This window comes from Lissotriton vulgaris, chromosome 2_2 (assembly GCF_964263255.1).
Source record: "Lissotriton vulgaris chromosome 2_2, aLisVul1.2, whole genome shotgun sequence".
In the NCBI taxonomy this organism is placed as follows: Eukaryota; Metazoa; Chordata; class Amphibia; order Caudata; family Salamandridae; genus Lissotriton; species Lissotriton vulgaris.
In genome coordinates, this window is record NC_141688.1 from 4,846,500 (window position 1) to 4,918,588 (window position 72,089).

A 72,089-nucleotide genomic window follows, 5' to 3' on the forward strand; every position below is an offset into this window, starting at 1 on the left:
CCCCTTGACCCTCCACACACCCTTTTGTTTTTTGAGGATTATGTTGCACCAACAAGACAGGACAGATCATCTGATTCCACAGGGGATAACACCTCCATCTCAAGTGACTCCAGTTCAGGCTCGTCAAGACAACAGAGAAACAAAGTCCGGGCACAACGCTGGAAACAACCATGGGGCACACAACAACAGACAAACCAAACCTATGGTCCCCCACCTTTCAACCTCCCTCAGCAGAAGCCATATTTTGGCTGGCCACATATGTACCACCAAGTTCCACAAAATTTCTTTGGACAAGCATACAGACCGCCTTTTTTAGGACGGGGCAGACGATCAAGAGGCCGCAGGAGGAATGCACCACAGGTACACTGGGTAGAGGAAGACGGGCCAGTCAGCGCCAACACCAGGCACAAAATGAAGGAGACGCAAACCGGAACCAGCGGGAACAGGTGACCACTGAACATGACGCGCCATCGCTGGTCTTTAACCTATCTCCTTCCACCCTGTCAGCGACTGAGGAAAGAGTCTTAAACTAAGGCTTTTCATTTGTACCCACCAAGCGGGTGGACAAATTCCAACTCCATACAGAACTGGCTGAATTTTTTCGTAAATTAAAACTCAAAGCCATCTTTGTCTACCACCTGGAATTCACACACATCCTGTCACCAAACAACCCATTCAAAGACTCAATGGTTTTCTGGCGCCAGTACATCAACGACATCCTCATGGTATGGACTGGCACTGAGGAGTCGCTACACCATTTCCGAACCTGGCTGAACACACGGGACCCATTTCTGCATTTCACGAGCACAAGCAGCAGTAACCAATTACCTTTCCTTGATCTCATGATCAACTCAAAAGGCGACAAGTTAACCACCACCACGTATTACAAACCAACGGCAAGGAACTCGTTACTCCAATTTGGAAGCCTCCACCCGCGCCACCTCAGGGAAAACTTGCCCTTCGGGCAATTTCAGCGCATTAGGCGCAACTGCAGCAGAAAAGAGGGCTATAACAAACAGGCAACCGACCTGGCCCAGAAATTACACCAACGTGGTTACCCAAAGAGAATAATCGGCAAGACAAAGAAACGCGCTGAAAATCAAAACCGGGACGCCCTACTAGAAGTGTATGAACACACTGAGGCCAGCCCGCTTCTTACCTGTGTCATAACTTACAACCGCATCCCAAACCAAGTGGCCAACACAAGAAAGCAAAACTAGAGGATCCTAAACACCGGCAGTTGTGAATGGTTACAACCACTATTCGCCTACAAAAAATCCAACAGCCTGAGGGACCAACTGGTGTCGACACGACCAAGAACCAACGAACGCACAGCAAGCACCACACTACACACTGCGTGGGGCCTGCCTAGAGGGACGGGACACTACCCCTGTGGAGACTGCAGCATCTGCCATCTGACACAACACAGCAAGACCCTAGACCTGGAACCAGGAAGGACATGGCATCAACTGAAGCATACCAATTGCAATTCCACGATTCTAATATACCTCATTGAGTGCCAGTGCAAACTCAGATACATAGGGATGATAACGAGAAAAGTGCGCACGCGGACCACAGAACACAGAAGCACGATCCAGTGCAAGAAGTCCAGCAGCCAACTCATGTAACACTTTCTCACTACAGGTCACACCTCTAACGATATGCGGTGGACAGTAATTGAACAAATTCCGGTCCACCCCACTGACAATGAGAAAAACCTCCTCACCAAAGAACAGCGCTGGATCTATAGACTGTCAACCCATATCCGGGGCCTAAATGACAACATTCCTTGGAACAGCCAAAAAAAATAATTATCTTGCCTCAGAATAGCTGAAGGAAATCATCCCTTGTCCCCTCCAGCCACCTCTACAAACCCGGCAAGGACTGTGCCAAACATACATGCCTCTGCTCCATGCGAAGCCTAAACACTACCAGTAACCAGTGTTTTGCCCCTATACTGAAGACTAGAGCATAGCTTGCTTGAGCCCAGCACTGCCCACCACACTGCACTGACTAGGGGTTCGAGTCAGCACCTCTGCCCAGTCATACACATTTTATTTCGTTATCCCCTTTTCTATAGTAACACACAAGGCAGCACATTCTTTTATTGCATAAAAATCCTTTATTGCATAAAATGATTTATTATGTAAACCATTACAGAGATTTTTTCTTCATTACTGCCACAACAACCATCTAGGGCATGGGTGCATGCATCTTTCTTCACGGTCTATCCCACAGATGCTGGCTAGAGAGATACACACCCACTGAGAGTAGCACTGGGAGCACGCTACTGACACAGACCACGCCCATCCTCAACGAGCTACACCTGTGATCAAGAGAGGGTATGTAAAGCCTCCTTCTCCAAGCACTCAGTTCCTTCGGACCTTGCGACCGGATCACAGGTGTTCCATTGGGCCTGGAGACACAGCCAAGTAAGTAAGGAGGCCGGTCCCCGCTCGCGGTACAGCCGCCAGTCATGCTGCCTTTGGCCATAACTGAGCGTGCAGCACTTTACCGCTAGCAGCGTGTGACCTCCTCTCCTTTTTAGACATTACCTTTTTTTCTCCTTTTTCTCCACTTCCAGAGTGCTAATAAGTCCTGACCCTCCGCCGCAGTCCAGGGAGTTTTGTCCTCTGTAGACAGGAGTAAGCATCCTACTTGTAGATAGTTTACACATGTATTTTACACATCTAGGTACTAGCACCTGTAGCGCATATACCAAACCGGCAATTGCCACGTTCCGTCACAAGCGCCTTCACACCGCTTTATTCGCTCACACATCTAGGCACCAGGAGCTAACCCACCCATGTACGTGGTTGACAATTTTGCGTTTTTTAACTTTATGTATCTCTTGTTTGTCCTTTTTTGCCTTTACAGGTACAAACTGAGAGGAAATACCCCTTAGCCCGTGCTTCACATACAGGGCACTGATAATCACATAGATCCCTGTTACACCCCCACACATAGGTCCTGAAGAAAGCCAGTTTAATAAAAAGGCCTGGCTGAAACTAGTCGACAACACTGGACATGGGAGACCATAAGTCAACCCCTACACGTCCCAAGCCTTTGTTTTTAACCTATGCCTGGGGCCCACCAATAAAGTAACCGTTAGGGACCCCAAGGATAGAATTTTAAAATCCCACGCAACACACCTGCACAGCACACTCACCTTCCAAAAAACCCGCTCCGCAGTAATCTGCCGTCACAGCACACCTGACGCGCTCTCGGTGCCTTGGGTGGGGCCCGATGATGAAGCATGCCACCAACTAGGTTGGTGGGTGAGGGCCTTCATACTAAACCAAATGGTTTCCCATGCAGACACATAGCATACAGACATAGCTAGTTCTCTTTGATTAACCACTATATTCCAGGGGAAACAAACTAGCTACTCTAGTTCCTCTCTCTCTCCTTGATTAACAAAAGTGTGAGAAGAATGCCTGTGGTTGAGGGAGGCACATAGAAGTCGGCAAAGAGCAGCTTCTTAACATAAGCCAATGTGCCCCCATGCTCTTATCAATATTTATCAAGGTTGAGACTTGCAGGGTTAAATGGCTTAGCAAGGCAGAGAGGGAAAACTGCATGATGTATTGGAAATCGAAGTCGATTTGTAGGGGTGAATTATAATCACACGTGTAGAGCGCACCTGCATATAATCTTTTGTCATATTACCGTGCCGTGGTAATATTTCGAAGTGTAATAAAATGAAACGTGATGTGTTAGGCCATTAAATGGTAACCTGGAGAATGATCATAGAAAGTGAATGAAACTAACAGAAAATATTAACTTGAAGAATTTGTGTTGTGCAATTGCTCATCATTCAATTATTAATTGTGTTTATTAATTTTTGTTTACATGTAGGTAGACATTTTAACTGAACGTGCCTTATTTTTCTATGTAAATTCATAAAGCTCACATGTCATTTTGTTGTTGTTTAGCAATAGTCCCGTGCACTCATACAAGATAAAACATCATGTAGACAAATGTTGAAAGCAAATGGAACAAATCCAACGTTGAGATCTTTGATTTCTTTAATCGGTCAGCAAACACAAAAACACACAGCCAGCCGACACATGTTTCGTCAGAGAAACAGAGTTCTCCGACTATTCAGGGCTCTGTGGCTGGATCCAAAACTGTAATATCCAAAGCCGGTCATAATTCCAACCTGGTAGGATATGCTAAGTCTCAGTTGAACTAATATAGTTCAAGAGTAAAGTTACAAGCTAATCAAAGTTACGGTCGGTTATGACGCCAGTGCGGTTGGATAGGGGAAAATGTGATAATAAAACGTCAATAGTCACGTGAAAAATAAAGAGAGAAAATAGCTTCCGGATCAGTCCCGGTAAAGCACGAGTACGTACTGCCTGATATTTTGGCTCAGAAATGGTTCCTGCATCCTGGCGTCTTCCAAACAAACCTGGAGTGCATTTTCTTTTTTTGTTAACTGAAAGTTGTAGGCTTGGAATGCATTTTCCTTGGAAGCTCTTGCTCAAGAATTAACAGCTTGAATTTATGTGTGCTGCGGAATTTGTTCTTTCTCACCTTTTGTGTTGCAGGCGGAAGAGGTGCTCTGTTAGTTTGAATAATGTCTTTATTTTACTAGTCAGGCATGGAGAGGAAAATGTTACATCATACTGTTTGAATGGATAAAGAAGGCCGTTGTCCTTTGCACTGGAAAAGGCTTGGGAATGAAGACCAAATGTGCTGAGAAGAAGAACACCATTGGCATGTGGAAAGCTACCTTTAGTATGGTACCCAGAGCAGAAGGCGTGACCTGCAAGGGATCTTGGGAAAGTTGTCTTCAATATTGCACCGTTGGGAGTAGGGAAAGCCCCACTTTTTCTTCTGCCTTAAGAGAGAGAGCACATTAGAAACAGCTCTGTCTCTTTTTTTGTAAATATAATGTATTAGTTTTAACATAATGAAATCAGTGACATCTGCTTAACAGTATCATCGAACATTGACATTACAATGACAGTAAATAAATTGACTGTCTTAGGCGGGATGTCTGGTGAATCCAGTTCAATGACAGATAGAGTCCACCTTGTCATCTGTGACTCCACACATTTCCGTGACATGGAACATGTACCAACAGTTAGATGAGTCATAGTAGCAAAAGGAAAAAACTAGTAATTATTACACAGATCAGTTCCATTATTGAATTATCTGTAGACCAAAGAGGAATAACATGAAAAGAAAAACAAAGAACTAAAGGCCGATCTCTGTGCATAGGCACAGACCAAAGTGTGTATTCCGGTGAAGCATTGCGGTGGGCGTTACCTATGTAGTTAGGTGGTTTCAGCGACCCATCCGTAGGGTGTGAGCTGAAACCAACTCTGTCTCAACAGCTTTATGCTACCTGACCCATTAATTGTGGAGAGACTTATTAGGAAGACTCCACATGCTGACACCTTTATTTCCTTTCCCTGAAGATGTTTAAGTAGGGATGTCACTTTAGTACTAGTGTAGGGGTAGATTAATGCTTTTTACTCATAAACCCTCGATGCAGGGAAACTTGAACTCATGCTCTTTGATCCTCTTTATTTTACTCCTTGAATTAATCATTTTGTTAATGTTACATCGCTTACACTGGATATGTAGGTTTGGCTTTATGTTGATTGCAATGTATTTTTCCCCCCTCATCTTGAGGTGTATTTATGTCCACTTAGTCTTGGCTTTGTAATAAACAATCTAACCGTACACAGTTGTCTGTGGTTACTATGTGTCCAAAGAAATTCCTGTTGAATTGATTGGCAATCATAACGTCTTTCTCCCCTCTACGCTTACATGCTGCTAAAAAGAACCATCGGATTGTAATTCTAGAGTAGGACCAGGATTTATGGGCCCGGGCCTTTCCGGTGCAACCCATCAACTACTAATTCTTGCCCCCATCACCAACCCCTCTCTTTAATCGTTCAGTGGCAATCAGTTAACACCCTTTTTATTTTGAAATGTATCTTTGGATTGGGATGTGTGAGGGGGTAAGTGGCATAGCCGGATGCCAGCTAAAAGCTAAATTGAGATATGAAATGATATATGTTCTGTATCTCTCTGGACAAGGCAACCTAGTTTCACATAAAATTGAACAAAATGTGATTAGATCAACAGTATACAGCAGATATAGCTGATGGTGTGCAGCTTCCTCATTTATTGATGGCAAGAGAATTTTTTTTTCCTGAATGCAAAATGTATTTAATTGTACATCTAAATGGAGAGCAATGCTAATTAAAATAATAAATAGAGCTTACTACAAAAAACTATTTTATTATTGGTTCTAATTGATAGGTGATAATTCCTACCCTACTCATCTGTACTAATTGCATTCCCCTCAGAAAAATGGAATGTTCTCCAGTTAGACCAGCACAAATTCAAGCATGTGCCCTGAACATTATATTCAGGTCATCAAACCATTTGCTTAATCTACTTAGCTATTTTACAATGACTGGTTACACCTAGTGCTCTGCAGAAAATGCCCAAACTCACTTATCAGTCTATTAGCTATGCATTGCAGACAGTGCACAGCAATCAATCATGGGTTTGTAAAGGCCGGATACTCACCCGTGAGGGTCTTAAGGCACTTTCAGCAGTCACATTCATTATCCTACTAGTAGAGGGACCTCAGACCTGCTCAACACGCAAATATCTCTGCCGAATGAATTTTAATTCACCTAGTTGCCCTACAAGCTGATGCTGTGATCGTAGGAGTACAGGATCACAGGAGCAGAGGGATGACTGCTTTGTGTGTTGAGGTCCATGGAGTCACGGAGAACAATATCTGTTGTGTTTCCACATTAACTAAAGTTAGTTAAAACCTTTAAAAGAGCATATCTCTTTAAAAAAGCACAATAAACATTTTAATATCATAAAGACATAAAATGAACCACCAAAACCCTAGAAAGATTAGTCACACCTTAAGTAAAATAGAATTAGAATCTTCAAAATAGAAGAATCAAAATATATAGAGCAAGATGATTTGAAAATTGACATGGAGAACAGTGGATAATGCATTAGAATTGGCCTCTAGGAGCCAGTGTAAAGTCTCCAGAACAAGGCAGAGTGTCAGTATTAATTTGCCGCTAATAGCACCAAAAGATTTTCAATGTTCTGACCATCTGAGCCATATGGATTTTTTGCTCATGGAACACCTATTTGTTGAGCTTTTACTGTGGGAGAGCCTCATAAGTTGGGCCTCACCCACAGTGAATTCATGATAAAAGGGACTGTATATGTATTTTACTGGTGTCCCCCCTGGTGCGAGTGGGCCACTGCGCTGCAGCCGGAGTAAGTTGCACCGGGCTGGTTACATGCAGACGTGTGTGTGCACATGTGTAGGGGCTGCGCAGTGGAGATTCCTGGCATGCACAGCCCAGGAACAGCTACAAATGGAATGGTGTGGCAGGAATTATTCAGAGCTGGATGATGAAATGGAATATTCTTTTTACAGTAGGAAGTAACATGTAAGGGAAAGTCAGCGTACTTTACTATTTTCACTGAAAGACCATTTAATTATTCCCCTATGAGGATGGGAATCACATGGGATAGTTTGACTTCCTAGGGCCTACAAATTTCAGACACGCACTAAAGTCCACTGTAACTTAGGTGAGAAGTAGTATTTTGCAGAGTCCAAAGTCATATATGTACTGCTTTTCCAGAAAAGTTATGTTCCTCTGAGTCAGCTCATAACCAGAGCCTGGCTGAGGCTGACCCTGCCAGGTTGGATTAATAACTTTCCTCCCCTTGCTGTAGCATCAGAGGCCTAGCCCTTCACGACAAGCATTCCAAGGGACGAAGTCCTCCTCTCCAAGAAGAGAAGATGGGTGGAGCTACAAGTTAACCCATCAGCAGCTGTCACCTGGTGCCAGGCACCAAGCTGCTCTGAAGAGAAGGCAGAAGGGGGGGAAGGTGCTTTCAGAGACCAGCAGCAGACAAGCAATCCCGGTGGCTTCAGGTGTAGGGTTCTATATATTGATCATATTTAGGCAAACAAGCGGAAGGTGCAAGGTGAAAAGCACAGCGTGAATATGGGCACTGGTGGATCCCAGAGATGCTTCCGATGTATATTATTCAGCTATTGATTTATGCTTAAACTGATTCAATTTGAGATTGAACTACATTAATTTGTAAATACTCCTTCCTGGTTTACAAATCTAGTCCTCTCTGTTGTTAATGTAGGGCAAAATCAGCTTCACTGTCATTGATGTATTGCTAATTATATGATTTTAGCCTCAGTTTGAGTGTAAGTTCCAACCCAGTGCACATGGCCGAGACCCAAGTTTGCATGAAGTTTGCACAGTGAGTGCAAACATCATTCTTATATTTCACACTATCAAGGCCTTGCACATTGGCTGTTATCACCCACATATAGTTGGGCATAGGGCCTTGCTGAGACCAGGAGCTGTAGCCTACCCCCGATGCACTCAGACGATAATAGGCCCTAAAGACTAGGGGCCATATGTACAAACACATTTTGCCATAGATATAAATGGGTAAAAACCTTTGATACATGTGACCCTAGCTCAGAATCACACTCCGCTGTGCATGGCCAAATGTAATACACCTTGAGGTTTGGCAGACCGCAGTGGGTTAGCAGAGGCTGTGGCCAGAGACATATGAAGCAGACATTGGTGTCTGCAGGGGTTGCATGCAGGGTCTGGCCATAGCCCTGTGGCTCACCACTACACTGCAAATGGCAAAAGGTTGGTGCAGTGGTGGTTTGCCACTTGCACCGGTTGAGTGCTGGGTTTTGTCAGATACATGGGTTGGCTGCCAGTTAAGAGTTGGCAGCAGGTTGGGTGTTATAATGTTGTTAAAAGCACAATGAAAAGAAGAGTAAAACGTTTAAAGGAGTAAGGTGGGTTTATTAAAACCTCATCCTAAAGCAGCCATCAGCAACTGATCAAATCAGAATACTTAACAGAGTACATTCTAAGATCTAAGAACACTAGTGAAGACTCATGAGTCTTAAAGGGGAAAGGGAGAGAACATCACACATCTCCCTTCCTTTCATTTAAATAAACAAAAGAAAAAGTGAAAGTACATTATTAAACATAAGCAAATTGAAACCAAGCAAACAAAAGATAAACACAAGAGAGACCATGAAGAACATGGAAAATAAAGAACATGTTCAAACATAGTCCTTTAAATAACAAGGAGCTCTACGAGTTCTTTGACTTCTCTTGAAAGAAGACGATGACCTGTCAAAGGAAGAGTTAGGAACAAAATGAAAATTATTGCACAAATCACCATTATGGGCAGAGTCACTTGGAAGAGACAAATTAGGATCAACAACAACTAATCTTCTTTTCATTGTGCTTTTAACAACATTATATTTTTTGAAAATAACTCGTTAAATAGTTTTTCATCAATTACAGTTATCTTAGAGCAAGAATCAAATTTAAAGTTGAGGTTCCGTGACAATTGTAAGTGATGTTTTTGACTCGCACGAATATGGTCGAGTCTGGTATCTATGAACCGCAAATAACGAGTTTAGTGGATATGTGCAGTTTCGCTGTGCTAACCTAAACCGTTCGTTTGTTATGTGGGTTTTTCTATCTGTACCCACGGGTTCCATCTTAGATACGGCATCCATTTTGTCTCTTGCCCTCAAGTAGCCAGCGAACGGACGTTGTCCGCTTCACGACCCTGGGACTCCCAAGATACTTGCGGAAGCCACATGTCCTTTAAAACTGTCTTTGTGACGAGGGGGATGATACTGTAAGGCAGATGGCCCCGCTCGAGGCTCATCTCGCCGTGCCGGTTTATTGTCTCAGCCGTGCATCTCATTAGGCACGTCCCTTTGGTGCCTGTAGCTCGCGTTTCCCGATACCTCCCTTTTTACACCCTTTCCGATCTCCCCACTGTTTCCATCTTCCTCTGCACCTGTCCCTGTTCCTTCTTCGATCTGTTTTACTGCTGATTGGAATGTACTAATGATGGGAAGATGGGTTTTTACAGTTGGGAACCGCCAAATGTTTCCGTACTTATGTTCCGGACCTTGTGTGTATCAAAGTGACCAAAACGACCCCTCTGGGGGATAACTATGGGAACCAAGCCATAAACCTTTGTGTACCATGTAAACCTATGGGTAAATTGTGTATAAAAGGAGCGATCCACAGAACCAATTTGAAGCAGTCTCCACAAGTAGCACATGTTGTACTTGCCGTGATTTCTGTGTTCCCTGCAGTAAATAAAGCTCGAATCTTTGACGCCGAAGGAAGTGTCCCGTGTCTCTGTCACTTGTACGCCGGAGCAGGTTACCCACGAAGGTTTCAGGTGTTGTTCCCTGGCACCGCTGGGTCTTTAATAACCCAGTCCTTCAGTTGGCGCCCAACGTGGGGCTACATCAGTGGTACCGGTCCAAGCCCGACGATCGTGAGGAACTTCGTGTGAAATCTCCGAGGGAAGGTGCACTCCGCTTCATCGATCCTGTTGTCGAAATAAGTGGCCCGAAGACTTTTCCCGCGAAGATTCCCGCCTCCTGACGGCTGCAACGGACTGCTGCCCTGACTCTAGACCTGTTTTGGCGCCTGGCGTAGACCTTGGTATAGCGAGATGATTGACGGGCCTTCCTGGAGACGCCATCGATCTTTGAGTTAAGTATTTGTGGGTCGCTCCCAGTGTTCTTGGTTGTGGTTCTTAGTTGTTGCATGGTTCCATTGCATTTGTGGTTCTTGGTACTTTGTTGTGATATTTGACAACTGCAGACGCCAAAAACCGAGGATTTTCGCTCTTTGCTGGGACTTGGTAAATCCCGTAACCCTTGAAGTTTGTGAAACTCGGCTAGTGTGCAAGATGCCTGGTCGTAGTACTTTGTTTAGTTGTTTCAGACGTTGTGGTACGGATTCCCGACTGGAGGACTCGTGTCCGATACCTCCGGTTGGAACTCCCACTTATGAACTGTACAGTAAGCACGGATTGGGCCCGATTACTTTTAATGATTATTGGATTCGGTATACTAAGAAGGATGGTGTCCTTAGTTGGCCACCTCATGGTAGTTTTGAGACTCCAATCTTAGATAATTTAGAGGCTAAATTATTTGCGAAAAAGTCAAGGCCGGCCATGTTTGATGCCTTTCGCTTGTGGCGTAAAGAAGCCCGACAGAAAGAAATCAGACAGACTAAACGAAATCAGAGAGATGGTGTTGCTACCATTGTAAAGAAAGCAGAGCAGTTTCAGCGTGATAAGGAGGATAAGGAAAAGGAAGTGTTCGATAGGCTACAGCGTATGTCCATAGATAAATGCTATCCTGCTTTGCCTACGGAGTCGGATAAGAAGGAAGAACCAGTTGAGGATCCTTTAATGTCTTATCTTCTGAAGTCACCACCTCCATATGTACAGGGTACCGCAGCTCCTGTGGTCCCCCCTGTACCTTTTCTTCCACCTATTCCTCAGCCTGTTCCTCAACCTGCACCTGTTCTTCCGACTGTTCCTGCTCCTTTGTCTGTTGCTATCCCTACTGCTCCTCCACTTCCACATACTCCTGCTCCCGCTACTGCTCCTGTTTTGTTAACTCCTGTTGTTGCCTCTGTTTCTACCTCTTCCCTTGTCAGTCCTGTGTCCTATACTTCTCCCTCTGTTCGTAGTCGTACTTCTCCTGTTGCGGCTAACTTCTTTCATTCTCTCTGACCTGTTCTTGGGTCCGCTGGTTTAGATGGTCCTCAGAGACGTAGTCAGCTTCCCGGTAATAGGGAACGCGCTTCGTTATATAATATGGCGATGGGTTGGATGACACATCCTCTTAGAAATCCACCACGTGTTGTACTCGATACGTTCTGTCAATTCAATATACCAACCCAAAGATTTGTGTTCGAAGAAATGTGTAAGGTCCTTCGTGATCAGATATCTGCCGATGCACCTGACGAGGTGCTGTCCGCTTTGTCCGATCTACAGCTCCAGTTCTCGAATGGACTGATAGTGGATACCAATGTTCGACGTGCTGTTGAACGGTTGCTATCTTTCCGTCCTACTCCTATACCTCAAGCCTTGTTTGTTGAGGATGTGGAAAGGCAGCCAGATGAGTCTGGTCAATTTCCTATGCGCGAAGTTCCACCGGTATGGATGCCAGGTAATCCTGCAGCTGCTCCACCGATCTTGCCATATTTCCAGAGAGTGTGGATACACCTCCCATGGAAACGTTCGGAGGTGTTACAGGTGAAGCAATCATTGCCTGACCCTCGCAAAAATCCTACAGGGTACTACAAGGAATTATCGCAGCTCGTAGATGCTACGATAATGAACCTTGCTGATATCGATATGCTGTTCGGCAATGTCGTACCGCAACCAGTATGGGCTAAAATCCGTCAGGAAAATCATCCGAATGAACTAGGTGGTGATTGGGCTGCCATTGTAGCGGCAGATGGTCGACAAACTGGTGGTGCTAAACCCGAGCAGTTGATTGCTGCTCTTCCTCAACGAATAATTACGCTAATGAAAACTCTTATGCCAGCTATGAGGGTGAATTGGGACAAATTGTCAGCTTGTAAACAGAAGAAGGACGAGAGTGTCTCCGACTTCTTTACGAGATTCGAGGAGGCATTCATCGACCATAGTGGTCAGGATATGGGTACCGAGGGTGGCCAACGGTTGTTTGTGGATAAATTTGTCTCTAACTTATTGCCCGATTTGAGCAATAAATTGAAGAATTCAGAAAGTGCATGGGCCGTTTCTACTTCAGCTCAGATATTGGCCACAGCACAATATTATGAGAATAGAGAGAAAGAAGAGAACGACCGCGCTGATAAAAAGACGAAAGAACTTAAAACTAAAGTATTGTTACAGCAAGCGTATCCTCCACGTTCGAATCAGAATGCTTCGCAACAAAATAGATCGCAGTCGCAATCTAATCGACCACAATCTAGAAATGACTCCTCTTCCCAAAGATCCTCTTTAGGGTACAATCAGTGTGCCTATTGTAGACAGGAGGGTCATATAAAATTCAATTGTCCTGTTTTGAACGACCGTAATAGTGGTAATTCATCTAGAGGAGGTCGTGGTGGTTCTCAACAGACATCACGCGGTAGGGGTCGCGGTGTTCAAAATGATCGTTCAGATAACCAATCGAATTCTAATAACTGTTTCGATCAACGTGGATCATCGCAAGGACGATCTGCGCAGTACAATGTAGATGATTATTACGTCGATCAGGGAACTGACGACAGTAATTACTAGGACAGCCATAGACAAGGAGAGGGAGTGGTATCAGTTCCGGTTGATCAGAGAGGGCCTTACGTCGCAGTTGCTACATCGGGCGTCGTTGAGCCTTTTCTGTTGGACACTGGTGCAGCGAAAAGTTCCATTATGCACTCAAAACTCCCTGGCGCACCTTTGTCTGGCTTAACAAATGTTTCCGTTGGTTTTTCTGGCGCCCCCGTTAGCAATCCAGTTTCACGCCCTTTGCCTCTTACAATTGGGCCACGTGAGCTTGAAGCTCCGTTGATTTTGACTACTGGTTGTGGTGAAAATCTCTTGGGTCTGGCTTTGCTAAAATGTTTGTATTTCAACTCTATATTGTTCTCCTGCGGGTGTAAAGCTTACGTTGGGAGAGAAGGTTGTCTCTCCTATGTACTTGTCTCTTGATAAGCTTCCACCGGAATTGAGCTCCCTTCCTGCATCTTTGTGGGCAACAGGTCCCAATGATGTGGGCCTGCTTGACATCTCCCCTTATGTTGTTCAGTTGAAATCCAATGTGCGATTGCCACGTATTCCCCAGTACCGTATTTCTCTTGATGGTGAAAGAGCACTGTTAGCGATCATCTATGATTTGATCGACAAAGACGTTATTGAAGAGACTCGGGGAAACGTGTGCAACAGCCCTGTGCTGCCTATTTTAAAACGTACTGATCCTTCGAAACCACCTGTTTATCATTTTGTCATCGATTTACGGGAGGTTAATAAAATTGTGATTCCTCCGTTCCCTGTTGTGCCTGACATCACGGCGCTACTGACTCTGATTCCAGCTTCTGCATCTTGGTTTTCGGTGATCGATCTGAAGAATGCGTTCTTCAGCATCCCGTTCGCAGAGGAGAGCAGAGACCTTTTCGGTTTCTCTCTTGGTGGGCGCAGCTTCCGGTTTAAACGCGCTCCTCAAGGCTACTGTGAGAGTCCATCGATTTACAGCCAAGCCTTGAAGGGTCAACTGGATGCGTTTATGTTGCCGGCTGGTGCGGCCTTAATCCAATATGTCGACGACTTATTGGTAGCTGCAGATACTCAGGATATTTGCAAAATTGCTACGGTGTCGTTGCTGCAACATCTCTGCGAGTTAAATCACAAGGTGTCACCTTCTAAACTCCAATATTGTTGTCAAGAAGTAACCTATCTAGGTCACTTATTGTCAAAGGAGGGAAGGCGGTTGACCCCAGAAAGAATTGCAGCAATTGCGCGAATGACAGTGCCAGCAACACAAAGAGATGTGCGTGCCTTTCTAGGTATCACGTCGTACTGCAGGCAATGGATTCCAAATTTTTCATTGCTAGCGAAACCATTGGTGGCTCTTACGTGCAAGGATGTTTCTACTCCTTTACCATGGACGGAAGAATGTCAGAAAAGTTTTTCTGAACTGCGTGACTCATTGTGCTCGGCTCCTGTGTTAGGTACTCCTGACTACAGTAAGCCATTCACGTTATATGTTCACGAGAGGGAAGGTTGTGCTTTGAGCGTCTTAATGCAACCTTTTGGTGGTAAGCAACGTCCATGTGCATATTTTTCCTCGACCTTGGACCCGGTAGCTAGAGCATTGCCAAGTTGTCTGAGAGCAACAGCGGCAGCTGCGGTGTCCATCCGACAATCAGCAGGATTGGTCATGGATAATATGCTTACGGTGATGGTTCCGCATGCAGTCGACACTCTTTTAAATCGTACGAAAACTCAGCACTTGACAAGTGCGAGGTTGTCCGGATACGAGTTGACGCTTCTGGCAAGTCATATTCAGATAAAACGTTGCAATGTTTTGAATCCGGCAACTTTGTTACCCATTAGTACAGAGTCAGATGAAATAGCAGCCCATGACTGCTATTTGCGAACAGAGGAGGAAACAAAAGGTCGAGTGGACCTCAAAAACACTCCTTTAGAAGATCCAGATGGAACACTGTATGTAGATGGTTCGTGTTTTAAATTGCCGAACGGTGATGTGACCACTGCGTATGCTGTTGTAACTTTGAGTACTGTTGTGGAAGCTGCGAGATTGAATCAGAATTCTGCCCAGGCTGCAGAGCTGATTGCCTTAACTAGAGCGTGTGTGTTAGCAAAAGATAAACGTGTGAATGTGTATACTGACAGTCAGTATGCATTTGGCGTCGCTCATAGCTTTGGACGATTGTGGAGAGAGAGAGGTTTTCTGACATCGCATGGTACGAAGATTCAGCATGGCCAGCTTGTGAATGATCTTTTGGATGCACTTACGTTGCCTAAGCAGGTAGCGATTGTTAAATGTAGTGCACATCGTAAGGTGACGGATGATGTTGGTCATGGTAATGCGTTTGCGGATGAGACTGCTAAGGAGACTGCCCGGAACCTTAGCACTCGAATGTATGTGACGAGTTCAGTTAGGTGGCCTACAGAGTCGAGTATGTGTGAGGACACTATTGAGAGTGTGAAGGCGATACAAAATGAGGCCACTGAGACTGAAAAGAAGAAGTGGAATGAAAGTACGGGAAAGTTGGATACGAATGGTTGTTGGATTGATTTGTCGGAGCAGAAAAGATGGATGTTACCAGATGCGTATGTGCTGGCCGTTGTGACAATGGCACATGGGTTAGCACATATTAGCGTGAAAGGTATTTGCAAGTTGTTGTCTCCTGTGTGGAAGAATGATGGTATCATGAAATGTGCTGAACGATTGGTTAAGAACTGTATGGTATGTATGTTATACAATCCTGGTAAGGGAACCCCAACTCCTCCTGGTAGTTTTGCTCCCCCTTCGTGTCCCTTTGAGGTGATTCAATTAGACTTCATCCATATGGAGCGATGCAATAACCTGAAATACGTTTTAGTTGTGGTTTGCGCGTTCTCCCGATGGATTGAAGCCTATCCTCTCAAGGACAACACTGCTTTGTCAACGGCAAAAATCCTACTGAAGGAATACTTTCCTCGGTATGGAATGCCTCGGGTCGTGTGGTCTGATAACGGAAGTGAGTTTGTGGGGAGTGTGATGAAGAGTGTGTGCAAAGGCCTTGGAATTAATCAAAAATTCCACAGCGCCAATCATCCCCAGTCAGCTGGTTTGGTTGAAGGGTATAATGGCACCCTTAAACTAAAACTAGCTAAGATTCAGGCTACGACTGGTCTTTCGTGGCCTGATGCTTTACCTTTAGCTTTACTATCAACAAGGGCAACCGTACACTCCCGAGTTAGGGCTCAGTCCCTATGAAATAGTGTTCGGTCGCCCTGCAAATGTTTGGGGGGTCCCTAGACCGGCTGTGTTCCGTGATCTTGAGTATCCAATGTTCATTGACTATCTTCATGACTTGACTGCTAAACTGAGGTTAATTCACCAACAGGTTTACGAAGCACTGCAGACGCAGACTGAGGGTCCAGGCCACCAGCTCCAGCCTGGAGACTGGGTGGTTACCAGAAATTTTTCTCGGAAGAAGAACTTGGAGCCCAGGTTCACCGGACCCTACCAGGTCCTCCTTGCCATGAGAACTGCTGTTCGTCTTGAGGGGCGGAAAAACTGGGTGCACGCCACCCATACGAAGAAAGTCCCTATTCCGTTGTCGGCAGACTCGTGGGTGAGGAGAGGTATTGCATCAACTGAAACCGAAGGGTTGTCGGCGTTTGTTCCTTTCAGCGACGCACAACCTGTCGGAGGATCCTCAGTGCAGCAGGAAGACACTGTTGAACATTTGTCATCAAAAGACTCAAGACCAGAACATTCGACTGATCAGCAGGACGCTGTCTCTTCAACGGATCCTTTGTTTGACGAGCAGACACGTCCTGGGAAAACCCGATACTTTTTGCGATCCCGCACTAAAGACTAATAAAAAGATCCTGTTCTGTCCCTTGACAACTGCATTATCCCGTTCTCCACGATCAGTCTGAACACCTGTATTATTGTAATTATTCTTGTACATATTGAAAGTTTTTTTCCCTACGTATTTTTGCTTCCACAGCTGAGAGACATTGATTATAAATAAAGGCCGTAGGGCCGCGCGCGTACTTCTTTCTGGTTAGTAGGTCTTGACACTAGGTTAAAGACCGTCGGTTCCTGGGAACTCCTGGGAATTGACTACTGCTACACAGAACGAAGTGCGTCAAGAAACGTTGCGGACGGTCATAGGGGATGGCGTTTTCAAAGCTGATGGATGTGGAAAGAGCACAGGCACAAAGATTTGAGCTGCAGCGACTCAGTCGTACGAAATGTTTTATGTTTCAGATATTTGTATTATTTTTGATTGTTTCTGCATTTTTGGCGGGTGGGGTGTACTATATGATGTCGTACTTCTTACCTTCTGCCATACCTACACCTATTCCTACTTCTGACTCTAAATTCACCTCTACAGTGTCTCCTCATTCCTTCCATATCTTACCCGAACACGAGCAGGCTAGACGTGCAGAATTTCGCAACAATTCCTTTATTCAGCTCCTTCACCAGCACCAGTTAGTGGTTAACACTACTAATTGTTGGGTGTGTGGGTTAATGCCACATACCACAGATAAGGGAATTCCATATTTGGTTTTACCGTATAGTTCCCAGGGTTCTGCTCGAGCATTCCAAACAATGTTCCGAAGCGCACTAGGTTTCCACCCCATTCGAGAACCACGTTCTCCCTACTCTGGCCCTGGCTCGTATCAGAAGCCTTTGTCTATAGCAATAGAGGATTTAGATAGCGATATCTATGATCCCTCGCTTATTCCCGAAGAAGAGATACAAGCCTATAGGGTCCTGAGTAGAGGCGAGTATAGTGTGTTCACTAGTGAAAAACAGCTTAAAAGCTCACCCCCGATATGGGTCGTACCCCACATTGGTAATTTTTGTCTCATAGGTCGTGGCCGAAGATCGAAAGCCCGACTTGGAGAGAGTGCTTGCACTGAAAATTACATATTGCCGATGGTCTCGTCCCCTGTGTTTCTGGCTGCCAAGGGTACATACTTTATCTGCCATGATCGTGCGTATGCATGGTTGCCCTTCGACTTTGTGGGCTCATGTTTTATTGCAAATTTGTTGCCTCCGACGTTTACTGTAGATGCAGATTATCACAAGACTAGAGTTGTGAGAGGCGTAATTAGCGAAGAGGACACTGCCGGTCAAGAGGCAGGAGACTTTTTCAAGGGTTTCCTCCCGTTTTGGGGGCCTATGGTTAATAGTAGGAACCTGAGACAGTTGACTCGAGTGGTGGAATCGACAGCTAATATTACTGCCAGTGCCCTTGGTAATATCATCACAGAACTTCAGGCGGATAGACTTATGACGTTACAAAACCGTATGGTTTTAGACGTGATCTTAGCAGATCGAGGTGTGGTATGTAAGGTGATCCATTCGAGCTGCTGTATTTTCATTCCAGATAACGCTCCGACTGTTTATCAAGCCATCTCAAAGTTGCATAAGATCTCTGAGTCCATACACGTGGACGTAGGGGATTGGACGCTGCTTGGGTGGTTTTGGGGCCTGATGTCGACTTGGGGTTGGAAGATTCTGATGATTATCGGAGTTGTTGTGGTGTTCCTGTTCACGTGCTGCCTTTGCGTGCAGTGTGGTCCTGCCTTATGTGGCCTCTGTGCTACAACGTGTATAAGACAGCCGCCTGTTACCAAAGACGCTCGATTGGACAGAGCTATGTTACAGCAACATCTAGATGGTCTGATGAATATCGAGTATGATTCCGACTAGTGCTTGCCTACATGAGGGCAAAAGGAGCGTCTGAGGTTCCGTGACAATTGTAAGTGATGTTTTTGACTCGCACGAATATGGTCGAGTCTGGTATCTATGAACCGCAAATAACGAGTTTAGTGGATATGTGCAGTTTCGCTGTGCTAACCTAAACCGTTCGTTTGTTACGTGGGTTTTTCTATCTGTACCCACGGGTTCCATCTTAGATACGGCATCCATTTTGTCTCTTGCCCTCAAGTAGCCAGCGAACGGACGTTGTCCGCTTCACGACCCTGGGACTCCCAAGATACTTGCGGAAGCCACATGTCCTTTGAAACTGTCTTTGTGACGAGGGGGATGATACTGTAAGGCAGATGGCCCCGCTCGAGGCTCATCTCGCCGTGCCGGTTTATTGTCTCAGCCGTGCATCTCATTAGGCACGTCCCTTTGGTGCCTGTAGCTCGCGTTTCCCGATACCTCCCTTTTTACACCCTTTCCGATCTCCCCACTGTTTCCATCTTCCTCTGCACCTGTCCCTGTTCCTTCTTCGATCTGTTTTACTGCTGATTGGAATGTACTAATGGTGGGAAGATGGGTTTTTACAGTTGGGAACCGCCAAATGTTTCCGCACTTATGTTCCGGACCTTGTGTGTATCAAAGTGACCAAAACGACCCCTCTGGGGGATAACTATGGGAACCAAGCCATAAACCTTTGTGTACCATGTAAACCTATGGGTAAATTGTGTATAAAAGGAGCGATCCACAGAACCAATTTGAAGCAGTCTCCACAAGTAGCACATGTTGTACTTGCCGTGATTTCTGTGTTCCCTGCAGTAAATAAAGCTCGAATCTTTGACGCCGAAGGAAGTGTCCCGTGTCTCTGTCACTTGTACGCCGGAGCAGGTTACCCACGAAGGTTTCAGGTGTTGTTCCCTGGCACCGCTGGGTCTTTAATAACCCAGTCCTTCAAAGTTTACCATTGAATTTTCTACCTTAACCATGAAAGATGGATGATCTGATTTATCATCATGCACCTCAAAACAAATTGATCTTACTTGAGGTTGAGACCATCTTCTCCTTGAGTTATCACCGTTTTGTGTTTTTGTCCTGCAAAATTTAGCATAGTGACCTTTTTATTACATAAATTACAGGTTACCTTTAAAGCAGGACAAATAGGAGAATTAGCCAAATGATTAATTTGACCACATATAAAACATGAAAATCTGTTATTTGATGGATTTGATGGCCTAATTTGTTTATCTTCACAATTCACACTATCTGTTTTTTTTAATTGACAAACAGTCTCATCAACCTTTATTTCATCTTTCGACTCAGAAGTAGAAGGTTTCTCTTTCTCTTTTTTAAGTTCTCCAATACATCTTGTCATATGTTCAACTTGTTTAGCTATTACTAACACTTCTTCAAGAGGAGGCTCATCTTTCAACCAAAGTTCTTTTCTAATTTCATCATGTCCACATCTTAACACAAATTGGTCACGAATCCTTTCATCGAGGGTTTGTCCAAAGTTACATGACGATGCGAGTTTTCTTAGAGAAGATACATTATCTTCTACCGATTCATCTTTCTTTTGTTCCCTCAGTCCAAAATGGTATCTTTCCATAATGGTACTGAGTCTAGGTAAGTAGTGTCTATCAAGTTGCAGAATTGCTATCTCATATTCATTTAGATTTCTTTGTTCAGCAGCCGATAGATCTGGTAAATGTTCAAGAACATCTTGCCCTTCACCTCCCAGACAATGTAAAAGGAGCAAATACTTTCTTTCCGCACTCAAATTTGTTCCACAAGCTCTTGCGTAATTTGCAAAACAAATTTTCCATTTTTTCCATTTTACATTTGGTTCACCTGGACTCGTAAGAAAAAATGCTGGCTGAGTTACATTTTGCATTTTTTATTAAATCTTAAATAAAGAAGAGGAGAAAAAAAAAATATATATATATATATATTATCAATCACTTATTAACAGTATTTGTATTATGTTTGAGTGTAAATCTCCTTTACATAAATAGAATTCCTCTTGTGTTTCAATATAGAGTGCTTCTTATTGTTATCCTTTTTTTTAAAAAAACACTCTTGATTTATTTATTTTCTTTCGTTGTCCTTCGTGATTTATTTATTTTGTATTGTCCTTTGTTAAATGCACTCTGCCGTGAAGCACAATTGAATAATAAGTATGTCCTTTTAGAATGCAGAATACTTGAATAATGAAGCCGTTCTAACAGAGAACGCAATGATGGAACACACGTCAGAACGCCGAGTGAATAGCAGGACGTGATGCTGGAACGCTATGCAGAGTTCTTTGAAGTGCAGCGTTAAGGAAATAGAAGGACGTGACGCTGGAACGCAACGCAGAGTTTTTCTTTGAAGCGCAGCGTTTAGGAACCCTGTACGTAATACGTACGCTACGCAAGTGACGTAGTTGCTAGCGCGAGCAGTCCAGCTTTCAAAACAGCGCGAGCATATGAAAACGTTCACTTTACACGGAGATTTTTTACAAACTTCTAATTAAATTATTTTTAAAGTCCCAGTTTAGTTTTCTTTAAAATAAACCTCCCACTCTCCTCACCAATGAATTAGTGCCCATTTCAGCCGCTGTGAAGTCAACGCTTCGCTTCATGAATTGAAGAACAGCCGCTGGAGGAGAGACAAGGTCAGATTACTTTGCTGAGTTGTTTAGTTGAGGTGATTTCCGATCGTCGCCAATATAATGTTGTTAAAAGCACAATGAAAAGAAGAGTAAAACGTTTAAAGGAGTAAGGTGGGTTTATTAAAACCTCATCCTAAAGCAGCCAACAGCAACTGATCAAATCAGAATACTTAACAGAGTACATTCTAAGATCTAAGAACACTCGTGAAGACTCATGAGTCTTAAAGGGGAAAGGGAGAGAACATCACAGGTGTATTGCTTCTATCTAGGCCCTACAGTCAACTCCCACTGTGCATGACCGAAGGCAAGAGTTGGTAGTTTTCTGTATCATTTGCATTCTGAAATATTTATTATCTTGACTCATGCTCAGCTAACAGTACGATTTTCCTGGCCTCCCATTTCATAAAGAAACTGACTCTTCACCATAACTATATAGACAATATTAACAACTGTGTAATAGATGTAAATCATGCCTGATCGTAACCTTAGTACTGGCCTCTTGTTGAGTTATACTTCTACCCTTTTTCAGTTCATGTATTCACTGTGGAGGAGGGAGATGTGATGGGATCTGTTTATTCTGTGACCTTAATTGTTTACTGGTGCCAAGTCTGGAATGGTAGTTCTATATAGAATATTAAGGATGTCATCATGTGCATTTGTGAATGTGAAGATCAGTTGGAGAAGGTGGCTAAGCAGCTAGCTACCTTGCTCCTGGTGGGGCAGCTAGACATGTACTTACCTACATCTGTATTTTACTACTAATAGAAGGGTACTTTCATGAAAACCGGAGGCTAGCTTTTTTTTTTCTAAATATCTTTACAACACTACATAAGGTTAGTGGTTTTGGGACAGAATGCTCCAAAGCTTGAGTGGGAAACTGGAGTAGCGAGTAACTTAGGGCCCAATTTAGGTAAATGTAATTTACAGACTCTAAAATACCGAATGTTACCGATTCGGTATTTTAGAATCGGTAAATGCTTTATAGTTAAAAATTCGGTATTTTTTACCGATTCGGTAAAATTCTGTATCTGTCATTCGGAATTTAACGAATCGGTATTTAACGAATCAGTATTTACCGAATCGGTATGTCCCATTCATTCCTATGGGTCTTTTGGCCCATAGGAATGAATGGGAAATACCCATTCGGTAAATACCGATTCGGTAAAAACCAAATCGGAAAGCAAGTAAAACTGAAACTGAATCAGGTAGCCAATCAGGTGCAACCACCCTCCTGCCCCCCATCAGGAAGTGGCTACACAGGCAGCTGCAAGTAATTAGAAGGTTCTGGAGGGGCAGTTGGAGCTGAGCTGAGTGCAGGGGCCACAGAAAGAGTTGTGTACTTTTAAATTGTGAAAATGGCAAGCAGCAGTGAAAATGAGCAGCCAGAGAGGAAGAGGAAACTAAAATTCAGCTCCATGGAGCTACAGGTCCTTGTGGAGGAGGTGGTGAAGGAACACCAGAATTTATTTGGCAAGCTGTCCCTGACTGTGCCTGAATCGGCCAAGAGAAAGATTTGGCTTCACATTTAGACAAAGGTTAATGCTGTTGGAGTGACTCCAAGGGACATAGAGGACCTGAAGAAGAGGTGGTATGACCTCAGGAGCCTGACCAAGAAAAAACTCCCTGACATCCACAAACAGGCAAACAAAACCTGAGGAGGGAAGAACCGTGCACCCCCCCGGACTGACTAGAGGAGCTGGTGGGGTCCACCATTGAATCTGAGAGCGTCTGTGGACTGGGAGATGCAGACAGCTCAGCCAGACCTGCAAAAAAAGGTAAGATGCATGAACAGCAATCAACCACACCCCATCAGCCTTCCCTTTTCCCCATGTGGCATAGTTAACCCCAGTCCAGTAGAGGTTGCACTATACAGGAGCAATGCATCATGGGACATGTAGTCAGTAAATGAAAGACCATGTCATTCAGCACAGCAAGCAAAAGGTCAGGCAAATCATGTCAGACACAATGAAGCACAGGCAACATGTAAAGTGTCTAAGTGCGAAAAATGTAATTGTAGTGGTTGTGAGGCAGTAGCACTGAGCTAATGTTCGTTTATATGTCCACAGGCGAGACAACTCGCAAGAACACCAGAGAGACGGAATGCACCGCACCAGAGAGGGATGACAGCCAGGATCCAGGTCCAAGTACAGGGAATGTCATAGAGGACACAGGTGCTCCGACTACACAGCCACCATCCCAAGACACAGAAATGGCTCCACAAATGCATGCGTCCCCAGAACGTTCAGGATCCACTCTGCTACTGTCCTCACCTGAACTGCCTGCATCACTGCCTCTGACACAAAAGAGCATGAGGCATGTAGTTGCCCCACTAGTTCAAATGGAGTCATCAGCAGGTGACATGGAGGGGGATGAGACACAAACCATGCCAGGTGAAGGTAGCCCTGCAACACAGCAGTCCACTGCAGAGGTTTCTTGTACAGCTACCAGAGGCCGCAGGCACAGAGAAAGCATTGTACCAGCACATGTTGAGGGTCCCAGTATCTTCCGTGGCCTTGAGGGGAGCATGGTCAAAATACAGAGGATGCAGGGGAAGGCCATCTAGTCTGTGCAACGCCAGATGAGGAACCTAAACACACATATGGAAGGAATAGGGAAGGTCATTAGAGAACTGGTAGATGTGAACAAAGAAATGACATAATCCGTGCAGCTTCTGTGCACCAAACTGGACCAGGATATGGCAGCTAGGCACAAGGAGAGGCAGCGTGCGCAGCAGCAAAATAAAGCTATTCATTCATATTAACTTTATTTTGACTTATTAATTCATAAAAGTACATGATTAAAAAATACAAGAATTTAAATTAGACGTCAGTGTTTGGTTTACAGTTGTGGCGGTAAAAACTACAGTAGCAGCAAGGTCCAGAGGATTCAAAGCATTGGTACGAAATAGCATTTAGGCCCCATTATTTAAAATAATAAATTAGTATAAAAGACTTTAAAAGATCTATTGAACATTTATATATAGGGGCAAATAAGAGCAGGGACAACTTCAGGTGAAAATACAAAATGATCAGGAAATTTATACATCGATTTCTAAAAGTCGCCCTCTCTTTCTCCACATTTCCTGCAAAAATTTAGACATTGCAATACCAAATAGAGGGTTCGTGTCAGATTTTAAAATTCTTAATATGGCTAAATAGTTCCTTATGCCTAGGTTCCTACATACTTGTATGCTTCCGGGCCTTCCCCAGATGGTTTTACATCCTGTGTACACCTGAATGAGCAAAGTTCTTTTGAATGGGTTATGCTCTTATTTGTGTTTTCCCCTGGTCTGGGATGCAGTGTGTCAATGAACATCGGTTTGCCCAGTCCCTAAAGCTATTAACCTCCTGGCCACAGCCACAGCCACTTCCCTGCTATGCAGACGTTGCATTAACATGCAGGATGGACTCACACACAACAGCAATGAGGTGTCTAGGGGCATTGCTAGTTTGACAAGTGCTGTAGAGGTGCTGATTAATTCTCAGACAGCACAAACTCCTGCTCTGGATGCACCAGAAAGTGAGGAAAGCACCAGTAGAAGCAGCATGGCAAGCCCCCTTGTTGTGGAGACACGGAGGAGCAGCAGGCGCCATGTTGATCTAGCAGCCCAAACGCACAGTGAAGAGAGCCTGCCACTTACATCTGGCACTGGTAGGCGTGGCCATAAATGACTTGTTCAGTAAATGCTTTTGACCACCTGCGTAGTGACACATATTAAACTACTTTGGGTGCCTACTCCACCAGTCTGTGTCTCTTTACTTACTTAAAAGTAGTTGCGTGTGATGTCTTCCCGTCTGTGTCTGCCATCTGTTGATGTTGTAACTCCAGCAGGGTTGGGTTCAGGCAATGCTTGTTCGTCATCATGGTCCTCATAATCAGATAATTCCACCTCGGTGCCCTTCTTCATGGCAAGGTTGTGCAACATTGCACAGGTTGCAATCATCTTGCAGCAGGTGACTGGTGTATACTGGCATGCCCCTCCACTTTTGTGGAGGCAGCGTAACCGGCTTTTCCACAGCCCAAAGGTGCGCTCCACAATGTTCCTGGTAGATTTGTGTGCCCTGTTGTATCTCCTCTGGCTAGGGGTTGAAGGGTTGAGGTAGGGAGTAAGGATGAAAGACCGGACCCCATATGCACTATCCCCTATTTGTAACAGAAAAATACATTACTCATCCACACATACACATACATCTGCAATAAGTATCAAGGGAGTGTCACACAGTGTTTTACCTAGCAGGTATCCTTTGCCAAATTCCCCTGCTGTCAGGTGTGTGTAGATCCCACTGTTTTGAAAGATGTATGAGTCCTGGGTACTTCCAGGAAACTTGGCAACTATGTCCGTGATGATGTACTTTGCATCACAGATTACCTGTACATTTATGGTGTGGGTAGACTTCCTGTTCCTATAAATGTACTCTGTGGCAGAAGGTGGACATATTGGTATGTGGGTGCCATCAATACAGCCAATGACGTTGGGAAAATGTGCCATTTGATAAAACTCTGCCTTGGTCCTGAGCTGTTCTGCATGCGTTGCAGGGAAGCTGATGTAACAATGCATTCTCTGTATCATGGCTTCTAGGAATTTCCTAAAAAAAACGGGACAGGCAGCTCTGGGACAGCCCACCTACCGCAGCAACCACACTCTGGTAACTCCCAGAGGCAAGCAGGTGTAGGCTACACAGCACCTGCACATGGGGTGGGATGACGTGCGCCCTTGGGGTTGGGTGCTCCAAAAGTGGGTGGAGGTCCCTGATCAGCTCCAGGATGGTTTGGGGGTGTAGCCTGTACCTTTGTATGATCTCTGGCTCAGTCAGTTCGAATAGGGTGATTCCCTGCCTGTAGACCTGCTCCTCCCTTCTCCAGACCCTCTCTCCTTCTGCCTGGCCATAGCCACCTCGCAATCACGTAGAATGCCGCCATTCTGGTCAAACTGTTGTATTTTAGGCACTTTTTTATAGCCTGCACCTGGTTACCACCTGATTTGAATCCATGGTAAATACAGACTCTTAAATACCGAATTTCATGTAAAATGTCCTGTACGTCTCAGTCTGGGTGCAGCAGAACAGCATATCCCTAGACCATACTGTCATTGTGAGGACAGTCCCCTCATCCAGCACATGGCAACACATCGCCTAGCAATGAGAAACGCCATATCCACTAGTCGCCTATGCGATTTTGGGAGTGGCTTAGAGTAACCCAACAGGGCGCCAATTCTGTAATGTGGCTAACTTTAGTAAACACCTCCCCCCAGGAGGAAGCAACGCCCGAGCACTCCCAAGCCACGTGTTTGAAGTCTGCAATCTGCCTGCCACACCTATCACACTGCGGACGTTTGTGCAAGCCATAACGATGCAGGCGTTCCGGGGTGTAATACACCCTGTTCAGAAACTTAAAGTGAACCAGTCTGTGTCGCCCATTTAGGAATATGCATTTTGTGCTTGTGCAGCAATAGAGCCATTTGTCATCAGTTAAGTCCACCTGCAGGTCCCTCTGCCACTCCAGACGTGGTTTAGTGTATGTGCCGTCCCTCTCGGAGAGTGTGACACAGTATATCGTCGAGACCAACTTTATGGGCGACTTGGTTTCAATCACCGCGGACAAAGCCCGAATCTCCGGGGGCTCCGCCATTTCCTCGCTGAGCTGTTCCCTGAGTGCGTGCCTCACCCTGTGAAACTGGAACTGCGCAAGCGAGGAGGGTGTCACCCCTCCACTGACCACCTCCTCCCAAGGTCGTGCTGTACCACTTCCAAAAAGATCCCAGACCGTGTTTATGTCCAGCGATTGCAATGACGCCTCTGTCCCGGCAGGGCTCCAACCAGTGGCACCAGCCATGCATGGGTAACAGATTTAAGAGAGTCCAAAAGAGAAGTGCGCCTGTCATGTGGCTGGAACAGCAAAGCCGGCAGGGGGTTGGAGCAGCCACAATCGTTTCAATCAGTGTGTGCGGAGTATCAGAAGGGCCGTGCAGCCAGTGGTATGCATGCGAGTCCTGAGCTGCCCTATAATATAATTCCAAATCAGGGGTGCCCAGCCCACCCATTGAATAGGGCAGTGCCAGTATCCACCAGGCCACCCGCGGCTGCTTACCAGCCCACGCCAGTCAGACCATCAAAGATTGCAGGCGCTGGAAAAAGGCCCGAGACAGTATCATAGAGATATTCGAGAACAGAAATAGAAACCGAGGGAGTATTACCATCTTCATAAGTGAAATTCTACCTACTAAGGACAGCATGAGTTTAATCCATTTGTCTATGTTATTTTCCAATTTGGAAGTGGCGGCCCCGTAGTTCTTTCACAGGACGATTTCCGAATCTGTATGGAGGCGGATGCCCAGGTATCCCACCGCATACGTGGTCCATTGGAGGGGATAGTCCGGGTCTAATCGCTTAGTTGATGGAGGAAGCGGAAACATGATGGACTTGTCCCAGTACACTTGAATGCCTGAAAGTGAACCAAACAGAACCACCTCCAGCAGAACCTGGCTCAAGTTAATCTTGGGTTCTCTGATGTATAACAAAGTGTTGTCTGCATAGGCAGACACTATCAACCTGTAGTTAGGGAATTGGATGCCTCAGTATCCATGATACTCCCGTAGGGCACACGCCAGTGGTTCCGCCGTAAACGCATAATGTATCGGGGACAAGGGGCAGCCCTGCCTAGTACCTCTGCCGATTAGTATGGGATCAGTGACCATCGAACCAATCCAAACTCTGGCCGTGGGGGCCGAGTACAATGTGGCTAGCAACAGTAAAAATAACTCACCCACGCCCATTCTGCTCAAGACCAATCTCATAAAAGGCCACTCAACCGAGTCAAAGGCTTTTTCCATATCTAGAAAACTGCTATTGCGGGGACCTCAGGGCGAGTGTGCTGCATAGCAGAAAAACAGTCTGCAAAATATATGTGAAATTACGCGGACGGACAAATCCGGCCTTCTCTGTACCTACTAAAGTGGCCACCAAAGGGTGTAGACTGTTGGCTGTATCTTTTCAAATATTTCCGTGTCCACGTTCATTAAAGATAAAGGCCTGTAAGAGGCACAATCCTCCGGGGGCTTCCCCGGCTTAAGTATGGTGACCATAATCGCCTCCCTCATAGTCGGAGGCATCGTCCCTAAGGTGCACAGGTCCTCGAACAGTGTGAGCAAATGCGGTAGCAGTATCTCCAAGAAACTTTATAAAATGAGACAGTGAGTCCATCGCTGCCCGGAGCGCTCCCCGCTCTCATCTGAGATAAGGCTAAGGTAATCTCGTTGCGCTCTGTGGGCCGCATCAGAAATTTACGAAGCACATTAGACAGCCAGGGGAGCTCGATGTGAGTCAAGTAGTCAAGTATATGTTCCTCCGAACCACCTCCCCGGGAGGAGTACAGCCCACTATAATATTCCCAGAACTTCTCTGCCACCTGCTCCTCTGTGAGTGGGGGTGACTCCGGGCCCGACGCCAGGTTAGGGATTTCAGTAGGGTCCCTACGCTGTTTGAGGAGTTGCGCCAGAACCTTCCCTGGTCGTTCTCCCTCGCCATAGGTCCTGGCTGTGGCGTACTTCCCCAGGTGCTTAAGTTCCGCATCAGCCTCATCATGGAATTCGCGCAGTGTCTGAGCTAACTCCAGTCTATTGTCTTCGGACGGGGCCGTGGAGCGGACGTGCTCCAGTTCTCTTAGTTTACACTCCAGTATAGCCAACCTACCACGTATAGATTTAAGAACACCCACATGACTAGAGATGGTGACACCTCTAATATACGCCTTGAAGGCCTCCCAAACAGTTTGGAAGGAGTCTACCGAGCCAATGTTCTTCTCAAAAAATGTTGTGATGGACTCCGCCACCTTCTCCTTAAAAGCTGTGTCCAAAAGAGAATAGGGTGGGAATCACCATTGGAACGAGGGAATTCGTTTCTTCGGCGAGGCTAATGTCAATGATAATGAGGAGTGGTCCAGGTAGGTCTTCGGTAGAATGACACACACTTGGATCTGCTGAAGCAGGAGGAAGGAGGCAAACCAGTAATCAATCCGAGTGTGAATATGGTATTGCGCAGAATAGTGCGTGTAGCCGTCCTGGCGGGGGGACCTGTGGCGGCAAACGTCTGTCAAATCAAAGCGCAATAGCTCACTCTCAACCGTCCTGCCGAGGCCGAAGGGCGTCGGTCCAGCCCTTCCGATCTATCCAAATCTGGCTGTCTGGTCAAATTGAAATCCACCCCTTCATAAAGTCTACGACTGGGCGTATGGCAGAACCTCGAGAGATAATTTTTTGGAAAAGTTGGGGTTATCAAAGTTGGGACCATAGACATTGAGAAGTAGGAGGTCAAGCCCCTTACCACTCCACCAAGATAGCACGAACCTGCCCCCCCCGTCAGTCAAAAGGGGCTCCAAAGTAAGCGAGGACCTCAGGTTCGCTCACGTCAGGACCCCTCTTGCATGCAACGTAAACCCCCCAGCATGGATATTACCCGGGAGTCCCCTAGAGCGCAAAATGGGGCTGTCTTGGCGGAAATGGGTGTCCTGCTGAAGGGCCACATTCACATTGTACCTACTAAAAAATAACTCAAGAGTCTACGGACTTTGCAATGGTCATTCAGGCCACGTCCATTCAACGTGAGTAGGGTCACAGAATCTAAAGCACCCTCCTGCGCTGTTACCGGTGTGTCAGTAGCCATTGCAATTGGAAATGTAGTATAAGTCGAACATGTACGCCTAGTTTTGTCCCCCATAGCTGAAAACAAGAAGATTAAATATTCTGAGACAACCTCAAAGAACATTCCTGCAACCACCCCATTGCAAACCCAGCGCCTGCATTGAGCCTCCAACCATGCTGTAACAAAAAATACCTAACATCAGCAAACTCAGCAGCCCCACGCCCCCACGCCCCCCAAGCCTGCCCTGGATCCCACCCACGACTGCCATGCCCCAACGTGGCAGTAAAACCTACCCCTGTTCCAAGAGGGACCCTCCCCCCTGCTAAACAACAAAACACATCCCAGGTGTGATTCACGCGGGGTGGATGTAGCTCACAATGGAAAACCAGTTAACGCAGTTTCAAATAATCACACCCCGCAGACCGCCAGTGAGGAATATTTGCAGCTGCAAAAATTATTTCCAACAAATTAAATTGTTAGAACATCATATATGAGCCCTTCCACTAAGTTTTACCATAGGGTCCTCGGCAAAACACTCCCCTCTCTCTGCCCCCCCTACTCGATGCACCCGCCATCTCATTCCAAAAAGGCCATGTCAAAGCAAACCATGTCAAAACCAGCAAACATTCGCCTGTAGAAAATAAAAACATTTTGCACAAAATATGACCTTTCCGCCGCAAAGGAAACTGGAGCGTAGGCCACTAACGGAGGGCGACCCCACGTGTTAGGAACATCATAGTTTGAACAATCCATCCCCCACCCACAAAAAGAAGGCCAAGGGCATACTACGGTGGTAATTCAAGCAACACAAAAGTATATTCAGCAGTGACTTGGCACACCGCCCTCTCAGTCCTGCTCCTCCAAGGACCCGCCCGCCGCCTCGTCCAGCAAGGGTTTTTCAGGAGACTTCTGCCGTTCCTTTGACCAGTCTTTAATGCCTTTTGCAGTACTTTAGGGTCTGTGAAAATGAACGAGTGGCCTTGCCTGTTAACTCTGAGCTTAGTGGGGTAAAGCATCGCATAATCAGCTCCCATATCCCTAAGATGTCTCTTCATCGGGGCAAACAGACATCTCGCCTCCTGCACTCTAACAGTAAAATCCGGAAACAGGGAGATCGTGGATCCCTCATACCTCAGCGGTTGTTTTTTGTGTGCCAACTTAAGTGCCACATCTCTGTCTTTGTAGTTCAATAATTTTAGTATAATGGGTCGAGGGGGGGCACCTGGCTTAGGACGAGGCGCAAGGGAGCGGTGCGCCCTCTCCACTACAAACATCTCAGAGAAGGAAGCATCTCCCAGGAACGTCTTGAGGAGCTTCTCAATAATTAGTTCCATGTTCCCCGTTGGGGTGGACTCTGGCAGCCCCGTGATGCACAAATTACAACGCCTAGAACGCGCTTCTAAATCCTCTGTTTTGTCCTGCAGATGCTGAATCACCTTGCCCAGCTGTTTGTGGTCCGCGTCTAGTTCGTTGTGTGCCTCCTTCACTTCGGTTATCCTGCGCTCAGACATATACATCTGCTCTGCATGTTTGTCCAGTCTTTCGGCCATGTGGTCCATCCGATACGTAAGCGCATCCATCTTGATGTCAAGTGAGGTGATCCCGCCCTGCAGGTTCTTCTCCATCGCGACCAGCAAGCTGCGAATGTCCTGTTGTTGTTCGGCCACTGCCTGCTCCCATTCTCCCGTACCGTCCTCAGCGGGGGTCTCACTGGGCTTAGACCTCTTTGGGTCAAACGATAGTTTAGTCTGTGACCTGTCCACTCGCCCCATACCGGCCTATACAATAGCCCCTCAGGGACCGTGACGGCACCAAGGGCAGTGCAAGCAATAGGCTAGCGTTAGTAGTCAAGGATCAACAAACACGGCTCCTCTGGGCCATTCCGCAGCAGAAATGCAGCAGACCTCCAGGCGTCACGCACCTCAGGGCCAGCTCGCAGCGGGAACCACTGGGGGTCAACTAGGCAGTCCAATAAGGGGAGAAGGGCAAGAGACCTCGGAAAACAGTCCTTCAGGGGCACCACAATCCAAAACGGGTACAGCAGATATCAGGCCCCCACTTGTTCCACATATACACCCACTGCCACATACAGGGCCTCGTCGTAGCGCCGCTATGGAGGTAGCACAGTTCCCACAGGTTGCTCCTCAAGGGTAGATGTGGCACGCGAGATACAATGACCTCCTCACCCGCACCAACTTACTGTCCAATGCACTCCATGATTAGGGAAGGCCTGGCTCCGCCGCCTCCGCCGTGAGGCGCATCGCTACTGCCAGGCCGATCAGATAGGCCCAGATCACATGGCTGCCGATTCGCCACTCTCCTCCTCAAAGGCGAGATGTCCGCAAATGCCTCTACCCCTCCTGCGGGGCTCGTCGGGACGTCCGGATCAATCCAAGGGCAGGTCACAGGTCCTAGTCTCATATCCGAGACCCTTGCGTTGCGTGCAGCCTGCCCGGCCACTCCCGCATCCCCAATGTCTCCTCGCCTCTCCGCCAGGCAACGCGACGTTCGCGTGTACCTCGGGGCAGGTCGCACTGGGGGAGGGGGAAGCGGCCGCCCCCTACCTCCGAAGCTGCAAATCACTCCTTTGCAGCCGACAATCCACGCAGCCAGCCGCAGCGAGAGGGGCGGGGGAAAGAGTCTGTCCCAAATCTCGGGCCCCCCCGCCGCAGCCCCACACAGGTCGCAGCAAGTCCCACTCCAGCCGCAAGACCTCGCGTTGTCCAGAGAGGAGCCCAGCTGCTTGTTCCACTCAAGCGTCGCGATCACGGGGAAACAGGGGACCTCAGGAAGGCCCTTGTGAGTAAGTTTATGCAGCTGTAGGATTAATTAAGGATACTTTGGCGGACTAGCGGAGCTCGCAGCCCAAGCAGCCATCTTGGTTGCAAGCTAGCTCCGCCCCCCCACTGCTTTAATTTTTAATGTGTCATTACTTTTAAAACACAAGTTCACGGGACGGTTTTTGATTCTTTCAGTCAAAGCATATTTCTTTTCTTTTTAAATTAGGAGAAAAGAATACCTTTATAGCACAGTTCTGTAAATGTATTAGCCAGAAAGCCAATTTTCTGTAGAAAAACTCATCAAACATTACAACACTACAGTGACTTATCCACTTGTTAGGAGCCCTTTTCTCTCTAGAGCAACAACATATTTGCTGCTCACTCAAGGCTGCTTTAATGTGTTGCTGAGCTGACAACCACTCAGGCCATCTCTCCATAAAGATAGCGCTTGCCCCCCTCCACAACCTACATGAGGTTTTCCTGTGTCCTGCATGGCAATTCAATCCCTCAATACCTGATCAATGCATGATCATTGGACATACTGTTTGGAGGAGGGATGGGGAGTGTGTGATTGTATGTGAGCATGGATGCGTGGTGACATGCACTAATATGACTATATGGCTGCCCTTTTGTATGTATGATTAGCCTACAGAACATTTTGAGTTTCTCCTTTGTTTTTGGGTTCCTAGTTGGAAGGAGTTCTTGGGAGTAAGCAATGCTTTCCGGGGATGGGATATGCGCCTCAAAAGGGTTTGTACCTTGCGTTGTGGCATTCCTGGTTGAGTAGGCAGCAGCACATCGCATCAGTACTGCTGCAGTTTGGAAGACATACAGCAGCCAACACCGCTCCCCCTCCTAACCTCCAAGAGGAGAATGTGGTTCCCTCCCCTCACCTAGGGCCTTGTCCTAGAACAAATAACAGGGAACAGGCACTGGAACTAAAAGTGTGGCACCCCCAAAAGTGAACTGAAATTAGAAATATTATGGAAAATATTCTGATGCAGTGAAAGGCCAATGGTAATTATGAATAGCCAAGTCACTGCCTGCAAAATCCTGAGTTGGAATATCGCAGGAATAAGGTCAAAAAGAAGGGATGAGAACTGGGTGGGATTTAAAAAATTGTGTGACATAATAGCAGTTCAAGAAACATGGGACACAGCAAACAGTTTCTTTTTAGATGGATATAGCCATTTTGGCATACCTACAAAACCCAGTCTGACTGGAAGAGCAAAGGGTCTTTTTTTCTCTTAAATTGAATGGTACTTTAAAGCAGCAAGATTCAGTATCTCATAATTGTTTAATAGTAAAGTTGTCCGTGTCAAAAACACTAAAAATGCGATTTATTAATTTTTATAATTCAGATGAGAGTGAGTTTATAAATCAACATCTAGTCTCCCTGGAGGATTTTTTTTCAGGATACAGATCCAAACAAAACACTTTTGATGTTATCTCAATGGGTGATTTTAACATACACCTGTGTAGCCTAGATTGTAACATAGAAGAGCAGCAAGGGTCCCCATACTCTGTGTTTACACATTTTGAACATACAAAAAAAGAGGAGACCCTGGAGAATCTTCCGGCCACTATGAATCTTTTTGAATCAGGGTCTGATGATGGTGGACCAAGGGCTCCTACTTTTAAAGGGAAAGACACGGGTACAGTTATTGATTATATTTTTTTGTCAACTTTTGTTTTATCCAGAGTTTTATCATATAAGGTTGGAGCCTCTATTTTTAGTGACCATAATCCTGTAATTTTAGAGGTGGATTCAGGGGTTGCTTTCGGTTTTAAAGATACTCAGGATACAGGAGTTAGTGATTTGATACCTAAAGACCAGGGAAGAAGACTTTAATGGTCAAAGGTGATCCCGGAAACCTTCCTACAGGAAGTATTGACTAAGGTTGAATCTGATGTTGCTACCGGCTTGAATAACTCTGCTCCGAGTATGAAGATAGTTGGTGCATTTGATGCCATATGCAACCAGATGAATTCTGACTTGACGGTTAAAAATAAACCTGTCGTTGTCAAGGTAAAAGATGGTTTGACAGTAGCTGTTCCAAGGCACACACGGCCCTGTTTAAAGCTATGAAAGTAAGACCAAGAAACAGGGAACGGATTGCAAGTTTAAGAAAATCATATAAACAGGCTATCATAGAATGTAAACAGCAGATTAAAGAGGAAGCCTGGAGGAAACTTCTATCAGATGAGGTTCTGAGGGACAGTGAAAAATTCCGGTCTACTGTTAACCATCCTTTTTTCTCTGGTAAAGAGAATACTCCTCTGGAATGTTATATACCAGATGACCAGTGGCTAGCACATTTCGGGAACATTTATGGGAACCAGGGGCATGAGACCCCTTTAATTGTTACATTTTCTACACAATCAGTCACCCCCGTAGTTTTTGAGGTGTCTGTCATGGAAAGAGCAATTGCAGAGACGTCAAAGAATAAAGCGCCGGGCCCAGATGGGGTCCCGGCGGATCTGTACAAGAGTGCCCCTAAATTTTGGGCTAAGATCCTGACAAATGTTTACAACGTGACAGGATCAAATACGTTTCCTGCATCATGGGCCAAATCTACTATTATCCCGGTTTTTAAAAAGGTGCAGGGAGGGGACCCTTCTTGCTATAGACTTATTTCCTTGATAGACTCTGCAGTTAAAATCTTGGGCAGAGTCATTTGTATAAACTGACAGATTGGTTGGAAGGCAGAGGGGTCCTGTCAAACATCCAATATGGTTTTAGATCAAAGAGAAGCACCCTTGATCAGTGCCTGAACCTACAGCTTTTAATAAGCAAATACACTAAAGCCAAGGAGGGGTCCCTTTACATGGGCTTTATGGACCTCTCGACGGCCTTTGACCTGGTGAACTGGTCAAAGCTGTGGCAAATTTTATTGGACTTGGGCATTGATCCATCGTTGGTCAATTTTTTAGCTGACCTTCACTGTGGTCTTTTAGCGTCAGTCAGAGTTACACAGGAGGGGAGATGCACTAGCCACTTTAGTTCAGAGAAGGGGTGTATTTTGGCCCCCCTTCTCTTTACGTTATACATAAATGCCCTGGAGCCAGCTATAGGTGAACGCTCTTTGGATATTCCGCGAATAGGAGAAACTGTAATTCCGGTTCTCCTATACGCGGACGATGCCATCCTTTTTGCTCGCTCTGGGGTCGGTTTGCAAAAATTACTGGATACCTTTGGTAATTTTATGGAGTCTTTGGACCTGAAAATAAATATAAAAAAATCTCAGGTCATGACTGTAGGGGAATACAATAGAAAGAAGAAAACGAAAACTTTCTTCTGCCGTGGTGAAGAGGTCAAGAGGGTGCCCATTTTTACTTACTTAGGGTCCTCTTTGATGAAAGAGGAACCTGGGGTCCACAGCAGAAGTACAAAAGTAATGCAATAGCTAGATCCACCTCAGCCCTTATGGGATTTGCAAAGTGATTGGGCGCCAGACCAATGGAGGCAATTATAAAAGTGTATAAATCCAAATGTTTAGCAATAGCGACATATGGCTCGGCAATCTGGGGTTATACCCCACAAGATATTATCCAAGTTGTTGAAAATAAATTTTTAAGATCCTTGTTATCAGTGCAACAGTCAACCCCTACTTTCTCAATCCATACAGAGTTGGGGTTGGGTTATGTTATAGATCTTTTGAAAATTGCCCCATTGACTTGTTGGCTAAAGACCTGGCTTCACCAGGAAATCTCATTGAACCACTTGATACTAAAAGATTGTTTAGCCCTGGATAGAGCAAGTAGGATCCCATGGTGGGCCTACATTAAATTAACATTTACAAAACTAGGCCGACCTGAGCTTTATTCCTCCCCTGATTGTATCAAGAGAGAGGACATGAGCTGGACAAAAACTGTTTTGTTAAATATGTTTACACTAGAAAGGGAGGAGTAGGAAATGAAAAAAACCTTTGTAAAAGCTAACTACGTATTAATAACTTCTCCCGGACTCGAGCCCTACCTAAAATTAGTAACTAGACCCTTCCATTGGTATCTTTTAACTAGATTTTGTTTTAATTTAATTCATTTAACATTGGGCTTCTTTCCAACATGGGGTACACCAGAACACTCTAACCCCTGGAAGTGTGATAATTTTTCTGCACAAGACACTTTACATTTTACTATGTTTTGCGAGCACTACACAGAGATTAGGAAAAAATATTTGTTGCCTATTCTGAGGGAGGCGGGATTTACACAGGTTAGGCCTGCCCTCCTTTATTTGCAAATGTTAAGTAGTGCTTGTGTTACATTCCATGTTGCAAGCTTTTTAGTAGCTGGAGTGCGGATTAATATGAAGAGTTTATGTTCCCTGAATATCCCCGTCTGATTTTAAACGTATTAGAGGGTGAACATATGATTAATCTGTCGATATGCTCCCCTGTTGTAGATGTATTTTGATGAATTTTAAAATGTTAATGCTAAATGTTTTTGTTTATTTGATATGAATTGTTTCTACCTGTGTCTTTTTATGATTTTAAATAATCGAATAAAAGTGTTTCGACTGACTGACTGAATTATGAAGAGCAATTCAATTCAGTTATCTTTATTATGATTTAGAATTCTGCAGAATTCCACATAAAATGCATTTTTAAAACACAATACATTCCACCACAAATCTTCAATATAATTACAAATTATAATTTTCACATAAAAACACGAATGAACATAACTGTAGCAATCGATCTTAAAATTTGCAAAATCAAAAAAGCTTACATTTTAAATGATAAGATTGTCATACTTATATTATTGCCAATTTATACAAGTTTCTTGTCTTAATCTATCCTAAAAACATTCAATGATAAAACTTTTTATAAAATATCAAAATATAAAATTTACTATACTGTACTAAATCATAGATTTAATAACAAATGGATTATCTATTCACATCGCATCAGTATTGCTGCAGTTTGGAAGACATACAGCAGCCAACACCGCTCCCCCTCCTAACCTCCAGGAGGAGAATGTGGTTCCCTGCCCTCACCTTGAGCCTTGTCCTAGAACGAATAACAGGGAACAGGCACTGGAACTAAAAGTGTGGCACCCCCAAAAGTGAACTGAAATTAGAAATATTATGGAAAATATTCTGATGAAGTGAAAAGCCAATGTTAATTATGAAGAGCACAAAGTACCACTACAACAAACCACTGTAGATGTGTTTGTCATATATACCAAAGTGTAGTCATAATGTATACCTAAGTGCATGTACACCTAAGTACGTCTTTAAAGAGATGGCTCATGCTAACAAAGTCATTCTAGTGATTTGGTCGTGTGGAGAATGAATGAGCCACATGAAAAGCACCAATGTAAAATATAGTTTATTTTTAAACTTCAAAAAAACAGGGCTCAGTTTGTACGTGGTTAAAAATACTATGATGTATTATTCGTCTCTTTTATTGATCTAATTTTTTGTGGAAAATTTGACACATTGTACTTATATTTAAAAATATAATACTTCATGAATTTCAGGAAATCTCTTGACATGCCTTTTCTCCTAACTTCTCTCCCCCTTCCTCTGGGTGTTGGCAGTTGCAGCTGTGTGCTCTATAGGCCTAGCGCTAGGAAGCCCCTATGTCAGGGGTATTCAAACTGTGGGGTGCGACCCCCAGGGGGGCCGTGGAGCGATGCAAAGGGGGTCGCGCCTTCACAGTGTCACTTCTGCCCTGGCCTCCAGGGCTTCAGCCCCCCTCCTCCCCCATCCTGTGTCTCAGCCCGGGCTGATGCAGTGAAGCTCGAGCTCCTGGGGCCTCGGCTGGGCAGTGCCTGGAGTCTTATCTCCAGCCCAAGTTTTTCACAGGTCTTTAAAGACCATTAGCATATTTACATGCCTTTGTTATCTGATTACCAAAGCTTCGTTTTTTATGGTTCAAGTACCCCCTGGGCCCCCACTCTGCCTATTCCTTACATTTGTATTTTTACACTTACTGCTGTAGTGTGAGAATGCATTTAATAAAAAGAAATATAAAGTTGGGTTGCCAAAAGAAACATGCCTGCTATGTGTTGTTTAAAGTTCCTGCAGAGACCTGCTCTTGGCACTAAATTGAGTTATAAATAAAAAAGTATGTATTAATTAGTTATGTGACTTTCCTGTCTTTATTCTCTTTAATTATTAGTCATGGATCATTGAGGCATCCCTAGAAACACAATTAAAAGTGCATTCTATTTATATTTGCTGTTCTAAATATTCACAGATAAGTGCAAAAAATACAGCTGTAGGTGACTGCTTATTTCTGGGCCATCAAAATAATGATCTGGCAACCCTAATCATTAGACTGGAAGTTTGTTGCAGGATCAGCACATTATTTATTTCCTCCACCCTCGACCCCTGATTAATGCCATTACAGCAATAGTTTAACTTATATCTGAAACCCTACGCTTCAAGTTTCTGGGAATGCACCCTGCTTTCAGACTACTCACTTCTCATTCTCGCCTTCACTTTCACATTCACCCTGCACTCCCAGGGATCACAATGCACTCACAGCGATCGCCATGCACTCATAGCGATCACAATGCACTCACACTGATCACCATGCACTCACAACATTCACCCACTCACCCTGCACTCACAGTGATCAAACTGCACTAAAACTTTGCTTGCATTGTTCACTCAGTACCTCACCCTGCAGTCACACAAGCACACTTCTCACCCTGCACTCATGTGACACTTCACTCACCTGTCCCCCCCTTACTGCTCAATCTGTAGCTCACCCAAACAAGGCCATCACTAACCATACACTAATTTGTCCCACTCTGCACTTACAACCGAACCCAAATTCGTATGGTCACCTCACTCACCCTGCAGTCACTCCTTTTACCCTACTCTCACACTGTTGCATTGCTCACCGTGCAGTCACATGGGCACTCTTGTCGCCCACACAGTGCAGTAGGTTAAAGTGCCTGGTACAAAGAAGATACACCATACACATCACAGAACTGAGTGTGAGTAAACTATGAGTAGCGCTATAAAAAATGAAATGTTTGTCAGACAGTTGCTATAGAGAGATGAGGTGTATTGTTGGCGAGTGGTAGTGAGGGAATTAATGGAGAAGGTGGAAAGACTGTTGCACCGTGTGCGACCAGTGCTTGGACAAGCCCTGGCTGGGAGTGTTACCCCCACCCCCCGAAGTTCGGGTCTAGTGGATCCCCTGCTTCTACCTATTATTTACATTTGTAGTGCGGTACTGTTACCAAAAGGTGACCTGGGGCTAATACCCATCTGCCTGCAATGTGAGAGAGGGATCCGGGGTTGGGAGAGGAGAGAAGAGAGGGATGGAAGGAAGGGGGTGAGAGGAAAGGGGCATGGGTAAACTGCTTAACTCTGCACAAGACCGCCATGGTTTGAATGCACCCTTGCTGCTCCGGGCCATGGCCAGGTGAGCTTCTAATGTGGCAGCGCGTATTCCTGCAGATTGGGAGGCCCTTCACAGAGGTTGACTAGACATCTTTCTGATGTTAATTGCTGTATTCTGGTTATAAACTGGTACTGATGAGGTGAAATCTTTCCTCAGTATTGCTGTGTTTAAAGAAATTCTAAATAATAAAGCAATGCTACCCCAAAATACGCAGCATCACAGAACATTATTTACATTTTCTACTCACACAATTTAGTCAAGCCTGTCGCATAATTTGGTCCTCACCTTCCTCATAACCTAGAGGTTTAGACATTTTTGTCAGGAGGGGGTCCTTACGCTTGAAAATGTTGACAGGGGGGTCTCGGCATCCAAAAGTTTGAAGGCGTCTGCCCTATGTGTTGTACAATCCCTATAGCATAGTATAACTTCATGATGCACTACTGATCCACATTTTAACAAAATATTTCTCAGACTACTATGCCATCCACGTCCTTCACTCTCAAAACACGCCCTCCCCACCTACATTACTTTGTTCATTTGCTACGCACCCTCTTTCAGTAACAGCAGGATTTTTTTAGAACTTCTGTCATTTTAGTGAGCTAATGCCCCAGGTCAGCACTCCAATCAGAAAATTGATCCAGCGCCACTGTAACGATTAGGCAGGTTGCAGGTGCGCGTGCAGAGCAAAGCCCATTTCCAAGCGCTATAATAGTAGAGGGCGCAGCAGGTGCAGGTCAACAGAGAGGTGTAGAGAGAGCTGTGTGGGGAAAGCAGGCGCCGAGTTACGGAGGGAAGGCAACACATGTGGTGGGTTAAGCACCCTCACGCACCGGCCTCCGAGAATGATTTGAGGAGGCTGAAGATGATAGGAGGCATGCTGCAAGAAATGGTGTCTTAATGCAGATATTTACAATTTGAGAAACTGGGAGGTATCATTATGTCTTCAGAGACGACCTATTCCTCGCATTTCCTTTTGACTGGTTATATCATGTATCAATTTGCCAGCACAGAAGGAGGACACGCCGTGTCTACTGCAACGAGGCTTTAGAGCGCATCCCAATTAAGAGAAATGGCGCTTGAACTGCACACCTTATTATGTCTCATTAAGTTGCCTCTGCTGTGGTCCAAAGCTAGCCTAGTTTGAGGGTCATAGCTCCACAATCGCGTCTATAATTCATTGCCATAATGAAGGCCTAGGCTCGAGGGAAATAAAGCCCTGCATGCTCAAGCTGCAGAAAAAGTGCTGAAATGCAATGCTCTCTCCACTGCAAGGCCTATGGGGAATCGCACATGCAATATGTCTCGACCTGTGAACTTCTGCCTCCACGAAACGTGGTCAGCTTTTTTTTCACATGATGTGTTTTTGATGCATTTCCAAAGGATTGATCAGGAATTTCTTGGGGCTCATCTGAAACTGTCTTTAAGCCCATTTCTTTCTTGCCCCCTCCTTCTCACACACAAGCTTCAGATGGCGAGCTGATGAAGCAACATTTCCTTCACAGTCAAAGAAACTATGGTCCATATTGGAAAGTAATCTCAAGTTTTAGCTGTCGGCATCAAGCCGTGCCAGTAACCACTATAGGGTGCAATGGAACCGGAGGCCTGTGTGTGTTTTAGCTTCATTTATTCAGTAATTGCAATACATTTACATACAGTGTCTTTAAAACACATATTTTAGAACCAATGCCTGAAATATACGATTGAATACCAGTATGGTGGAAAGCATCGATCTAAAGTGAAGATAGCCCAGTGAGAAGTGGCTCAAACCATTCTATATTAAAAGGTTAGGCAATAACTAGTTATACACAAAAGACTGACTATTCTACGAATAGATTGATTGTGATTACATTTCAAGGGTAGGTTTTTTTTCTGTTTTTCTCTTCTTACCTCAGTGTTCTGAGGTAGCTGCATGATGGTGGGGGTTCAAATGAACTTACATAAATACAGAATTGTTACAGAGCTGAAAATCAATCAGGTATATATGCATAAAACAATACAAAAGGATTACAGAGAAGCTACTATGCGGGAGAGGCGAAACGCACATTTTATAATTAAATAAAGCTACATGAATTCTCTATTTCTGGTAGTTAAACACCAAGCACAGAAAGGCCGCCCATTCACTGTTGTACCTCTCAATTCTGACACTGAGAGGTAGCTGATGGAGACATGCCAACAATGTGATGGGGACTTAGCGTTCGTTCGTGGTTTGTCAGAGATTTCTTGAACTATCATAGTATAGTCCAGGCTTGAACAGAGCTTGCATTTGTTACTCTGTTAACATCTGAGTATTGAAGCAGGAGCCAGGCTGGAAGTTCAAATCCATTAATCAGCCCCTAATTCATTATTGTCAGTTGGGGCAGGGCAGGTGTTGTAACTAATTTTGCAACAATGAAAGCACTTAGCAAGTGCAAAAGATCACTAATCAGGAAGCACTAAGGAAGCAGGTGCCAGCTAAAAAAATATTCTGTGACACATTAATCAGCCCCAAATTAATTCAGGTCACTTGAGGCAGGGAAGGTGTGCTTGTGTTGCCACAATAATGTACACAAACTGGACAACCAGAGGGTGCTGTGATGAAACAGAGGGTGGCATGGGTGGGCCAGAGGGTGGCATGAGTAGTTAGAGAGTGGCAGTGGTGACAGAGAGTGGCAGTGATGAAGAAGAGTGTCCCAAACAGGCTGGACATGTAGAAACAACAAGTTTGCAAAACTTGCGACCCGACAGGTAAGTTCGCAAATTGCGAAATTGTAAAAACCCTTGCGAACTGGCAGAAACACGGGCGAACACAAAAAAAAAAAATCCGCGAATTCGCGGGAATTTGCGGATTTTGCGGATTGCGAGTTCGCAAATCTGCAAAATTCGCGAACGCGAGATCCGCAAAATTCGCCCATGCTTACTCAAGAGGCTTCATGTCTAACCTTCTTAAGTCTGCATTTCCGGAACTCAGCTCCTGGGATATGAACAGAGAAATTCAACGGGCCCATCGATTTCCTCTTACTTTACCGAAACGCTCTGACAAACCGCCTCAATACCCGAGGGCTATGCTAGTTAATTTTGGGAATTTCTCACTACGTGAAGCTATATATGATCTGGCTAGGCTTACTAGTAAAAGAGAACCTCAGGGTTTCATGTTTTTTGTTAGACCTGATTTTGCACATGCAACTGTTGAACGCAGACGGCGAATGAGACAACTCTTCACTCCCTTTGAAAAAATCGGAGCTTCGGTCTATTTGCAAAATCCAGCACGTTTAAAAATTAACTTCAGGGGAGCAACGCAAAGTTTCTCAAGTGAAATCCAGGTGGAGGCGTACCTGATGGAAATATCGGAGAGAGCAAAACAAAATAATGACAAATAAGAAGGACCTAATTGAAAGTAGAAACCCAAAGATTCTGACACTGCGGTACCAAAAAAAAAATAAAAAAAAATTTGTAAAGTTGCTTAGCACGCAGAATTTGTAAATGTTTGGGGCCACACCCTGGGAAGGGGGTGAGGATGGGAAACGAACAACTTGGGAATCAAATATGATATTAATATTTGGTATATTTGGCATTGTTCTATAATATACAACAAAATGGTTGAACGGATAAATGACCATCTACCGCTTTCCAGTCGATATATCTAGGGTATATATGATTAGTCCACGGGGCAAGCGTAGGCGCACTGATTATACCAACGCCCACACCTGGGTACTCCAGGACCCAGGATGCCCCATAGGGTGGTAAGAGGGGGTGGGCGGGTGGACAAGCAGGTGGAAGGGAGGGAAGGGATGGGATGGTGGGAAGACCAAGGGAAGACAATCAGTGAAGAGATTACCTTTATTATTATTATTATTATTACAGATTTGTACCGCGCTGGGAATCGACTCCCGAAGGAGTATCTCCGCACCTCTGGCGTCATCTTTGAACAGAGCAGGTCCTGCAAAGTAGGGATATTACAATATTACAATGAGGTATATAACTAATATTGGAAGAAAAAAGTTTTTAGTTTCTTCCTAAAAGGAAGATGATCCCTACATTGTCTGATCTCTCTGGGGAGAATGTTCCACAGCCTCGGGCCAGCCACTGACAAGGCCCTACCCCCTTGCCTTGCCTTCTTAATCCTAGGAACACATAGGAGTTCTTGATCTCCCGATCTAAGAGATCGGGAGGGAACGTAGGCATTACATTTTTTTGTCAGATATTCAGGGCCTTTCCCTGTATGGCACTTATGGATGACACAACATGTCTTAAACAGTACTCTCTGTTTCACAGAAAGCCAGTGAAGCTTAGTTAACATAGGTTTAGATGGAGTACGTGCAGGGGCATTGAGGACAAGGCATGCAGCAGTGTTTTGTACAACCTGCAGTCTGGAGATGACCCCCTCGTTGGCAGCTAACAGCAATCCATTGCAGTAATCAAGCCTGCTCAGCACAAGCGCCTGTACCAAGGTTTTTCTAGTGGTATCAGGGAGCAGGGGGAACACCCTACGGAGAAGCCCAATGACATGGAAACAGGAGCCCACCACTTGGTTTCCATGTTGTTTCAATGAAAGCTCCTGATCCAGTTTTACTCCAAGATTTTTCACACAATGTTTGGGTTCAGGGACTGGGCCTAGATCTTGCGGCCACCAGTCAGGAGTCCACAGGCATTTGGCTTCCCCAAAGAGCATCACCTCCATTTTGGAAACGTTGCATTGTAGATAGTTTGAGGCCATCCAGTGGGCCACTTCTTTCATACCCCGGGCAAAGGAGTTTCGCACTTCAGATGTCAGAGTTTTAAACGGAAAGAGGAGTTGAGTATCGTCGGCATATGATACTGGAATAAAGCTGTGAGATCTCATGATGTTCGCCAGGGGGGCCACATAGATATTAAATAAAGTGGGGCTCAAACATGAGCCCTGTGGCACCCCCTTAGAGATCTCCAGCTCCTCTGACCCATACGTCCCCATGGTGACACTTTGGGTACGGTTGGTGAGAAAGCTCCTTAACCAGGACAGCACTCTGCCTCCCAGGCCGATGTCAATTAGTCTGGAGGTCATGATGTCATGAGACACCGTGTCAAACGCCGCTGACAATGTTGTCCACTATGTTCTTATCTTTGGTAGCTATTATTTTATCATATATACCCTTGATCTTATTATCAAAAAATGGGGATATATTGTCACAGAGTTCCTTGGAAGCTATCTCGATGGTCTCACAGGCAGCAGGTTTAGTGAAGGTTTGTAGAACTTGATACAAAATCCTTGCTTTGTTTCCTGCTGCTGATAGTTGTGCTGCTATGTGTTGTTTTCGTGCAGCGCGGATGGCTTTGTGGTAGATATTTTGAGAGATATTATAATTCACCCTATCCTCTGCCTTGTGAGTTCCCCTCCAGAGTTTTTCTAATTTTCTGGTAGTTAATTTTAATAATCTTAGGTCCTCTTTAGTACTTTAAAAGAAGCAACTTTGCTAGTAGGATTTAAAGAACTGATCAAGGCCCATGGTGGACGAATATGGTGGTTACAAATAATTATTATTGCTTTTACTCGACGAAAGATTCATAAGGTAGATGGCTAGATTACGAATTGTATCCTTAAATATTTGCGGCCTCAACGACCTAAAAAAGAGGCAAACTGTAGCAGAAGGTCTCCATGCCATGGAGGCCAATATAGTTTGCTTACAAGAGACCCATATAGAGAGAGGCCAACAACATCTGCTAAAATCCCTGGGGTTCCAACTTATAGCTGCATCCACTCAGAGAACTCGTACTAAGGGAGTGGCCATCCTTGCTAAAGGAGGGGGCTTACAATTCAGTTGATCACTTGCAGACAAGTTTGGGAGATGGGCCATTACAGAGTGCCGATACAATAGTGGGCAGAACACGGTGACCTTATGTACAGCTTATGGGAATCTGGGGGATGACCCTGATACCCTACTAAGCATTTCTAATGAATTAGTACATTGGCCCTTACCTCTTATTGTGTGTGGTGACCTAAACCTTCACCTACCAGGAGATTGGACTGCAGGCCCCGCATTTAACTATCAAGGGAGAAAACCTAAAGCCTTTAGAGCGTTTAAAGATTTGTGTGAACGGCATGGCCTATTGGATGGATGGCAATTAGGTCATCCCGGGGACCAAGGATATACTTTCTTTTCCCATCCCCATTCTCATTATACCCGTCTAGACTATATTCTTCTATCGAATTCAATTAGGGATAGCTGCACTATAAGGAAGCTTCCAAGGGTATTATCCGACCACAACCCTTTAGAACTGAAGATTGCATGCAGTAGTACTATCCGTACTAGAAACCTTTGGACTTTTGAAAGAGAAATGGTGGAATTATTGAATTGGTTGTTGTAACTGGTATGGGTATCTCCATTTAAAAAAAAAAATGTAATTTATATTTTCCAATATGTGTTTCATGGGTTACATTACAGTGAAAGGAGGTCTATCACTCTGTCACAAGGATGATGTCATCAGTGATGTTATGAGTGATGTCACTGACCATGTCATGAGTGATGTAATATGTGACGTCATCAGCAGTGCATTACACGCGCAAGTTATAGTGAGTCAAACTAACTATAACGTGGAATTTCAATGGTTTTATGTCAGTAAAATTTCCAGCTAACTATAACTGATGTGAAACCTATGTTTTTTTTAGTGAATTTAATAGGTTTTTTAAATGCTAATTCCTAACTATAACTGGTGTGAAACCTATGGTTTTTTCAGTGAATATATATACTGACATAAAACCATTGAAATTCCACGTTATAGTTACCTGACTGATTGATATCTCTGATTGATATCTCTGAATCACTGTGATATTTTAGATGCAATGAAAGAAATAATCAAGTATGGTATGTCTAATTGTTTGATAAGTAAATTATGCCTGAAGGTAGTGGATAAGCAACTAATGGCACAATGTTACTAACAATCATACACTAACAACAGGATATACAAAAACATCAATTTTATTCAAGATGTAGTGGAAACTAAATACCATATAAAAAGACACAATAAAATGAGCAATAAAATGAGCACAATTCACTAGTAAAATACAAAAAGTACAAAAAAGTATTTTTACAGATTAAAATATAATTCAATAACAAACACCAAGGATTACGACCCGCATAATCACATTAAAGGACAGAAACATGTAAGACATTAAGGTTTGTACAATACAGTAGGTGCACTCTGTGTCCTAATGTCACTAGAAAATACAGCACACTACTAATTAGATGCTTGTGTAGTAGTGCTGGAGTCTTGAGTTGCACGAAGTAAATGCGTCGACGCGTTTCGATGGACAATATGATCACTCAATCTTTATCAAGACTTTAATCATTTTCTCTGTCCTATTAGCAGGGTCATGTACAATTAATCGCCCGAACTGTTATTTGGCTCAGCGTTGTGAATTGAGCGCTCCGAGATTTATTTTCTTAAATTTTTGACATATATAGTGCACAATATCCCAATGCACCAAAGACCCGATCTTCGTATCTTTCTGATAATGGAGTCAAAGGTAATGGAAATGGTTAAAATATTGTCTGTTCCTTTCCTAATCTAGTTCGATATAGGCAGGAGGATCCAATGTGGATCCTAAACAATGCTCTATGTACCTTCAGTCGGTTAAAATTTCTGTGCTTTTCAAGTCCCAAACGCACTATTGCTAAAATTGCAGGGCCAAATGTCCCGGTAGGTTTCTTGTCTCACGAACAGAATCGCCTGCAATTTTAGCAATAGTAACACATGACCGCCCTCAAGAACACCACCCGCAATCACCACCAGTTGATCCGCACCACCAAGACAACAGCAAGGAACTCTTCAGTATTGTTAAAGAGCTCTCCAACCCCAGCGCCTGCAACAAAGACATCACACCCTTGCAAGACCTCTGCCTCACCTCGTTCTTCCACCGCAAGATCGCCGACATACACAACAGCTTCGGCGCACTGACCATGGACCCATCCACCGAACCTGCACCCCTCTCCACCACCCTCTGCACCTAGACCCCGGTCAGCACCGAAGACACCGCCCGCCTAATGAACACCATCCACTCCGGCTCCCCTACCAACCCCTGCCCACACCACATCTTCAACAAAGCCAACTCCATCAATGCACCCCAACTCCAGAACATCATCAACAGCTCCTTCGCATCCGCCACCTTCCCGGAGAGTTGGAAACATGCTGAGTTGAGCGCCCTCCTGAAGAAACCCACCGCGGACCGCACAGACCTGAAGAACATCCGCCCCCATCTCGCTCCTCCCCTTTCCTGCCAAAGTCATCGAGAAGACCGTCAACAGACAACTCTCCGCCTTCCTCGAGACCAACGGATCCCTCGACCCCTCTCAGTCCGGGTTCCGAGCGAACCACAGCACCAAGACCGCCCGCATCGCAGCCACCGACGACATCAGGTCCCTGCTCGACAACAGGGAAACAGCTGCCCTCATCCTCCTGGACCTCTCAGCAGCCTTCGAGACGGTATGCCACCGCACCCTGACACAGCGCCTCAGCGACACCGGGATCCAAGGAGCGGCCCTGGAGTGGATCATCTCGTTCCTCAACGGAAGTACCCAGAGAGTGCGCCTCCCCCCGTTCCGATCCACGGCCACCAAAGTCATCTGCGGCGTTCCGCAGGCTCCTCACTCAGCCCACCCTCTTCAACGTCTACATAAGCCCTCTCGCAGCCATCGCACGCCAAAACAACCTCAACATCATCTCCTATGCAGGCGACACCCAGCTGATCCTCTCCCTCACCAACGACCCCGCCACCGCCAAAGCCAACCTCCAGGAAGGAATGAAAGACGTCACAGAATGGATGAAGATCAGCCGTCTGAAACTGAACTCAGACAAGACGGATGTCCTCATCCTCGGACCATCTCCCTCCGTCTGGGACGACTCCTGGTGGCCCCCTGCCCTGGGCACCGCACCCAAGCCAACGGACCACGCACTCAACCTGGGCTTCATCCTGGACTCTTCCCTCACGATGAGCAAGCAAGTCAACGCCGTCTCGTCATCCTGCTTCAACACTCTGTGCATGCTCCGAAAGATCTTCAGTTGAATCCCCACCGAAACCAGGAAGACGGTCACCCAGGCCCTCGTCACCAGCAGTCTGGACTACGGAAACACCCTCTACGCTGGAACCACATCCAAACTCCAGAAAAGACTCCAACGCATTCAGAACGCCTCAGCACGACTCACCCTGGACATCCCTCGCCACAGCCACATCTGTGCCCCTCTGAGAGACCTGCACTGGCTCCCCGTCAACAAGAGGATCACATTCAGACTCCTCAACCACGCACACAAGGCTCTCCATGACACAGGCCCAAAGTACCTCAACAGCCGCCTCACATTCTACACTCCCACCTGCCAGCTCCGATCCGCCAGCCTCGCCCTCGCCTCCGTCCCACGGATCCACAAATCCACAGTCGGAGGAAGATCCTTCTCTCCTACCTGGCAGCCAAGACATGGAACTCCCTCCCCACTCACCTATGGCTGACCCTGAACCACCTCTCCTTCAGGAAACAACTCAAGACCTGGCTGTTCGAGCAGTAGCAGAATTTGCACACCGTTTTATAGATTATCTTCCCTCTCTTTTCCATTCATAGGCATTTTATTAAAGCATATTGTTTTAGCACTTTAAGTATAGTGAAGCATTGTTTGCAGGTTTTGCACATTGTGTAACACTTTAAGTGTTATTAGCTAAATACTGTGAGTTTTGCACATTAATTTAAATCTGGTATTTATGGCAAACTTTGCACAGTGATAAGCATGCAGTGGACAGATATTTCGAATAGAATTTGGGGTCCTCGGTGTATAGAATAAGGGAATTGTTGCTAATGCACTGTAAAGGAAATCTTTGAAAAGTTTTTAAAGTACTGGGTTAAGGATGCAATGTTGATTGAAAAGCTAAAATGATATATATGGTACTTTGTGTGTACAATGAGTCAATAGCACAAAAAAGATGCTGAAAGCAATTGATATATACGATTTGAGATTATCGGAAATATTTGTCTCCAATTTTGAGGTGGTGCGTCATATTCCCTGTGCTCATATATAGTCTAAGGGAAGTTAATATTGTCAATTGAGTGCGTACATGCACTAGTCGTGCGAAGACATCCTCAATTTTCGGTTTGATTTTTCTGATTTGGTACTTCACCGTAATTGCAACAATGTATTGTGCCTTGCTAGCCCTACTTTGTTTTGTAACAAAATCATACACATCCCACATCAGGGTTGTATAGAAGTTAGTGAGCTATGGACCTGTTCCTTTAAACTGTTTTAAATGGGTGGTGGCAGGACTTAAATAGCTCTCTAAATATGCCCCAGACAAAGGCTTTTTGCAAAATGCGTATGTCTTTTCTCCTCTAATGCACGTGCACTATGCTGGTGATAATAAAAAAAGAAGGAAAATAATTTGAAAAACTGAAGCAATCGCATTGCCTGCGTTCATGCCACCTTCTTGTGTTTCCATGTAAATCAAAGGAGGGAGCGGAGAGAGATTGTCTCCTTATGGACACTAGGGGCGGATTCAGTCTCCCCAATAATAGTTAAAGAACATAGAGAATCCACCCATGAATGTTAGGCGAAGGAGAAGGGGAACAGGTTTTAGAAAGGTGAGTGTTTACTACAGTATTGGAAAGCACTTTGTGTTTTTAAAATACCCCTCACACACCAAAGGGGGCCTTGGTGTCATGTTTCATCATAGCGGTCTTCGCGTCCCTCTACGGAACCTGGCGTGCTTCTAACCAACGAATACGTGGGAGCACTGATGTAATCTCTATGTGTGGTGCCTGAGGTTGATGAGTGGTAGGGTCAGAAGTGAATGGATTAATGAGTGTTTTAAAAAAATACCTGGCAAGTACATAACCTCCTGTGAGTGCGTTGACATGTTTCAAAGCGTAAAGCTTCTTCTTCAGGACGGGTGCGCAGATCCCTACCGTACTCACATGTACTGTCTCAACATAAATAATATTATGTGGGGGAATTGCAAATTGTGCCTATATGGTAGAAATGGCTTGAAACAAGGTACTGCCTTTGTTGTAAATTTGCTATGGTGAAATCAAGGGCATCATGAGCCTGCAAGGACGTTCTGCTTACTAGCACTACGAGTAGAGTTACTTCCTGCTACCAACGATCCTGTCCTGACTCCGTGAAGACCCCTATGATGAAGCATGACACCAAGGGCCTGTTCTTTAACCTTCTTGTGTTTGCCCTTTTGCTTTGGAGGCAAAGTTGTCAGACAGTGACCGGTAATTGTGCATATATATATATATACTTAACCCCAATATTTCCAACCTATCTTTTACTGATGTCTCTGTTAAAAGGGTGGTCTCTGTATGCTTTGTTTACACTGCGCTTACTGTGACAGCATTTTTTTATTGCTTACATTAAAGTGTTGGGCAAAAATATACAACAAGCATTGGCAAAGCCTATCGGTCTCAGCTTTGAAACCTAGGTGCAGATCTACAAGGACTGGGGCATCTCTGAAAATCAGTAGGGATGCGCCAGTCAACTTGAGACATTCAAAACCACCCTTGCTCCACCACTGAGGAGCTGCATCAGTGGTGGAGCAAGGGTGATGAGCTGTGCCTATCCTTTCGCAGTGGTGCAAGTATAGGTAGATGCGTGTCATATCTGCCGGTGTAAGGTTGGCGCAGTGCTGGAGTCATGTCACGGGCGTGACGCAGCTCCAGCACTGTTCCAAGCCGGCCTATCTTCAACACTGTTCGCCACGCCTTAAGCCAGCTTCGAGCAGGCACAAGGTTTTGACGCAGCAGCGTCAGAAAAGTGACTGAGTAAAATCTTGTAGATTTCACTCAGGCACTTTTCCTAGGCTATACCAGACACAGGTATAATGTGGAGTAGGGGTTTACGGCGTGACGCATCTCCTTAGATGCGTCACGTTGTAAATCCGTTGCAGCGTGGTGCTTGCTTTACCCCACTGCTGCGTCACATCAGTGACTCAGTGACGACGCAAATGTGTCACACAGGGGCTCGTAAATCTGCCCCCTAGTGCTTGCTGCCTTCCTAGATTAGTGATGTGAATGCTCATTCATTCACGGCAGCCACCTTGAAACAGAAATATTGTTAAATACTGTTTGTTAAATACTCCAATAAAACATAAAAATGATGGCTGGTGTGGATGCACTCACATCCACTGTCATCTTTCACTCTATTTTATTTTCTTATATTAAATTCTATTCAAAGATGGTCACTGTGGTTGCATTCACACCTCAATCTTTCCTTCTTTAAATTAGATTTGTTTAAATACAGCTCATTTCGAAATGCCTGCTGCTTATGCCTTTGTATGAGCACACATTAACGGCTATATGGAATAGTCTCAACCTCGTTTAAGCTGGCCATCCACGCAGAGGGCAGAAAAAAACTGTTTGAAGAGCGGGCAGATTCAGGGGTCAGTGTTTGTGGGGTGAGTAGGAGGAAGACAGAGAATGGAGAGAAAAGGATAGGTAATAGTGCCCCCAGAGCACTGTAAAACAATAAATGACCTCAGCAAAGGAAGGATAACTCATCCAAACTGAACACTGTGAGATCTAAATGTTCCTGGTGAGACAAACACAAGAATAGTAAAAAAAGCCCATAGATCATGAGTAGGCTAGGGAGATATACAGAACAAATAATTCCAGCATGAGTGAGGGACTGACAAAAGCCAACTAATGCAAAGTATACGCAAAGTATTTGAAATAAAGGTTGTGCCAAGAGACAGTTAAGGTGTGGGTAGATGGGACCTAAAACTTTGTTTGTTAGAAATAGGGTCTCTCCCACTTGGCAGTGGTTTGCATCCTGTCCAATTAGGGACCCTCACTCTAGTCAGTGTAAGGGGATTACACAGCTAAAATAACCCCTGTTCACCCCCTTTGCAGCTTAGTATGAGCAGTCAAGCTTATCTCAGAGGTAATGGGCAAAGCATTTGTAGATACACAGACAGTAACACATTGAAAACACTACAAAAGGAGTCCACACCAATTAAAAATATATATAAATATTTATCTGAAGAAAACCACTTTTCAAAGATTAAATCAGTTCAGCCCATAGAAATCTATGGATGCATCACTCTTAGCACAAAGTGTCTTGGATGTATCTAAAATCAAAGATGATGCGAGGCACAAGGTAGGTGAGGCATCAGTAAAGCAAAGCGATGCATCGGTTCCTTACTCACAGGGGGTGATGTGACGGTTCCTTACTCCCAGGGGAGGTGATGCATTGGCTCCTTACTGCTGCACAGCAAAGGTGATGTGTTGGTTCCTTAATGCTAGGGGAGATGATACGCCCGTCCCTTAATGTAAAGAGAGGAGATACTTCGCTCTCCGGATAAGTGACCTCGGTTACTTGCTGCCAGGCAACGTCGATGAAGAAATCAGCAGGCAGGGCCAATGCGGAAAAAATCCAGATGCGTTGCGTTGATTCCACAGTGATGAAGCAGGCGCTGCATTGGAGTTGTAGCACTGTGTCATGGACTTTGGTGAGGTGGAACTTGAAAATAAGGCTGCAGTGATTCTTCTGACGCGCTGCACTAAAAAGCTGAGGCCTGTGGTCTAATTAACTGTACTTGCAAATTATTGGCTGGGGTAATTTTAGAACGGTTGGAGGCCTGAGTAACTGAAAACTGGAAGTTTTCCGGATGTACAATATGGCTTCAGGAGGGGCCTGGGAACCATCGAACAATGTCTTAATCTCCACCTGGTCATAAGCAAGTCATAAGCAAGTACACAATAGCCAAGGTCAGATCTCTTTATCTCAGGTTTATGGATCTTACATCAGCTTTTGACTGGGTGCAGGGAGAGAGATTATGGGAAAAAATGCTGGATCTGGGCATTGAACCATCCTTAGTCCATTTTCTAGCCAAAATGCATAAAGATGTGACTGGGAGGGTCAGGTATGGAGTGGGTGGGGAACTCTCTGCACCCAGCAAAATGAATCGTGGGGTTTGTCAAGGTTGTGTCCTTGCCTCATTTTTTTTTTGTCTGTATATTAATGACCTAGAAAGTTACATTAATCATGGGAATGTGGATCTCCCTAAGATAGGCACCAGAAATCTCCTGGTATTGCTTTATGCCGATGATTGTGTCCTAATGTCTAGACCCAGTGTGGGCCTACAGAAGTTAGTGACCAGGTTTAATGATTTTATGAACGAATTGGGTTTAAGGACAAACATAGCAAAATCTTACACCATAGTGGTGGGTAAATCCCCCACCACTTTAAAATCATGTTTTATCAACAACTAAAAGCTGTCTTATGTCCCAACTTTCTCGTACCTGGGAATCCCGTTCGATCAGAAAGGTACCTGACGCCATCTATTAGAAACAAGGGTCATAAGTTTTAATCAAACCCTGGAGGCGGTATTTAGGTTCACGAAGAAGTTAACTCAATAATCAATATTTACAAGACTTGCTTGTTTTATTTGTATGGGGCTGGAGTATGGGGCTGTTGTATTCCAATGCTTCTCCAAGTAGTTGAGAACAACTTTATGAGATGTTTGTTGACAGTCCCCAATAGTCTTCCCAACATTGTTTGTCATAGTGAACTTGGTTTGGCCCTTCTGTCTTTTCACATACAAACTGCACAGTTTTACTGTGGCACTCAATGTGGGCGAAGGAAGAGCCAGCCCTTAATCGCACAATCATATTAGACTGTTTTAAACATGATTACATGTTGAAGATACCTTGGCTCAGTTACATAAAAAAATAGTTGGGGTTATTGGGGCTGGCAGATTGTTTTGATAATCCAGCTAATATTGCTAAGATCCTGAGAGCACCTAGAGATGGTAAAAAGAGAGTTTCGGAAAACTCTCTTCAAGTACATTCTCCAGGTGTTGAGCCATATCTCTTTTTTTACTTCAGTCATACTAAATGGTTTTATCCCATAAGGTTCAGGTTTAGCATCTCACACTTCTTGGTTTCTTATCCCCGCAAAGATTATTGCGATGCTAAACTGGATCTGTGCCCTTGTAACTCTAAGACTACACAGAGCACGTTTCATTTTTTGTTTTTCTTTCAACTTTATATCAAGCCATGGCTCGATTTAATTATTCCTCTTTTAAAGTTTTTAAATATTAGGAAGTGTCGGCCAGCTTTATATCATCTGTAGTTTTTAAATGATGAATTTACTTGTTTAATGATCTACAGATACTTTTCTGCAGCTGTCCGTTTGCATAATATTGTTGGGAAATTATCTTCTTTGTCCTGTTTTAATGAATTATTTTGGGATTTTATGGCCCACGGGACGGGGGTTCTTCATGAAGGTCTCTAGTTTATGCTGCTAATTTGTAGAGACATCAACTTCTTGAATTACTCCTACCACATCCTGACCATGAATTACCACTGTTTTTAAGTATATCATCCATTGTCTGTATTATATTTTTAATTTAAGTTTTAAATGTGTTTTATGATGCATTTTTTTATGGTTGCAAGTCAGCAGAAGAAAAATATTTGACTGACTGACTGACAAGGCTGCAGTGGTTCTTCTGACGCGCTGCACTGAAAAGCTGAGGCCTGTGGTTGTTGCATTGATCAGGAACCACGCTCTGGTGCTGTAAGTAGTGATTCATCAAACTTTGTAGGGATGCGTCGATAACAACACGTGCTTCAAGTCAATGAATGGAATTTCTCCTTCAGTTCACCAGATTCCAGTACCAATTGCCTAGGGACTGGATTTGGCACCACTTGGCAAGTTAGGACTCTCAGCAGAAGAGCCCAGGCACTGGTAGGCAAAGTCTTTGAATGGCACTGAGACTTCTTAACAGGAGGCAAGCACCCACAAGCCCTAGGATAACATTGGAAGCAGTATACAAAAAGCAAAGTCCAGCCCTTTCACTCCCAGTACAGAAACAGCAAGTAGCAGGGCAGCACAACGAATCAACATGCAGAGTGGTAGTCCCTCCTACAGCATGCAGGTCTTCTTCCTGGCTCCTGGCATAATGTCCATTTATTTCTTTTAGTCTAGTAGTGTTCTGACTTGAGAGAGTCAGAGGTCCAATGCGTATAACCATTTTGCCTTTGAAATAGGCGCACTACAAAGGGAAGTCTTGGTAGTGCACTAGACCCTGATTTTCCCTGACCTGGCTCCAGACACACTAGAAGGAGGGGGGTTAAGACAGCTTTGTCTGAGGACAGGCCCAGCCCTATTCATGTGTCAGTGACAACTCCTCACACCACTCTAGCCCAAGAAGGCACATCAGCCTGGTGAAGGGCAATCAGGATATGCAAGGTACACCTCAGTTCCCTTTGTGTGATTGTCTAGAGTGAAAGCACAAGAGCCTAATTGTTATACTAACCCTGACGTGGATTCCACAGACAGGCAGTAGCACAGAATGTTTAAGCAAGAAAATATCCACCTTCTAAAAGTGAACTTGTATGTGATGGGACTACATCTAGCCCCCCCAAAAAAACCAGTCGCACAGCTTCATGCCGCCCCTGGCGTGCGTGTTTTCACCCACATTTTTTTTACCATTTCTTATGATGTTCCAACTTTTCTCCATTATTATTTAACTTCTCTTAAAACGTTATATTCACTCTTTAATCCAAATCCACTGAACCGGATAAAATGCCAATTTTCAATTTTCTACTATTCAGACTGTGCCCATCCAGGCCTCTTGTAAGAATATGAGAGATGCAAAGTTCATCGCAAGCAGTCTTTATTTCATGTGTAAACCCAATGCATTTCGGGCCCCTTCGTGCGCTTCTTCGGGGGCCACTACAATTAATAATAACAGAATAATTATTAACACTATTGTTATGCAGATGTACATTACGACAAAGTTCCATTAACATTATGCATTTTCAAACGTTGCCTGTCTGCACTTTACATCTTATCTTTCCCCTCCCACTATGTACTATGTACATTGCGCGCAAATCCGTCCTGCTTCTCCTTTTCTAACCTTACCCCTCCGTCCTAATCCACCTCTAAACACTTTCCAGATTGGGTTTACACATGAAATAAAGACTGCTTGCGATGAACTTCGCATCTCTCATATTCTTACAAGAGGCCTGGAGGGGCACAGTCTGAATAGTAGAAAATTGAAAATTGGCATTTTATCCGGTTCAGTGGATTCGGATTAAAGAGTGAATATAACGTTTTAAGAGAAGTTAAAAAATAATGGAATGGAGAAAAGTTGGAACATCATAAGAAATGGTAAAACATTTTTGGGTGAAAACATGCACGCCAGGGGCGGCATGAAGCTGTGCAACTGTTTTTTTTGGGGCTAGATGTAGTCCCATCACATACAAGTTCATTTTGACTGATGGCAGTGGGGCACGCCTAATAACCGATCTGCACGCAATTGGTAAAGAAAGGACAGACAAAATTGGAGAAGAAAAGAAATGTGTTAAAATAGGTGTGCATCCCTTTATCACATGTAACTTCATAACTAAAGCCCTACCCAGGGAGTGCACCCGCAGGATTAGCAAGTATACGGATAAGAAAACAAAAAGAGACTTTTTGAATCCACATAAATCATCAAAAGACCGGAGTTCACCGCAAGTGGCAGAGAAATCACACGGAGTGATTTACAGATGGACACATTGAAGATTGCGGCATTTTTTAAATAAATAGATATGGCAATTGAAAGACGGATTGCTTGACTGCAGACATGCATATTGGGATATGTAGTTTTGTAATAGGAAGAAGGCACGCAAGGGCGGGAAGCTTATGGAGTCTTAGCCAATTGGGAGAGAGAGCATATGGAAAGGGGCGACCACTCGGTCCCCCCGAACGTATGGTAGGGGGCCCTGATCCTACCGGGAAACCATTTTGGGCGGGAGGGGCGTGTCTCGGCTGGTATGCCCGAAGCGGCGTAGCCGGGGCGCGCCTTTTTCCCACCCAAGAGGGGTTGTCCTAGACACCTACACCGTTGGCCACGCCCCGTAGGCGTACCAGAGGAGGGTACACGCCCTCCCGAAGATGAATAAAAGGAGCAACAACCCAAAGAAGCATCCTCTTGTTCCTGTGCTTGGAAGCTGCACCCTCTCGTTGAACGTGAGCCCTCGACGGAACAAGGAGCAATTTTGAGAACTTGTAATTTTTGTGTTTCTCTTCCAGGAGCCTTCTCTTCATTTTGGACCTCCGGACACAGGACCTCGTTAAACAGCTAAGCAGCAAGGGTCGAGTATCCGAACAACGATGCCTGGCAAGAAGGTCGGAAAGAAGGCTGGGACGGAGCAGATGCTCCGCATGCTGATGAAAGATATGGCGAGCATGAAGAAGCAAATGGCGCCAATGAACAGTACAGGCAGACCGAAGAAGGTCATCGGACCAGCATTGCCGGGAGTAGTTCCCGCAGGGAGAGGTAAAAGGGCCAGGAATAGGGCGGCAGGGGGGGAGGCCCCAGTTCCCGAGTCACCCCCGGTAAGCCCAGTCAGTCCGGTCGAGGCCCCGGTACCGACCCCGGTGCCATCCCAACCGATTCCGGTTATAGTTACGCCCACGAGCGAGGAGGACATGCCTCCTGAGTTAGCCGCCCAGTTGGCCGCATGGCTTGGGAAGAATACCGAGGGCGCGGTGGCACCCGGGGACACAGCCGAAGAGGCTAAATTGCTAATGAAGCAGTTGCGGCAATCGCGAGATGCTGCGAAGGCGAATCTCCCTCTTGTCCCCTCACAGATTCCTTCGGAAGGACCAGCGGCTGGCGGTGGAAAATCAGCGGTACCAGCTATGGAGTCTGGTAAGCAGCCACTGCCAATGGCAAGTGGGGGGTCTTTGCCCTCAAGGAGGGAAAAAGTAGTTCAGCATATTCCGCTGGCCACGAAGGAAATGATTTGGGCTGATAAATATGTAAATATGTTCTCACTTCTGACTGACCATCACGAGATTGAGTACGTTAAGGCTCAGAAGGATTTGTTGCATCCGAGTGTGTGGCGCGCAAAAATGGCGGGCTTCAGGGTGGATGAGACGATCTCTAATTGGGCCAAGGCCTTTGGGATGTTTACAGCTATTTTGGGGGAACGTAAACCCGAGATTTTAAGTGAATTAGCATGTTATCAGACACGCATAATGGATTTCTATGAGACATATGAGGGGGATCAATGGAGGGGTTATGATAGTAAGTTTCGTAAGGCCAAGGAGCACGATTCGTCTCTGACGTGGGACTGTCTCGACTCCGTATCGTGGCAGAAACAGCTCTTGCCGGGCACGACGAAGTCGTCCTCGCTCGGTGAGTATGGGTCGGCGCCTTCCCGCCATCAATCGGCGGCGCCCTTTCGAGCAAACCTCGCTGGTGATCACAAACCCAGGAGTGGTGGGAATGGGGGTAGAAGGGGGGTTTGCTGGAATTTTAACAGAGGCAAGTGCTCGAGGCCACAGGGCACATGTAAGTTCAGGCATGAGTGCGCAGGATGCGGACACTCGTCACACCCGGAGAGTTCGTGCAGAGCCAAGAATGGGGATACCGGGGGTAGAGGAGGTGCCAAACAGGTCTAATATCGGCCAAGGGGAGCCACTTCCTACCCCCGTAGATATCATGGCAATGATCCCCTGGCTAAACGAATACCCTGATCATGTCTCCGCTGGGGTGTTACGGGACGGCTTCTCGTATGGGTTCCACTTCCACATCCCGGCGGGGGATTTTCGGGGGGAATCACTGTGTAGAAATCAACTGTCTGTTCAGCAGCACCCGGTGGTTGTAGAAAACAAGATTGCAAAGGAGGTGGCCCGGGGCCGGGTCTCCGGCCCGTATAGGCACCCGCCGGTTCCTAATTTCATTTGTTCACCGTTGGGAGTGGTCCCCAAGAAGGACCCAGGTGAGTTTAGGTTAATTCATAACTTGTCGGCTCCTAGGGGTCTTTCGGTAAACGATGCGATTGATCCAGGAGTCTGTTCGGTGCGGTATGCATCCTTTGATGAGGCCGTCGCCATGTTGAATCGCCTGGGGCCCGGAGCGCTGATGGCTAAATCGGATATTGAATCAGCATTCCGGTTGTTCCCGGTACACCCTCAGGATCAGCGTCTGTTAGGTTTTGTGTTTCAAGGACGCTATTACATGGATAGATGTATGCCAATGGGTTGCTCCATCTCTTGTGCTTATTTTGAGAAATTCAGCTGTTTTCTGCAATGGGCATTCACCAGAGCTACGGGCTATACACATGTGATGCATTACTTAGATGATTTTCTGTTCTTGGGGCCAGCCGGTGACACAGAATGTGCACAGGCTTTAAGGGAATTTTGCAATCTCATGAAACGATTCGGTGTGCCATTGGCACCGGGAAAGACGGTGGGGCCATCCACTTCACTCGAGTTTCTTGGAATTGAGCTCGATTCAGTGGAGGGATGCTTCCGTTTGCCCTGGGACAAAGTGATGAAATTCAGAGCATCGCTAGAATTGTGCATTAGCAAAGAAAAGGTAACTCTCCACCAGTTGCAACAAGCGGTGGGCCAGCTTAACTTTGCCCTCAGAGTGATACCAATGGCCCGCCCCTTTTCCCGCTCTATCTCACAAGCCATGGTCGGTCTCAAGGAGGGACACCACCGCACAAGACTGTCGGCAGAGGTTCGCCAGGATATGCACATATGGTTGGCATTTCTGGCGTATTTCAACGGTCGAGTGGTATGGAGCAAACCACCAGTATCCTCAGACGAGCTGGGTTTGTGGACCGACTCGGCAGGGAGCGTGGGATTTGGCGCCATGTTTGGTAATCGATGGTCGGCGCAAACATGGCCGACGTGGTGGCACACCAGTGGGTTAACAGGTAACATTGGGTTTCTCGAGTTGTTCCCCATTTTGGTGTCCCTAAAGGCATGGCCGGATAATTTCCGTGATCGCTCAGTGGTGTTTTGGTCTGATAACATGACCGTGGTTGAATGCATAAATAACCAGGCAGCACGCTGCAAGTGGATTTTGAGATTGTTAAAGGAAATTGTACTACTATGCATGAGACTGAACGTCAAGTTTAGGGCAAAACACGTGCCCGGTGTTTTGAACAAGGCGGCTGATGCACTCTCTCGTTCCCACATGCAGGCCTTCAGGGGTTATCTACCTTCTGCGGATCTAGTGGCGGCACCATTTCCCGAAGCTCTATGGTTGCTCGGTGCCCAGGATTACAGGACCTTGTGGGAGCCAGCTTAGCCCCCAGGACAAGGATAGCGTACGAAGGAGCGTTTCGTTCCTATTGTGCATTTTTGGGTCCAGCAGGAGGGGATAAGTGGGGCAGGAGGAGTATGTACTGAAGTTCTTAGTAGCACTCCACAAGGCAGGCCGATCGGCAGCGACGGCCAATAGGCACAGGGCCGCCATTGCATTCATGGCGCAGGCGTATGGTATCAAGGACACCACATCATCCTTTTTGGTAAAGAAGGCACTGCGAGGGTGGCAACGCCTCGAGGGTCATAAAGTAGACGAGAGGTACCCGATTGGGTTAGAAAGATTGTCCCTGTTGATGTCGGTACTCCCCGAGACATGTTCCTCCCAGTCCGAAGCAGTGCTATTCCGGGCCGCTTTTGCATTAGCATTCCATGGGGCTATGCGGGTAAGCGAGCTGGTGGCAAAAAATAAGAAGGATGTGGGGGGAGGTCTGTGTCGGGAGCACGTCCAGATCAAGGGTGATTCAATGGTAATCACAATCGCCAGGTCAAAAACCGATCAGGGTGCGATGGGGGACAGTATTGTGGTCCAGCGCATGCGAGGGTCCCCCATGTGCCCGGTGCAGTGCATTGAGGTATATCTGGCGCAAAGGGCGGCAACATGGGGGGGTAGCTTGCTGAGACACACCGACGCCACCCCACTGACAAGGTTTCAGTTTCAGCGGGTGTTAACTTTGGCAATAGCGGCAGCGGGCTTGAACCCGAGCGATTTTGGGACCCATTCCTTCAGAATAGGGGCTGCTACAGAGGCTACAGCCAGGGGTCAGAGTGTTGAAATGGTGAAACACTTGGGGCGATGGTCCTCGAATTGTTATAAAAGGTATGTGCGGTTGCACATGTTGTGAAGCTAATGTCATGCACTCACGCTTCTTGTTTTTGTTTGGTTTACAGTTTCGCAAGCTTGCGAGGCGGGGCGGACTGTGCAGTTGACCCGACACCTGGGGACCAGCGGTCAAAGAACACCGGCTGAGGTGAGAGTGGTGTGGGTCGTGGGCCACTCATACGTGAGGCGTGCCGCGGACGTATTCAAAGCAGGTGACATGATTCACGCAGCTGGGGAATACGGGTACAGGGTGACCTTCCACGGAAGGGGCGGGCTCTGTATTGACCAGTTTCAATGTTTTTTCGAGGGACTGTTAGGGCGGACAAGGTCACCGCCGTCTATAATCATAGTGCATCTGGGAGGCAATGATTTGGTGGCGCTCAGTCGACGAGTACTCCTCGAGCGTATTCTATCCACTGTTAGCTGGTTGGCAAAGAGGGTTCCGGGGTGCACGATTGCATGGTCGCACATGATTCCAAGGAAGGTGTGGCGGGGGGCCCTCTCTGTGTCGGCTTTGAATCATTCAGTAAAGAAAATCGATAACAAGCTGGGTAGATTGTTTCGTTCAGGACAGTTGCACTTTATTCCACATGGATGTATTCGGGGGGATAACATGTACCTAGAAGATGGGGTTCATTTGTCCCGGGTGGGGAATGTCTTACTCATAGGAGACTTCATAGCCTGGTTAAGGGGTTTGTGTAATCATGACCTTTAGTAGGAGTGTGGGGGGTCCGGATAGCCGGTCAACTATCCGGGCCTGTGGCGGTAAGGTCATGATCGGTGAGCAGTAATTTCAAGATCCCTAGAGGAGGGGCGCCACCCATTATGGATGGGAGCGCCCGGGGGAAGGTGGCCATGGGCCCCTCACACGGGGAGGCGGCACCCACTAAGTATGGGGTCGCCAAAGGGAAGGCGGTCATAGGCCCCTCCCAGGGGAGGAGGCGGCTCGATGCCCCTCCTAGGAATTTCCCGGGGCCAGGATATCCGCGACGGCGGATGTGGTGAACAGTGTGGGGTGGGAGGGGGGTCCACGCTACCTTCCAGACACCTCACACAAGTCCTCGGACGGCCATTAAGATGGCATCGAGTATATAAGGGGGCCCCCGCTAAGACAAGGGAAATTGGAAGTTGGCACAAAGGTACAGTCCTCTGTGCGGCCGCCCCTCACACGTGAGGGGGGAGTTCTGGTAGTAGGGATCTGACACCGGTTACGACCTTGCCGTTGGCCCGTAATGTTAGGATGTACAATTTTTTATTTAGAGAGTATGCATTTGCAGGATGTTTAGACTCGGCTAGGAGAACCTTTGTATTAGAGATTTGTTAAGGTTAGCCGATAAACATCGTAATGTATAAATGAAAATTGTAAATGATATGAAACTGTTATTTTAATGTTTTAATTTTGTTTCATATTTTAATAAATACGGCCGGGAGGGTAACTCCCTCCCGCCTTCCAAAAGTTCAGACCTGCATCCGTCTTCCCATCTTTGGGGATTGTGTTGGGAGGGGGTGAGAGGCATCCCGGCCATATGGAAAGGGGCGACCACTCGGTCCCCCCGAACGTATGGTAGGGGGCCCTGATCCTCCCGGGAAACCATTTTGGGCGGGAGGGGCGTGTCTCGGCTGGTATGCCCGAAGCGGCGTAGCCGGGGCGGGCCTTTTTCCCGCCCAAGAGGGGTTGTCCTAGACACCTACACCGTTGGCCACGCCCCGTAGGCGTACCAGAGGAGGGTACACGCCCTCCCGAAGATGAATAAAAGGAGCAACAACCCAAAGAAGCATCCTCTTGTTCCTGTGCTTGGAAGCTGCACCCTCTCGTTGAACATGAGCCCTCGACGGAACAAGGAGCAATTTTGACCCACCCACCAGCCCCTGATGGAAGCGATTGGTAGTGCAACTAAGTTGATTTGCGGTGATAATATCTTTTCCTTCCAGGGTTTTCGTGTGCAATAAAGATTTCAATGTTTGAACTGCAATAAAATGATTTGCTTCATAGCATGTTTTCTCACTCAAGTTGAGCGGAGTATCACAGTCTGATTTTGAAATATGTGACATGTGTAGATAAAGGATTAGTAGTGCAATGTTCAGTTTAACGCTTTTCGCTCTTCTTTAGGTTCCAAAACGTCGTATTTATTTTGGTCAGGCGGTAAGGTCATGATCGATGAGCAGTAATTTCAAGATCCCTAGAGGAGCGACGCCACCCATTATGGATGGGAGCGCCCGGGGGGAGGTGGCCATGGGCCCCTCACACGGTGAGGCGGCACCCACTAAGTATGAGGTCGCCGAAGGGAAGGCGGTCATAGGCCCCTCCCAGGGGAGGAGGCGGCTCGATGCCCCTCCTAGGAATTTCCCGGGGCCAGGATATCCGTGACGGCGGATGTGGTGAACAGTGTGGGGTGGGAGGAGGGTCCACGCTACCTTCCAGACACCTCACACGAGTCCTCGGATGGCCATTAAGATGGCGTCGAGTATATAAGGGGGCCCCCGCTAAGACAAGGGAAATTGGAAGTTGGCACAGAGGTACAGTCCTCTGTGCGGCCGCCCCTCACACGTGAGGGGGGAGTTCTGGTAGTAGGGATCTGACACCGGTTACGACCTTGCCGTTGGCCCGTAATGTTAGGATGTACAATTTTTTATTTAGAGAGTATGCATTTGCAGGATGTTTAGACTCGGCTAGGGGAACCTTTGTATTAGAGATTTGTTAAGGTTAGCCGATAAACATCGTAATGTATAAATGAAAATTGTACATGATATGAAACTGTTATTTTAATGTTTTAATTTTGTTTCATATTTTAATAAATACGGCCGGGAGGGTAACTCCCTCCCGCCTTCCAAAAGTTCAGACCTGCATCCGTCTTCCTATCTTTGGGGATTGTGTTGGGAGGGGGTGAGAGGCATCCCGGCCATATGGATAGAGAGCTTCAAATAAGGAGGCGGGAACAGGTAAATGGATTACTGTTTGAGAAAGATGGCGACGACGATAGGTTTTTAACTACAAGCATAGCAGGTATGCAGAGATGGGGGTTGGAAGATACGCTTTGATTTATAATGTAGAAGTATGGGGGAGACGGAGTAGGATGTCAAGTTTTGAACGTTACGTGAGCAGTGAGAATAGGCTGTAAAGTATATGTTTGCATAAACTTTAACATCTGTTGATAGAAGCTTAAAACTTCGAGCCAAGGTGCTTTTTCATTCGGTGATATTAAGATGAAGTGTGGGAGACGGAATGGGATGCTGAGGTTTAAGTGATAAGAAAGCAGTGAAAATAGGCCGTAAAATACATGTTTATATAAACTTTGACATCTGTTGGCAGCAGCTTTAACTTTGAGCCAAGACGCTTTTAATTTTGGGATATCAAGACGTTTTTCTTTTTTGGGATATTTGAACGGTTAACAGAGGGTTTGAGGGGGCTAATGGTGAAGGGAGGTTGGAAGTCTGGGACCATCTGGAAAGTGTTTAGAGGTGGATTAGGACGGAGGGGTAAGGTTAGAAAAGGAGAAGCAGGAAGGATTTGCGTGCAATGTACATAGTACATAGTAGGAGGGGAAAGATGAGATCTAAAGTGCAGACAGGCAACGTTTGAAAATGCATAATGTTAATGGAACTTTGTCGTAATGTACATCTGCATAACAATAGTGTTAATAATTATTCTGTTATTATTAATTGTAGGGACCCCCGAAGAAGGGCACGAAGGGGCCCGAAATGCATTGGGTTTACACATGAAATAAAGACTGCTTGTGATGAACTTTGCATCTCTCATATTCTTACAAGAGGCCTGGATGGGCACAGTCTGAATAGTAGAAAATTGAAAATTGGCATTTTATCCGGTTCAGTGGATTTGGATTAAAGAGTGAATATAACGTTTTAAGAGAAGTTAAAAAATGATGAAGAAAAGTTGGAACATCATAAGAAATGGTAAAAATTTGTTGGGTGAAAACATGCACGCCAGGGGCGGCATGAAGCTGTGCGACTGTTTTTTTTGGGGCTAGATGTAGTCCCATCACATACAAGTTCATTTTGACTGATGGCAGTGGGGCACGCCTAATAACCGATCTGCACGCAATTGGTAAAGAAGGACAGACAAAATTGGAGAAGAAAAGAAATGTGTTAAAATAGGTGTGCATCCCTTTATCACATGCACCTTCTAAAAGTGGCTTTTTCAAACATGCAATTTAAAAAACAACTTCACCAAAAGAGGTACTTTGAAATTGTGAGTTCAGAGATCCCAAATTCTAAACTCTATCTGCTTCCAGTGGGAAATGACACTTTATTTCAAGGCAATCCCCATGTTACCTTATGGGAGAAGTAGTCCTTGTAATAGTGAAAAATTAAATTAGCAACATTTCACTATTGGGACATGTAAAATACACCAGTATATCTCCTACCTTTTAAATACACTGCTCCCTGTCCACTGGGCTGCCTTGGGCCTACTTGAGGGGCGAGATACATGTAGTATAAGGTAAGGTTTGGGCCTGGCAAGTGGGTGCACTTGGCAAATCAAAATGTCTATCTAAAACTGCACACACAGACACTGCAGTGGAAGGTTTATGGCATGTTTGCAGGGCTCCTCATGTGGGTGGCACAATCAGTGCTGCAAGCCTACCAGCAGCAATTGATTTACAGGCCCTGGTCACACTTGCTGCTCTTCACTAGGGACTTACAAGTGAATCAAATATGCCGATCATGGATAAGCCAATCACCAATAGAATTGGTTACAGAGGGCATTATGCACTTTAGCACTGGTGGTTGCAGTTGTAAGGTGCCCAAGCCCTTAAACTAACGTAATCAGGTCAGAAAAAAAGAAGGCAGAAGGCACAACGTTTGGGGATATCCCTGCTAAAGGGCCAGGCCCATCAGTCTTTAACATATAATTTTCTTTCTTAACATGATCTGACGACTAAAAAGCGTTGTGAAGAAAAAAACGTGCCTTACACCAGATACTCGTTAGCCATGCTGTGTGAACTCAGGAATATCTTGGCCCATGGGCTTCCTGTAGGGCCTGTGGAGCCCTATCGCAACTGCCTCAGAATCGATCTCACCATTGTGCTGTTCAGTCGAAGGACATTGTTTAGTCCATGTGGCATGCTTCTAAAGAGCCCGCATTGATCTAAGTTAAGCCAAAGAAAATTAGAACATAAATAAATGATAGCCTCTTTAGTGAAAAAAAATAAAAGCTATTTACCAGTATAATTAAATACAAGATTCCAGAATTCTACATCCTTGCTAACATTTCCTTTCATTCACGATGACTGCATGCTTAACTAAAGCCAAAGCAACTGTTTCTGTTACGGTCTCGATTTGCAATGAATACAAGTTTTTTTTTCAATTCATATATAGCAATACGAAACGCAATGCATGCATTGCCAGTCACCAGAGAAAGTGGATGGAGAAGGACATACCTCTCTACCTTGTGTCTCGCAATGTTATGCACAAATGTTTTGCACTTGCTTTTGCAGTCAGAAAGCTTGCATTAGTTGCCAAGGAAAGAAGGTAACCATTTGCAAAGTGTAAACTGATATTATCTGACATTTCGCACTTTGCATATACAGGTTGCAGACTCTGGCAGGAGCAGCAAGTGGTTTCACAGACCACTATTTCTCCCCTATATCCAGTACATAATATGCTTCTTTTTATGGCATTGTTATCCTCACTCCCTGTAGAGATATGTGTAAGAATGTCAGCACTCTGTGATTGCTGGGTGGAGATTTGATGTATCAGACTGCCCCGATCCCAGCATCGAAAACTGTTGGCAACGATGAGCAAGCTGACGCCGGCCTTTTCAGAACGAATAACGCATAACGGTTGTGCTCATTTGCAAACAGTCCCTTAGCACTGAGCGGAATTTATGAATCTGTTTGTCCGTCTTCGACCATCAGTCTTGGCTCTTTTATTGGCAGGGTCACCTGACCAGTGACACCTTTGTTGGATAGTGTGGGGTGGATGTATGGACCAGCCCTCGTGGGAGTGGCTGGTAAAACACTAGACTGTGCAGGGTGAACAGCCTTTACCACACATGCGAGACAACGCATGCCATTACAACGCGGTCATCACAACGACCGTGTTGTTACATTGCTTACATTTACAACACAAGTCTGAACAACGACTTGTGATAGGGGCAAAAGGTTTTGGATTTAGAATCCAACACCTTTGCTACTGTTGCACAGACTGGAGTTGGAGTAGTAAATTATGCTATTCCAACATCCAGCGCCCCCTACAGCAATTCATTGTTTCGATCTGCACTGTAATGGTATGCGATGTAACAATGCGGTCGTTGTAACGACCGCATTGTAACGGCATGTGTTGTAAACACATGCAGTCTAACGTGACATATTCGTGTGCAGCAGGACACAACAGTCTTCACTTAAAAGTACAGCTGAGGAGCAAACGTTGTCTTTTTTTTAATCCAAGATGAATTGCTTGTCACTGTCAACAACGTAAAAGTGTGTAGGGGGCATGGCCAAGATGGTGCAGAGGCAGGACGTGTTGTGCGGAGGATCTGACGCTGCATCGCAGGCCCCGGTTAGTTATCCTGAACGACCTTCACCTGGGTCACCTGCTGAGCATGGAGATACTGGCTGGAGACAGCGGGACCGACTGCAAGGGAGCCATGTCCGGCTCTAGGGCTGTGTGATCGGTGTCACCGCACCGGGCGTTGACTTGGGGTGGGGGCATCATTATTGAAAATGTATATTGTCATTTTATAAGCATCTGCTGCTGTGTTCCTGGCCTCCAGCAGTTCTCAGACATTAATTAAAATTTCAAAATAACTCTGGTGATTAATCATCTTCCTGGAAAGAGACCTGAGGATTATCTAGAGGACGTTTTGACTCAACCTGAGCTAGCGCAGAGGGTTAAATGCCAGCTGATAAGGACGTGTACTATACAGATAATAAAGTGCATATAATGTAAATAGGTCAGTGGGTATCTGCTTCTGTAAGAGAGTTCCTTTTGTAACTTGTTTATAAGTCAAAATCCTAATATAAAACATTGGGCTATTAATTGTCATCAAAGAGCTGCAAGCAAATTGCAAGTTAGAGCTACATGTTTTTTTGTCCAGCCTTTCATCATCCTAATCTTGTGAAAAGGGTTCATTTGTGTAGAAAACAATTCTTATTATTAAAGAGAACCCGTAACAATGATGTTATGTTTTAAATTCTGAATGTGTGCTTTTCTAGAATAAGGACTCAAACTATATTGCCTACCAGTGTCGATGACATGTCACTCCTACATTATACCTTGTAGTGCTGTCTGATGTAACTTTTCCTACACACTGATTTACACATGTATGATTCTCTCTGTGCAATGTGTATATGGTGTAAAGTGCTCTGACACACTGGTAAGAGTTGCGCTTTAAAACTAAATGAATCTAAGAGACAGTGGTTATGGAGACTTAATGGACATTGTTATCCATGGCAGAGGTCGTCATTGGGGTTGCGCCAACAGACATTGTTGCACAGGGTGCCACCATGGTTATAGCCGGCCCTAAGGGGAGCCCACCCTATTGATTACATTTGCACAAGCGAGGAGAGAGCTGTGACTGCGCAGCAGCCCATGCAGCTCTGCTGGGTGCCTTCAGGCAGTGGCCGTGCCACTCTCGCCGCGCCACAAAGCCACCCCCACTGCCTGGAGCCACCCAGCAGAGCTGAGAGCGCAAAATGAATAGAGGAATGGGTCTGCTGACTCGCCGATGCCCACTGGAAGACTGCCCGGGGGGAGGTCGGCAGGCTCGACAGACCCGACCGGATTAGTGATTCCCCTGGGGTTGCATTCTGCGGCAGCGGGCCGGTAACAAGGAGGACCAATCACGCCAGCCTGCTCGGTCCCCCCTGAGAGGTGTACAGGGAAGGTTAAGAGGCCACCTCTCTCCCCTGAAGAACTGGGAGCGCATCTGGGAGCAGCCTTGAGGCTGGGGAAGGCCGCAGAGGAGCCACAGGAGAGATTGGACTGCTGGTGCATGTGGAGGTTGCCTGTGGCAGAGGAGGGTCACTTGTCTGCCTGGGAGTGCTGGCCTCACGCCCCTGGCCCAGCCCATCGAGTGGTGGAGCCTTGCTTGGCCCACGGGCTTCCGGTGGGGCCTCCGAAGCCCTGGTGAATTGATGGAGAGCCGTGGCAAGAGTCGGCTACTGGCCAGGGCTGAGGCCAAAGGGCTGAGAGAGTCTCCCTGCCATGCACTGGACACCAGTTCCTGTTAGCTGCAGTTAAAGCACCCGTGTGTGACATTTTGGTATCAAGACAGTTGAGAACACCACGGTTGGAGCCTGCTGGTAGTGGAGACAGCAAAAGCCTCTCAGTGTGTCGGGAGCTAGCAGTGGTTGGGGCCTGGTGCATAGGCATTCACCCCCTGCGAGCACCATAGTTAAAAATAAGTAGCCAAGGCTCACTCTGGTGCCCCAAGTTCCGGGAGCTAGAGAGCAGGGGAGTTATCATCAGTTATGTTGCGGCAACATTAGATTCTTATATTATCAAGGTTGTCGCCATCCTGAACGCCATGTAGGAGGCTAAGTCAGCTCTGGAAACTAAAAGAGCCTCTGTTGCAGTGGATGTCAGTCTGTTGAGAGTTGATCATAGAAAGCTAACTGACAAAGTGTGTGAGGCAGAATCCAAGCTCACGTACCCCCGGCCAACAGTGAATGAATTGCAGGACCAACTCTAGGGGCTACGAACAGAGAATAATTCCCTGCAGCTCCACGCCTAGGATGCTGAAGGGCGCTCACAGAGCCTATTCGGATATCAAAAAACCCCTGAGGGCACTGGACATAACATACTTTCTGATGTACCCAGCCAAATTTTGTCTCATCGATCAGGGCCAGACGGTCTTTTTGATGACACCAGTGGAGGTATGGGACAGGCTGGAAGCAATGGCATTAGATAAGTGGAGCAGAAAGTAGTGACTGACTAAGACTACGGGGTTGACTGATTTAGTGCCATAGGGACTTGAGTAGTCAACTCAACTGTTTAGCATACATGGCCTTTGTGGCAACTCAGCTTGAAGAAGGGAATAAACCAGGCAGTACACTGGCCTGCTTGTTGCGGATGGATAGGGGCGACAAGAAACAATGACATGGTGCTGGTGAACACTCAAGAAGCAATATCAGACACATTTAGAGACTATTAAAGTGAGCTGTACTCTGTATGAGATAGCCGGCCACCAGACTGACAACACCACTATGTGTTAGTGCCCCCAACTCAGTAGTGAAACCACTCTTTCGACAGGAGCTAGAAGAGCCACTGCTGATAGACAAGGTGCATGCATAAGGCACTATAGGAGATGGCACATAATGAGTTACCAGGCCTGCTTAGTTTTATGTCACATACAAAGCCCCGCTGGCTGATAAGTTGCTCCATGTGTACAAAGTAGCATTTGACAGGGGGGACTTACCAAGATCAATGAGAGACAACATGATAGTGGTTCTCCCAAAGAAAGGGAGAGGTCTACTGGACGTCCGCTCCTATTGTACCCTGTCCCTCCTTAACCAGGATTATAAACTCTTGGGTCGTGTCTTGGCGAACTGGATGCTTCTCCATCCCACCACTCTTGTCCACACTGATCACAACGGGTTTATTCCAACATGAGGTATGTTTTTAAACATGCAGACTGTACACTGTGATGGACGTGGTTGGGTCGACAGATGAGCATGAAGTGGCAGTGTCTCTAGATTGGAAACGGCCTTCGACACGGACAGCTGGGTCTACCTGGAGCTAGTGCTGGAGCGCAGGGCCATTAGCCCGATGTTACGGCACTGGGTGAAATTGCTCTACATGAGACCTCTAGCCAGGGTGTTCGTGGGACAGACCTTCTTGATAGAATTCGCAATAGCGAGTGACAACTGACATGGGTGCCACTTGTCTCCAATCCTTTTTGCCCTGGCCATGGATCAATGGCCATCATAATCTGGAAAAGTGTGCCAAAATGAGGCATTCCCCAGGGTGGTAAATATCATCTAGTGCCACTTTATGTGGACGATGCACTGGTGTTT